Source organism: Eschscholzia californica, unplaced genomic scaffold (genome assembly GCF_041429995.1).
Source record: "Eschscholzia californica isolate CP2 unplaced genomic scaffold, dmEscCali1.0.p SCAF_6, whole genome shotgun sequence".
Lineage (NCBI taxonomy): Eukaryota > Viridiplantae > Streptophyta > Magnoliopsida > Ranunculales > Papaveraceae > Eschscholzia > Eschscholzia californica.
The window spans coordinates 15,592,088-15,654,466 of record NW_028238483.1 but is presented as its reverse complement, the minus strand read 5'-3'; the positions used below and the strand labels follow the sequence as shown (position 1 = coordinate 15,654,466).

Here is a 62,379-nt window from a genome sequence, read left to right as displayed (position 1 = left end):
CCTAGCCCTATTAGGTATAGAAACGTTCCAAAGAGTTGAGTCAGATGGTGATACAATGTAGTCCCTAATGCTCTCCTTCCTTTTTGTCAACTCGTTCTCCACTTTTGGTACCAATCCATCCTGTTTCCATCCCCTGGCCTTCATCTTTCGGTTATATATAGATGACATAACCATCATCCAGTACATTTCAATCATCTTACACAAAGGTTTGTCTCTGAACTTCAAAATTTGACTGTTGAAGCTCTCAGAGAAGTTGTTGGTGATGTACTCACACTTAGCAGATTCATCAAAATGGGATCGTGCCCATGTACTTGGGTCTTCTCTCATAAGCCACTGTTTGGCGACTAAGTTGGTACTTTCCATTACTCCCATCCATCTATCAAACCCACTCCTGGTATATGACTTGGCTGCATTCCAAGCCAATTCTTCAAGATGCAGACCAGGGTGGACCCTTTTGAAGTTTTTGTACATATGCCTGAAGCAGTACCTATGCCTACCAGGACCAAATACAGTATCTACTAACCCTTTCTGTCGGTCTGAAATAAGGGTAAGAGGTTGAGGGTGTCTCTGTAGATGACCTCCAACAGTCTCAAGGAACCTAGTCCAGGTTTCCTTACACTCATTTCGACAGATGTATATGGCTATTGGAAAAAGGCCATTACAAGCATCGAGAGCCATTATAGACAAACATACACCAACATATTTACCCTTCAAAAAGCACCAATCGAGACCCAATACTGGTCTACAACCATTCAAGAACCCATCAATACTAGATTTGAAAGAGACACACATACCTGTGAAATTGCCACTGTTGTCATCCCTAGAAACAGTTACAATGCTACCTGGGTTAGACAGAAGTATCTGTCTTGCCATTTCTGGTGCGAGACGATACCCTTCTTCAAAATTCCCGTTAACCTTCTCCAACATGATATTCTTAGCATTCCAGGCAACTTTGTACGTGACATTCACCCCATGATTTGCCCTAACCCATTTCATTATAGTATCGACAGTCATCTCTTGGTTTCTCATAAATTCTTCTACTAGATAAAGGGGTTCGTATTTGTCGTCCATGGAAGAATTTTGGGGAAAATCAGATGAGAAGAAGAAGAATAAAGTAGGTGAATGCAGCAGAGTTTTAGAGAGAGAAGAGATAAGAGTCAGAGAGAGAATGAACCAGAAGAAGAGGGAAGTTAAATGGTGGGTGGGTAGGTGAAGGCGAAGGGGAGTCGTTGTCTTCCCAAGAAACGGCGGGCATGGGGGAAAGGCAACCTGATGGGGATTGGTATTTAATGCGTCGATTTGACGGGTTGCGTCCATTTAATGTTTCGATTTGACGGGGCGTGGTTGTCAGGCATGCCTGACAACACGGAAGGGCAATTACGGAAGTGAAATGTGCAATTTCACGGTTTTCTGACGTTAACGGCGACTAGGGGGCCATATGGGTATTTCTTGTAAAGTAGGGGGCCAGGCGGGAAGCTGGTCACAAAGTAGGGGGCCATTAGGGAAATAACCCCTAATGGAAATGGTTCCCTTGGTTTAAAAAAAAAAATTTAATAACCATTCTTATAATGGTCCGTACCACTTTAATTTGTGGCTGGTGAAACTTTACCTTTTATTTTCATGTTTCGGTATCACGATTTTTTTTAACCGAGCCATCTTTTAGTTTGAGAAATTTGTATAGGAAATGTCCGGTTGACGTTTAATTCTACCTTTCCACAACCAAAGGCTCCCCATACCTCTTCCTCATCTTGTGGAATTGGACTTACAGATGGATTTGTCTAATAAAGTTATGGCCCTAGTTGATAGTTGACTACTTGACTGGGATGCTGTGAAATTGAGAACCCAAAAGGGGCTGGTTCGCGACATATTGACATTCATGAGTGTTAGAGACACGAGAGAGAAGATAATCTCGGTTATAAGAGTGTATTCATGAGTGTTAGAGACACTGGAGAGAAGATAATCTCGGTTATAGGAGTGTATACAGGAGAAGGAGTTATAGTTAGACCGATGTACGTCAGATAGAGGGACAGGGAGTGAGGTCCAAAAAGAAAAAGGGAAGGAGATAATGGGGGACAAGGTGTAACCGGGCAAAGATAACCTTAATTCAGTCAAAGAAACATCCCAGCCGGAGGAGGTACTGTCGGCGGTGAGGGTCCTCATGGATATGTCGGTAAAGTGGGCTAAAACTAACGTTGGGCCGGAGCGCCTCAAGAAAGCAATTCACAAAGTAAAAGGCTTCAAACGGGCAGTGGACGAAAGATGTCTGAGCCTGGTTGCTAGAGGCACTCCTAATCCTCAAGTCTCAAGCGAGCTATCGTTGGAAACCCCAACTCGGGTTCAGCACAACCAGGAGGAGGAGGCCTCGGGATCCGGAAAGGATAAGTTTGGAGAAAAGATGAAGGAATTGGGGTGGTCAGTTGGGCCATTTCAGAGCACGACAACAAAAGGAAAAGAGGTAATGCAAACGGACCATGGAGAGTCCATCCTAGCAAAGCCTCTTCAATAATGGCCTCTCTACAACCCCATCAGGATCGAGTAACAGTGTATGAATCTTCTTTGGATGCCTTGAGAGCGAGAATTAAAAAGAAGAGGTTTGCAGGGCAAACTAGAGAACTAAGGCTCCTACAATGGAATTTATCAACTCCCAGGAAGTATAATCCAATAAGAAAAACTCAGAAGGAGAAGGAAAATAAGGAAGGGAAAAGCAAGGAGGATGATGAAGAGCAGCCAGACCGAGCGTGAAGGTTTCAATAGTCGGGGAGGGTCCAAGGAGGGGGGGCAAAGGGTCTTAGGTCATTCTGTTTATAGGGGTCAGTTGATGTCATTTTTGTCTGGGGTGGGGAGGATGGTTAATTTGTTAGGTTAGTTAGGTAGGTAGTTAATTTGGTGGTCGGGGTGGGAGCCGTGTTTCTTGTAAGCGTAAGAGTAAGAGTTCTAGTTTGTTTCGTTGTGGGTTGTTTTAGGGGTCGCGGTGAGCGCTTTTTGCTGTTAGCGAAGGACCCGCCCTTGATCCGGCCGAGAGGGGGCTATTTTTTGTATTTGTTTTCAGTTCTCGCTGTTGGGTGGTTGCTTTTACGGGGGAGTGGCCGCATCGCTCCCCCGTTTTTTTCGAGCTATTTTCGGGTCTTGTTTAGTTCTTCTTGTAATCATTTTTGTTCTCTTTAATATTAATTCAAATAGTTCAAAAAAAAATCCTGTTATGCCTAACTGTCAAATAGTTCAAAAAAAAAATTCTGTATAATTCGCTCTATATATAAAGACGAATTCTCTCTCATTTGCGAATAATAATAAATACTCTTTCTCTCTCCATCTTCTCTAGTTTTCACATGGTAACAGAGCATCTAGGTTTTCAAATCGCTGCCGCAAATTCATTCTAGAGAGAGAAACTACCGGTTCATATGGCTTCATCATCAACATCTACTCTTAACATCACCAATTATGTATCTGAAAAACTCGATGATAACAACTTTCTACTGTGGCGCGATCAGTTTGAAACTATTCTAATCAGTAATGAGATAATTGGCTATCTTGATGGATCGATTACCCAACCTGATCCTATTATTCTTGATTCAGTTGATAATGAGATCATTAATCCAGCTTTTCAACATTGGCGTAAGCATGATAGCTTTGTAAAATATTGCTTGAAAGCCACTTTTGTTCAAGATATGGAGTTATTTGAACGAGATCTATGCTGAGGAATTTGAGGCTAAGCAAGACTTACTTCGAAGGCAAATTTAGAATATTCAAAGAGGTAATTCTGATGACAATGATTACCTTCGAAGAATTAAGTCACTTGCTGATTCTTTATCTTCAGTTAATGATAAAGTATCTAAAAAAGAAATGATTCGAATAATTCTAGTTGGTTTAGGAAAGAGATTTAGTCAATTTGTTGTCACAGTTGATAATCCAACAGATAAAATTCACTACCCTGAATTACGATCAAAGTTGCTTCATCATGAGCAATGGCTCCTCATTCAAGAAGCAAATGATCAATCATCTTATTATGCAAATCAAGGTTCAAATAAAAATCAAAGATCCTATCGACAAGGATCGAATAATCAAAAATCAAATCATAAACACAAATCGGTTGGCTCCAACTCTATTAAGACTCAAGGTTCTAAGAATCAGATTGAACATTCAAATCAACCTACATCTTCAAATTCACAATCATCAAATCAACAATCTCAACATCCACTTATGAACCGAAAGGCAGTAAATGTTGATCATACTTCTTTTCCTTGTGGTATTTGTCATAAGTGGTGACATCAAGCAAATAAGTGTAGATTCAGATATGCACCTAACAAATCTCTGAATTCTCAATCTTTTGCTGATCTTCATATTGGAGACAATAAGTCTCCTTCACATTCTACTCATGAGGATACTTCAGAATTATTTCAAGAGGAATGTAATGTGGTTGTTCTTCAAGAATGTAACTTAGCTGTTACTATTGTTTCTCCTTCTTCTAAGACCTGGTTGGCTGATTGAGAAGCCTCTAGCCACATGACTTATGATCTTCAGGCATTAAATCATTCCACTCCTTACTTAGGCCATGAATCAGTTATGGTTGGTTTGGTAGTGGTTCTTCTATACATATAGTGAGTACTGGTCATACTCAATTAAAAACATCTGACCATGATTTTGATCTACATAATATCTTAGTGGTTCCTCAGTTGAAAAAGAATCTACTTTCTATTGCTAAGTTCACAAAGGACAATGATTGTTCTGTTGAATTCTTTCCATGGGGCTATAGTATTGAGGACTTACTCTCTAGTGATGTTCTTACTGAGGGTCCTATGGTGAACAATTTGTATCATACTTAATGCAACACTGAAGCTACTACTCTTAGTATGAATGTTGTTTTAACAGCTTCTCCTTCTCTCTGACATAGGAGATTGGGTCATACTGCTAAAGGAGTGTTAGAGAAATTGAACACTAGAGGTCTTATTCAGCTTGATTCACAAGATTTTATTAAGGTCTGTCACTCTTGCCAATTAGGCAAAAGCAAATGTCAACCTTTTCCTTTATCAAGTAGCACTTCTTCTTCTCCTCTTGAGATGATTCATTGTGATGTCTGGGGGAAAGCTCCTGTTAAATCTATTAATGGGGCAAAGTACTATATATATTCTCTTTGTTGATCACTTCAGTAAATATTTTTGGATTTATCCTATGAGACTAAGGTCAGAAGGTCTGTCATGGTTTAAGAAATTCAAGACAGCTTATGAGAACCTATTCTCCACATCTATTAAGATATTTCAGAGTAATGGTGCTCCTGAATTGTCTAAAGGAGAGTTTAAGACATTCCTTGATGACAATGGTATTATATTCTCCATATACACCACAAAAGTGGGAAGAATAGGCAAATCACTAAAGTGGGAAATACATTCTTCTTTCAAGTAGTTTTCCTAAATCATATTGGTTTGATGCTTTTGAGGCTGCTTGTCAATAACAGATTACCTTCCAAGGTACTTGATCAGAAGTCTCCTTATGAGGTACTATTCTCTCATTCACCTGATTATTCTTTTCTAAAGGTTTTTGGATGCACTTGTTATTAGCCTCCACAAGACAAGATAAGCTATCCCCAAAGTCTGTTAAATGTGTTTTATGGGGTATAGCTTAACTCACAACAGTTATAAATGTCTTGATCTCAACACATATAAAGTGTATATCTCTAGAAATGTCATTTTTTATGAGGACACATTTCCTTGTGCTGAGATTTCTGTTTCTGCTAACTCTCCTCCTCCGCCATCTCATGTTATTTTATCAATACCTACACCATTAGTTTCTTCTATCTCATTATCAACTCAGCAACATGTTGTCTTACATTCACCTAATGCTCCTTCTCCCTTACATTCTATTCCTACACCTGGTGAATGTAGCACAGTTTCTCCTATTGCACATGTTCATCCAATGACTACTAGATCAAGGATAGGTGCTCTAGCCTAAGCAGCTTCCTGATTTTGTGTCTCATACTTAGTTTGTCATTACTCAGTTTTATCTAACATCATTATCTAATCCTTCTGATCCCACTTGTTATACTCAAGCTTCTAAGCATCCGAGTGGAGACAGGCTATGCAAGAGGAAATTGAGGCTTTAAATCACAATAATACTTGGTCTTTGGTTCCTTCCACTGACTCAATGAATATTTTGGGCTGCAAATGGGTGTTTAAGACAAAATTGATGGCTGATGGTTCAATATAAAGGTACACGGCTCGCTAAAGGTTTTCATCAACTTGATGGTTTGGACTATTCAGAAATCTTTAGCCCTGTGGTCAAGTTTTCCACCATTAGAGTTGTTCTCACTATTGTTGTTACAAATCAGTGGCCTATGAAACAAATGGATGTCTCAAATGCTTTGCTCCATGGTGTTTCGGATGAGGATGTTTTTATGATTCAACCTCTAGGATTTGTAGATTCCACCAAAAAGGATTGGGTTTGCGATCTTCACAAATCCCTATATGGCCTAAAACAAGCTCCAAGAGCCTGGTTCACTAGATTTGCATCATTTCTTCTTGAATATGGGTTTCAGAAGAGTGCTACTGATCATTCAATGTTTGTTTTTCAAGCTAATGGCCATACTCTGGTCCTTCTTCTCTATGTGGATGACATTATCCTAACTGGGTCTTCTCCTGGTTTGATAGAATCCTTGATTAAGTCACTTCAAGTTGAGTTTGCCATGAAAGACTTAGACTCCTTACACTATTTCTTGGGTATTGAGGTGTCTTCTCTTAATTCTTCTTCTGAACTTCTCTTAACTCAGAACAAGTATAATATGGAGCTACTTCAAAAGGCTGAGCTTCTTGATTCTAAGCCTATTGCTACACCCATTCCATTTGGAAAAAGACTTTATAAGGATGAAGGTTCTCTTTTGGATGATCCTACCCACTATAGGAGCTTAGTTGGTGGTCTCCAATACCTCACCATGACCAGGCCAGACATCTCTTTTGGTCTTAATTATGTGGCTTATTTTATGCAACCCCCTAGAGACATTCATCTTCAATTAGTAAAGAGGATTTTTCGATATCTAAAAGGTTCTCTTGGTTCTGGTATTTGTATTTCTCCTGGTGATATTACCTCTCTCACTGCCTATAGTGACTCTGATTGGGTTGGGTTCCCTGACTATCGTCGATCTACCTCTGGATATTGTGTATTTTTTGGTCCACATTGGTGGCTTGGTGCTCCAAGAAGCAACCTACTGTGGCTAAGTCGAGCATAGAAGCTGAGTACAAAGCTCTAGCTACTGCCTCTTCTGAGATTCTTTGGTTATCTTATGTTCTCGCTGAGTTGGGGATTTCTTTTAAGGCTCCATTTGTTTTCAAGTGTCTTTCATGCTCGCACCAAGCATGTTGAAATTGATTGTCACTTTGTTAGAGAGCTGGCTGCCTCGGGTGCTCTTCTCTTAGAGTTTGTGCCATCACATCTTCAATTGGTCGTTGTCTTCACTAAAGGCTTGTCTAATCCACTATTTCTCTCTCTACTCTCCAATCTGATGTGGGTTTCTCCCTTTTCGGCTTGAGGGGGAGTGTTAGAGACACTAGAGAGAAGATAATCTCGGTTATAGGAGTGTATTCAGAGTGTAAATGTAATGAGGAGATAAGATGATTAGTCAAGGATATTTTTGTATTTTTCCCTTTTTCTAATTTCTATTATGCCTAACTGTCAAAGTTAGTAAGGAAAGACGAACTCTGTATTTTTCTCTCTCTAACAACTTCTGTATAATTCGCTCTATATATAGAGACGAATTCTCTCTCGTTTGCGAATAATAATAAATCAGCCTTTCTCTCGCCATCTTCTCTAGTTCTCACAATGAGGAAGTTTCCTGAGCTTATATGGTTTTGAGTAATAATTGACCATCCCTGGTTATCCAAACTGTGCCCTCTAGGACGAGTTTGAAATCACTAATAGAATTGAATCGAATCTTTAATTCGCCCTAGAATTCTTGTGCCTTGCATTCATAATTTTATCGCGGACTTTTTTCATGGTAAACAAAAATGTGATTATGATAATTGTGTTAACGTCACTGTAGGAAACAAGAGTATCTTGAAGAGATCAGCTGTTTGCGAATGCTCCTTGGTTTAGGTAAGTGCTTGGAGTATTTGGAGGATGAGTTTTAAAGCTAGCGGTGGTATCATTGGTGGAAAAAAAGAATGCCATAACAACGGTAATGAAGGAAAACAAACAATGACGTAAGAAAACGGACAAAGTTAAAAAAAAAATGGACAAAGTGGCCCATGCAGAGGGAGACTGAAGAAAGGAGAAAAAGAAAGAATATGGTTGGGGAAACGAGATGGATAATTTAGAAGGAAGAGAAAAAAAATGATGTAGTGAACAAGAATGTCATTAGAGAAACATATAGATTTAGGGTTCGAGATATGTAGAATCTCAAGTCTCAAATGAATCATCAAGTTTAAAAATATCCAAATCAGAGGAAAGAAATTTCTTAATTAGGATTCCTCTTTGTATGAACTACTACATAAAATTTAATACCTATACTAATAAACTGTAAATAAATTTAATTTTTTTTAATTGGGCTACAACCGTCAGTACAAGGCAGTGATAAATCATGGAAAGATATCACAAAGAGACATCAAGACTTATGAGTTTAATATGATTGTGGCTTTGGGACATGAACACTTAGTAAGTCATGATTGAGGGGGCATATTTATTTTTGGGTTCAAAACATGGATTCTTTGTATTCTGCCCCCTAATCTTCATCTTCTCATATTTTTCTCTCTTCCTCTTTTCTGCTCTCGCTCCCTCTCTCTCTCTCACACACACACACACACATAGTCTCTCACACTCATCTCTCTCAGACGAAGGGGGTCCCAAATAAGGGGAGTTTTCCCTTCCCTTGAATTATGAGAAACCGAGATAGTGAGATTAACATTGAGAGAGAGATAGAGAGAGTGAGAGAGACGGAGATACTGAGAGGGTAACAGTGAGCGAGTGAGATTTAGAATGAGAGAGAGAAAGAGATAACGGGTAGGAGAGATAAAGAGAAAGAAAAAAAGGAAGATATACGAAAGAAGAGGTTGCGGTGGTGATTGGTGGTCTGAATGATGATGCTCGGAAATGGTGGTGGTGGTGGATGAGAATATGAAAATTTGGAGGCAAAGTTCAATTAAGTAAATTTTTGGACCCAAAAATAAATGTGCCCCTTAAGCCAATCTTGCTTGACTTAGTCTTAATGCTCCAAAGAGTTTTCTTTATGCTCCAAAGCCTCCACCTCTACAAGCACTATAAAAGTCTGATTTTTAAGACATCTTCAGCCTTTAAAGGTCATATTAGGGCCGACCTTGACATTTTGGTGGCCCGAAACAAGTTGTTAAAATGTGGCACCATAACATTTTGCGCATAAAAAAATTAACATGTACCATTTTTGTTATATACGAACATCAATAGTTTATTTGTACAAATCAAGGTACAAGTGTGTGCATCAGACAAAAGTTGAATCATTATAATGCGAATATATATGTATATATATTTTATAGGAGGAATTCGACTACCTTAATCTTTTCATATTATATTTACATGAAAAAAAGACATATATTGGTCATTATAATTAACATAAAAATTTTTAGACCATAAATATATCAATTATTAACACAATAGGAAACAATTAAGAAAGGTAGAAAAGTGAATAAGATGATGAACCAATTTTTTTTACGAAAAAAACTCCAAGAGTCGGTGCTTTCATCAAATGACATTGGTTACAGCACGAGGACACAAACAAATACAACTTTTATGATTGGATTAGATTATAGATATGACCATGATTGACACTGGAGTCCAGGAGTCTTAAAGGCTATATGGTAATATTTGAAGGTCCTTTTAAGGGGCCTTAAAGCGAATGTAGACTACTTTTACTTTATTTAATGTTTACATGAGACAAATTTCAAGGAGGGGATAGAGGTTAGAGATTTGAAATTTAACGTTTACTCTCTCTATCTTCCTATCTAGTTTAACTATATATTCATTTTTTAGTTGATGGTGCGATAAATTAATACATAAAAGAGTTCTTGCAATATTTTGACTAATTACAGAGGGAATAACAGTCCAAATAGAATTACTATTACCAATCTTTGACCATTTTGTCAGAATATCTGCTAATTCGTGTCCTTTTTGTGGGATATGGGAGATCATGATGCCTTGAAATTGCGGGACAAGATTCTTGATCGATGTAGCATGGACCTTATATTCCCATTTTATCGTTTTGCTTGGGTGGTTGAGATGATTTTTTTTTGACAGAAAAGCTAATATCATAAATAACATCCTGAGGATGACAAGAGTACAAGCTTATAAATCCAAAAAAAGGATCAAACATAACATTCAGACAAAGTTATGGGTTCAACAGGGATTGCGCCAACTCATGTGGGGCGGAGTTAGCTTCTCTGAGACAGTGTTTTATTGCCACCTCTCTATCCGTTAGATAGCCACGTATTCGATCAAGATCATTTATCAATCTCCAAGGGGAAGCATCTCGTCCATCCAAAATTAGGTTAACCAGGACCAAGGAGTCCGTCTCTATTTCGAATCTCTGCAGCCCCAATCTCTCAGCTACAAGAAACCCTAGCTCCATTCCCCTTAGTTCACTATGAAGAGATGAAACCGGTGGGAAACTTTGTACTTCTGAATCTATCGTCTCTCCTCTCCAATTTTTTGCGACTGCTGCTGCTGCTGCTCTGTCCCTCTTGAAAGCTCCATCAACATTGATCTTGATTCGTCCATATAATGGTGGGTTCCAAGCTTTGTCCTGTAAAATATTCGAAAAAGAAGAAAACACAGATAATGAAGGAAATCTTTTGAGGTCTAAAGAAATATTGTGCCAAGTGCGATGCAAATCGAAATCTTGGTTTTGGAAGTGCTTTTCATTCCTGGCTTTCCACCAATGCCACAACAGATAAGTGTACTTGTACCATAACTCGTTCGAATCCTTTCCTTTATTTAGAATTTCTTTGAGGTTTTGAATTGGATCTTCTTTTAAATCTGTGAAATCGATATCCTGCAACGAGAGAATGAATGCTTTAAATGTCTTGCATGTCCCAAATAGATGGGTATTTGATTCGATCTCATCATCTGGACACATCTTGCAATTTTGATTCGTCTGTTGGATTCTGTGATTCATATTTGATAAAGTTGCAATCCCATTATGTATTAACCTCCATATAAACAATTGTACCTTCGGATCCATCTCTTTCTTTTTCCAGAATTTCGACCAAGGGAAATCACCAATTTCATTAGGTAATATTGGTCTGACTTTAATGGTTGTATAAAACGATTTTGTTGTGAATCGTCCTTGTTCTGTATTCTTCCAAATGAGTCTGTCCCTTTCACCTGTTGAAGAAATTGTGATGTTGGTTATAGCAATGATTGATTCTGTAGTGAAAAATTGCTGTAGCAGATTTATTTTCCAAGTTTTGGAATCTGTATCAATTAAGTCTGCGACCCATGTTAAATTTTGTGGTAGATTCTGAGTGAGTGTTGGAATATGTTCTCTCATTTCAGGAATCCATGTATCCTCCATTATTCTAGTGTCCGAACCACCTCCAATCATCCAAATGGTGTTATTTTGTAAAGTTGTTCAAACTTGAAGCAATGACTTCCAAAATGGTGATGCAGGTGAATTTTTATTTACACTACAATAGTCTTCCTTCTGTAGGTACTTAGCACTTAATAATTTAACCCATATTGCCTGTTTGTTAGTGAGAAATCTCCAAGCCATTTTTGCTATAAGAGATTCATTGACCTCCTTTAAAGATCTTATGCCTAGGCCTCCATGCTTTTTAGAACTTGTTATTATATCCCAATTGATAAAATGTATCTTCCTATCATGTATCCCATGTCCCCACCAAAATGATCTTTCTTCCCTCTCTAATTGATTAAGTACACCTTGTGGTAATAGTTGATAGCTAAATGGATACACACAGAATGGACTTAATACTGATTTTATAAGTACTGTCCTACCTGCCTGTGATATAAATTTTTGTTTCCATCTTGCTAGAGTTTTCTTAAATTTGTCCTGTAGCCAATCAAAACTCTTTATTCTATTACCTGGTTTTAAAATTAGAGCTCCAAGATACTTTGCTTGGTCTGTCATGATGGGTGCTTTCAATGTATTGACGAACTGTTGTTTGAGATCAGGAGTGACTCCAGAGCTAAAGTAAATGGATGATTTTTCGTAATTCACTGCCTGTCCTGAAAACCTGGAATATAATTCCATAAATTCTATAATAGAAGTGAGATTAGCTGATGTTGCCTTACCAAAAATTATCAAATCATCTGCAAACAGAAGGTGTGAGATTGAAGGACAAGATGAATTTATTTTGTATCCTGTAAACAAACAATTTGACTCATAGTAATAAATAAGAAGGAAGAGGGCCTGAGAGGTAAGGATAAAAAGGTAAGGGGATAAGGGGCATCCTTGACGAAGGCCCCTTGTGCCCCTGAAATTACCATAAAGTCGACCATTTAGCTGAATGCTAAATTTAGGTGTTGTGATACACTGTAAAATGAGATTGAGAAAGGGGCCAGACAGGCCCATGGCTTTAAGCACCAATGCCAAAAACTCCCAACTTACTCGACCATATGCTTTGGCCATATCCATTTTTAGACAAAATCCCCCATTTATGGCACGAGATCCATTCATTGAGTGTAAAACCTCCTGGGTGATTACTATGTTATCTAAAATTTGCCTATTGGGGACAAATGCATTTTGTGTCCACATGATATTATCTTCTAGGAAAGGTTTCAACCTATTTGCAATTATCTTCATGATGAATTTGTAAATGGAAGTGCACAGTGAGATAGGTCTGAACTCTGACGCGCAACTCGGAATCTTGACCTTAGGAATTAATGCTAATGTGGTATTGTTGAGGGTTGGATCAATCATACCCGTGAGGAAAATGTTCTGAATATACCCTATGAGATCGTTGCCTATTGTGTCCCAGTTGACTTGAAAATATTCACATGGAAGTCCATCCGGACCTGGACTCTTGTTAGATTCCATCTTCATGACCACATCTTTAATTTCCTCTGCTGTTGGGATTCCTGAGATGGCGCTTAATTGTTCAGCTGGAATTACTTTATATGCACCCAGGATTTCCATTGGTGGTTGAACGACATGTTCAGCTGTGAACAAATTCTGAAAGAAATTAATTAGTTCGTTAGCTATTTCATTCTCGTTAGAAGTAATGTTGCCAGACTGTGTTTTTATCTGATTGATCTTATTCTTTTGTTTTCTAATTGACATGGATGTATGGAAAGCTCTTGCATTTCTGTCCCCATTAGCAGCCCATTTGAGTCTTGATCTTTGTTCACATTTTGTCCTTTCTACCTCCTCTAGGTAAATAATCTCTTCTTGAATTTGGCTTTCTACTTCTAAAGATAATGTTGACGGTTGGAGTGCCTGAATGGTTAAAAGTCTCTGTCGGAGTGCCTTTAGTCTGTCCTTTATTGACCCAAACGATCTTTTACTCCAAATTAATAGTGATGATTTAACCGATTTTGCCTTTTCATAAAATGTTCCTATTGCCGATTCCCAATTTGATGAAAATGTTTCTCTGTATTCTTGGTGGTGTGTCCAATATTTTTCGAACTTTTCAATTGTGGGGACTGTTTGACCTTGCACTTTCAATTTTAGAAGGATCGGGGCATGGTCACTTGAATATCTCGGGAGGTGAAAAACTCCTGAGTTTGGAAAGGTTAATAACCAGTCTGATGATACCATGGCTCTATCGAGTCTCTCTTGGGTCAGATGATGACGATCTCTATTATTTGACCACGTGAAAGCAGGTCCGTTGAAACCCAAATCGATTAGTCCACTCTGTCGGATGAATGATTGGAAATGATTCATAAACGAATTTGGATGATTGCCCCCTTTCTTTTCTGATGCTTGACCGATTGCATTCATATCTCCGATACAGCAATAAGGATTTGTAACTGAAGAAAGAATTAGCAAGAAATTAGTCCAAAAAGATATTCTATCTTGCATATGAGGAGGACCATAAATGGCGAATAAATCCCAATCCATATTTAAATTATAATCATGAATAGTAGCATGAATTAGATTGACATCAGAGGAATTAATACTAATGTTGATATTATCTGTCCAAGCTAAATAAAGGCCACCACTTCTGCCTTGGGATAGAATTGGCGATAATTATTATATCCTAAATTAAGTAAAAAAGGAAAATTACACGAATAAGAAAGCTTAGTTTCAGAAATAAATATAATATCCGGCCAAGTGGCCTTCAGGAACTGATAAAGAGCATTTCTTGTCGAGGTGTTCCCCAATCCCCGGCAATTCCACGCAAAAATGCTCATTCCTCCATCGGCTTTGAGGTAGCCGTGACCTGTTCTGCATTGTTTCTAGTTGTGTTCTGTCTGGCAAGTCGTTTGTGAGGCCTGATTTCTTTCATCTTGTCAATTGAGATATTCTGATTTTGTACCTGTACTTCATAAAGATTATTATTTTCCAAATCATAAGAGGAAGAGGCCTGATTTGTGGGTCTGGTTCTTTTGGTAGAATTGAGATGATCGAGGATGTCTCCAAAACTTTCGTTTAGAGACACCCGGCGATCTTTCTCTTTTTCGTCTATATTCCCTAAAGGACCAGGTCCTAAAATTCCATTTGAATATGTGTTGCTAGTACTACCAAAAGATTCTATTTCTTTGTTGTTTCCACCTTTGGACATATTTACTTTGAATTTATCAGAATATTTTGGTATCATGCTAGATGTAAGTTTGGATCGTTGACTCTCTGATAGATTCATCTTAAGGAGGTCTCCTATAAGAAGGATTATAGGGCAAAATGTGAAAGTATGTCCTATTCGGCCACAAGAATTACAAAAACGAGGCAATCTTTCAAAACGTAATTCAACTGATATTAATTGGTGGTTAGATATAGTGAGATTAATCCTGTTTGGCAAAGGCTCGGCAATAATTATTTCCACTCTGACCCTCCCGAATACTGTCCATTTAGAAACGTCATCCGGTGTTGTTGGTTGATATCGTCCTATAGTTGAAGCGAGTCTGTTGACGTTCGTACTGTTAAGGTGTTTCATCGGGATTCCGTGCATTTGAACCCAAAACCACACTTTGTCAAATGTATGATCAATTGGTGCGACCTGAGAATTACATTCCTGTAATACTATTAGTTCATCCATAATCACCCAAGGTGAACGAGCAATTGCCAATTCCAATTCTGTTCCTGTAGCAAACCGGATTAAGAAATGGTTTTCTTTGATTTCTGTAATCGTGAATTTATTTGGCCCATAAAGCACCCTAGAGAGTCTGATCATGGCCTGGTTAGTGTCTATTCTCTTGTCACTGCAAAATTTGAGGACCCCATGTTTGATGACCGACTGTTCCAGACTAAGAGATTCAAATCCCTCAACTGTTTGAACCGATGGTTCGTCGGTCGTTAATTCTTCAAGTTGTTGCAATAGTTCTGAATTTGTAGCATCCATGATGAATCAAAGGAGAAAGAAGAAGAAAGGAGATTAAAAATAATGAAAAGAGACTCAATCTCAACCAAATTAAAACAAGAACGAAGAGGAAGAAAGACAGAAAGTTGTGACTGTTCGCCGGTAACCGAAAGGAACCGACCGAAACTGCTCAAAAACCAATTTGTAAAAAGTAAATCGCCACCAGAATTGGTGGTGCCGGAATGGGAAGTTAACTGTCTCCAATGATAATGGAGAGAAAAAAAAAAAAAAAAAAAATTTAAGTTGATTCCCATCCAAACGGGCTCACACAAATACATTTTAGAGCAGGTGTCAACATCCAGGGGATTGGTGCCTTTAGTTTATCTTTATCAATTCTAACTTCTTAGCTAATCAAACGGGCTTACACAGATGCTTTCCTACTGGGTTTGGCCCCATAGCGAACGAAATTTGATATGTTTTGGTAGTTAGCGGGTTGCCTTAACTCCAGATGGGAAATTTGAAGCACACTCACCATTTTCCTTGTATAAACACACACAAAAGGCATTTCTTGTTCGAGTGAAAGCAGATGTGAGTGCATATAACATTTCCCACCCTGGATAATAGTTAACTATTAGCCCGAGCACGCCTAGCCCATGTTTCATGTACAGATAGGTAGCTAAGCTTTGCCTGATTCCCACCTCCAATCCTCAGGCACACCAATAACTGTTTGGTCTGTTGGTTGTGCATTTACTCAAAAAAATTGTAAGTTACAAGTTCAATTAACGGTGAAAGTGGAATCCATCATTTATTGTCTTATGTTAATCGGTACAGATAAGGTAAATGTGGAAATGAAATTTTTTTTTTCTGGTGAAATAGGAATGGATTTTCATGACTAATTCGTCTGGAGGGTCTTACGTAGCTTTTTGGACATAAGATATCTTTGATCATGGTAGTCATCGGGCCTATTCCGTTCATGTAATTAGTCATAGTGTCCATATTATATAGTATGTAATGACTGTTGAAGTCAATGTGAAAAAGAGAATCCTACCAAAACTAGTTTTTTTGTAATGGCAACCAGACCTTAAAGTGAGAGACTCCAATTAGACATGAGATTATAACACCCCCGACAAAAGCGAAGGGATGATAAATTTGATTTGGCTAAATAATACTGTAAATCGACAAACTATTTTACTATGTATCTGGCTATATTTTTAAAATTATACGCATTCATATATTCTTTTTTTGTTTTTCGTTGAAAGGGGTCCATTTATGATATATCCTATATTTTGTTTATGAAAATAAATGACCAAGTAAGTCAACTAGGGTAGTTGGCATGTATATTATTCTAATATTCTGTAAAATTAGGTATAACAGAGACAAAGGATCGTTCTACGTCAGTGATGACGAAACTCAAGATTTTTTTTTTGTGTTGAGAAACGAAACTCAAGATTGACGCTATATACCATGGGAAACTGAAAAAAAACTAGCCTGAAATTTTGTCAAACTATTATTTTCAGTCTTTCACAAGGTTCATAGAACAACTCATTTATTTTTTCTGTATACGGTTAAATGAGGTAGCAGTTCTGTGGGGTTGGGGGTAGGGTTGTTTCATAAAAATTTATCAAAATCTTCTTCTTTGTTACGAAATATGAAAAAAAAAACTCATGTTTTAATATGGCAATAGTATGAATTAGTTTTATATCTTTTGTTTAGGGATAATGTGACATTTTTTTTTTTTTGATGAAGAGGGATGATGTGACATGAGTGTAATAGTTTCTTTTTTGGGCTTTATACACAGAAATAATTTTTTCTTTAAGTTTCATTTAATATTACTAATTCGATAGGATCATATTGTTATATAAAAAATACACGGTGAAGCCCTAATTGATCTGATATATTAGGATAAAGATAAATAACTCTGACAAAATAAGACAAAAAGAAAAGTAAAACACTTACAAAAATTTTGCTTATATCACTCACTCCTTACAATGAGTAAAGGCCATCGCTTTGGAGAAAGCTAAATAGTTTTCGGGGAGTGAAATTTTAAATGGAATATGTAAAATTTTGAATATTTTTCGAGGAAATTTTCCGCCTCACCTCTCTCTCTTCTCCGACAAGGTCGCCGCCTGGAAATTTTTTCCGGCCGGCGACTTTTAAACCTACAAAAAAAAACTTTTTGGTCTCTCCTCTCTCTCTCTCTAAAACTCTTTTTTTTTCCTCTCTCTCTCTAGATCTAGAGAGAGAGAGATGAACAGACCTTGAATGGATCTGTTCAAGGTCTGGCTAGGACCTTGAACAACTTTGTTCAAGGTCCCGACCGACCCTTGAACAGATCTGTTCAAGGTCCGGCCGGAACATTGAACAGACTTCCTCTCTCTCTCTCTCTAGATCTAGAGAGAGAGAGGAAGAAAAAAAAAGAGTTTTTGAGTGAGAGAGGAGAGAGATTTTTTTTTTTTTTAAAGTTTGAAGGTTGCCGGTCGGAATTCTTCCGGCCGGCGAATTTTGCCGGAGAAGACAATGAGTTGGCGAGAAGGTAAGGTGGTAGAGAGAGTGAGGTGGAGAGGGAGAGAGGTGAGGTGAGGTGGAGGGAAGTGAGGTGGAGGGAAGTGAGGTGGAGGTTTTTATTTCCCTCTAACAACTTACAAAATAAAATTGTCAAACAAAGTTGACCAATTTTTTACCAAGTCTTCACACCCCGGAAATTATTTTGCTTTCCCCAAAGCGCTGGCCTAAGTAAATTGTTCAATAACCAGGGTTAGAGAAAAAAACTGAACACATTGAATATATATGATTTTAGAACTTCAAATAAAAATTAAAGATCGATAGATAGAAAGAACTAGAAGTTATAGGTTTGAGTCTTGGTAAAGTGGAGTATCCTCTGTTGTTCTCTGGTTATCAATCGATAAGTCGATTTCTCTGTCTTGGCTTGATTTAGACAGAGTTTCCTTTCTCTAACTTATAGAGAGATAAACTATTAAAGAATAATGATTTATCAATATTCCTTCTTTCGGACTAACCGAGATAGATGTTAATGTAGTCGAGACAAGAATAAATTCTCTTTCCTTAAGACATTTTACACCCCCGTAACAGTACCAAGCGTTAGGGTGTATGCCTTCGGGATACAACGACTTTCCTTTCAGAGTTTTAAGATGGTACTTCTTTATTCTGAAAGCTGACGAACCTTTGTAAGTATTATGAGCTCTTGGACTAATGCGGATGATCTTCTAGATGCTTCGGAAATTCAAATTTCACTTGAAACTTCTTTCTTCCTTTTTCTAGATATTCTAGTCAAACCAGAACCTCTAGAAATACTTCCTAATTAGATATTCTAGACAAACCAGAACCTCTAATTGTTAGACGGGAAGAGAAGGAGAGAATGAATTGAATTCTTCGAAAATTCAAATCAGAAATTCAATTTTCACTCGAAACTTCTTTCTTCCTTTTTCTAGATATTCTAGTCAAACCAGAACCTCTAGAAATACTTCCTAATTAGATATTCTAGACAAACTAGAACCTCTAATTGTTAAAAGGGAAGAGAAGAAGAGAATGAATTGAATTGATTCGAAAATTCAAATCGGAAATTCAATTTTCACTCGAAACTTCTTTCTTCCTTTTTCTAGATATTCTAGTCAAACCAGAACCTCTGGAAATACTTCCTAATTAGATATTCTAGACAAACCAGAACCTCTAATTGTTAGAAGGGAAGAGAAAAAGAGAATGAATTGAATTGATTGAGAATTGGAATGGTTTTGGGTTGTTTATATAGGAATTGAATGGGGTCATGTGTCTGTTGGGTTAAAGAGACATATCCCTTCATTTTAAGGACTTAAAACGAAGCCTGAAACAGTTATATAGTCGGTTGGGTTATCGACCGTCGGATCTGGGTCAAAATCTCAGAAAGAACGCCAGCCATAGATGGTGATGGACAAATCCCGAAAAGAGCCTAACAGTTGATCAAATCAACGACTAGATTAAAAGCTTGGAGTTGTCCCACCCCGTGCCCGACACAGGGTGAACGATCGCCGTTGGATCTCGATGATCCAACGCGCGAAGAGACGTCCCAACGTTCTCCCGCTCATCATGACGCGCAACCGTTGGATCTTGTACAAATCCCGCGCATTGAACGCCATCCGTCCAGATTAGGACGTGCGTGCTTCGCTCAAACGACCCATGATCTAACTTGTCCTGTTTGACGTTTCAGACCCTAACTTAACCGATTTTTCATCCAAACTTTAAACTCGAATTTCTCATTCATCCGGAATCGGATTCGAGTAATTCTTTGCTCTAAATTGAAGAGCTCGACGAGACGAGCGCAATGGCGCATTCCGTTTGTTAGTTTGATGAGTCGATTCGAGCCAAAAAATGGCTCCGATTCCAACATCCTCAAGATTTATCCTATATAACTAAGCGAACTAACTAAGGTATTGAATATGCGCTAGATGCCCCGAAAAATCTTTATATGGTCTTTAAGAATTCAAATATCGCCCTTTAATGTATTTTAGTAGTACGAAATATTCATTATGAATAAATGCTATGTAATGAATATAACCACTCTCCAGGACTCTGTCTTAGAAAATTTGATGACAATACTCTTTTGAGATGGAAGCCAAATTCAAAATTGTAGAAGGTAGTTACAAGATGGCCCATTGGAGAACTAATGTCTTGTTAACTTATCATCACTAATCAAGTGTAAATAACTCTTCTTCTCCTAAACATTATTCTTCCAAATGAAGAAACATTAGTGAGACAAAACCGATATTGAAGCGGTGCCAAATCTAATTGGAAATTTCCTGGCAAATTAGTCCACTTCCTATACTTATGGTGCACGTTAGACTATTAGCATGGATCTGAGACATGAAAAACAACGCAAGTATAAGAATAAGCATCGCCAGTCACTTCCAGCGCACGTCACCGTATATCATAAGTACCAAGTCATAATTAAGAAATAACAACACCATTTTATAATTAAGAAATATTAATGTGGAAAGATTATGAGATTTTCTTTCCCAACCATTTCTATAATTTAAAAATAGAACATGAAAGTACAGATCAACACAAAACAAAATAATTATTCAGAACTACAAAAATAAATTAATTTAAAATTTCTAACCGGAAATGAGAAATTGAGAATACCTCATGTCTTCTGGCCATTGGCTTCATTGATTATAATTTTCGAAAATCCGATTAAAAATTTCCAAATTTCTTCTTTACAATTTGAACAAAAAACATATCATAAATAAAAGTACAATTAGAAACAAATTTCTTCTTAAATAACAATACATAAAAGAAATTGATTGCAATCTAAGAGTAATGAGATACGTGAATAACATGACGAATGAAAAAGACGTAAACCCATATGATCAAGAAGAATTCAAGGATAATATATTCCAAATTCATTGAACTCATTCTTTTGGATCTTCAAACATCTTGAAATATCTTAATCTTCGTCTCCTCGATCCGTCAGGTTATTTACGTATCTCATTATAGAGAGGTAATTCAACTTTTCCTAGGAGGAATATAAGAAGGAATACTAGCAATAGAAACACCCATTACTGGAACAGAAAAATAAGTTTCCATCATAGTCCTTTGTTGTACAGAATCAAGTGTAGCACTAGCTTGAATAAGATCTTGTAACACTGAATAATAAAACTTCTTTAACTTCTTTAATAAACAAGAATACTGTAATTTCAACCACCTCAGTTTCATCTTCCTGAACAATCTCACCAGGGTAACTCTTCCTGCCCATTGTTTTTTCTTTCCTCCTAATCGAATCGACGGTATTTTTCGACGCCTTTTCAAGAATATTAGTTTTCTTCTAGTGCTTGTTGGTATCCAAATGGAGTCTTTGGTGGTTTGGGTATTTGTTATTAGACCTTCTAGTTGATTATCTTCATCTGGTACTGCCATGGATATGTGTGAGAGATAGAAGAAACAGAAAGAGGGGGAAGAGATGGGAGAATGGAGATCAAGAAACAGTTCAGGTTGAAACCCCTAAATAAATGAGAGAGATCCCTATATGGGGGATGGGACCCGGATGCCAACTCAGTAAGAGACAGTTTTAGGTGGACATAGGGAGGGGTACCGGGTCGGGTAGCCCTATCGGGTCAGGATGGTAGAGTCTTTGCAAACCCGAGTTCGGCCCTTGGAACCCAACAAGCGCCTCAACTCGTATATCTGCAGTTCTGTATATGTATTAGGTTTTATGTTCTCTGTATTCACGTTGACTCAACTTGAGCCGAAAATCAGGTTCTCTGTGTTTTGTCCACCGTCACTAAGCAATGCCACATAATATAATCATATAAAATCTCCATAGTATAGATCATCGATACATCTACATTAGGAAAAAGAAAATGATGGAAACATTATTTTCACATTACAGATGCATGTGGCTGAGTCTTAAAATAAGGCCAGCGCTCTGGGGAAAGCTAAATAGCTTCCGGGGTGTTCAAAAATTGGTCAATTTTGTTTGACAATTTTATTTAGGGAAAAGCAAAATAGCTTCTCCACTTCATCTCTCTCTCTCTCCACCTCATCTTCTCTCTCCCTGCCATTCTCTCTCTCTTCTCCGATTAGGTCGCCGGCCGGCGACCATGAAAAAAAAATTTCACTCAATAGACCAGTTCCGATCTGTTCTTCAACAGACCGGAACTCCGACGAAAGGAAACCCCTTCGCCGGAGTTTCGAGAGAGAGAGAGAGAGAGTGTGTGAAAATTTTTTTTTTTTTTCATGGTCGTCGCCCGAAAAATTTTCCGCCCGGCGACCTAATCGGAGAAGACAGAGAGGTGAGGTGGAGAGAGAGAGGTGAAGTCGAGAGAGAGTGAGGCGAGGTGGAGTGTTTTTTTTAATTTCCTCGGAAAATTTCTAAAATTCTACATATTTCCTTTAAAATTTCACACCCCGGAAACTATTTAGCTTTCCCCAAAGCGCTGGCCTAAAATAATGGGTCAATTATTTTCACTTCATAACACATGTGCAGGGAAGTGTTACAAATCATCCATTCATTATAATTGATTCCACTAATTTAGTAATGTGTACTGTAAGTGACATGACTATGAAGTAATACGATATCTAAATATGAAGCACGATCTGCAAGTGGAGTCTTTTTTTTTTTTGGAGTGAAGTCTGTACTTCTTTCAACAAAAAAATTAGGTGGAGTCTGTACTCATCGTTTAAATTAAAACCACACTCGGAGACACGTTTTTTAAACTAATTTGGTACTTAGGGGCTGGCCCAAGGGGCCAAGCGAAATTGGAAAAAGGAGCCTTTTTAGTAATCAATAAAAATAGTTATTTCATCATATATGAATTATTTGGTATGAAAATCAAACTGAACGCTTTTTGTTTTTGTTACAAACAAACTGAACTCTTGAACTGAAGAAGATAAAAAAAGACTGACCAAAATTCAAATTGTTTGATCCATCGAGAAGCTAATTGACCCTGTACCTTTTCTTGCATATTTCACTTTCCATAATGATATAAGAGAATCTTAGCTAGCTGGTTATTCACCGAGTTGTATCATAAAATTAACTGATAGCGACAGATTTATAAGAATTTCATATTTCAAGAAAAGAGATGCCTATTATTCACATAACTAATCAAAGCAGAATTATATAAAACCTTTGTAATTTATTGAATAATCTAAAACATATTGTAATTTAATATTTGAATGATAAAATTATAGAAAATTGAAAAATATTTGTGGCACAAAGTAATAGTTAAAAGAACCAAATTTAAAAATGAAATAGAGACCATTTAAGAGAAAATCTAATGGAGCCATGGAAGAGAAAGAAAATCAAATAGAGACCATTTAAGAGAAAATCTAATGGAGCCATGGAAGAGAAAGAAACCAACAGGGAGGGAGATTTTTTTTTCTTTTTGGAAAGTGAGAATAAAAGTAAAAAATTAAGAAGTTTATGAAAAGAAATAAACCTATGTGAAATGAATGAAATATTTCATTGGTATATAATGATCGATGATGATCCAAGTATTGGTAATTAGTTGACTAGGTCAAAAAGTCATGAAAAGGCCAAGAGTCTAACAGGTCAACCCGTGTGAACCCGGGGGTTGAAGTGTGCTTAATACTTTCCAACCTAAGTCCTAATCGGATCCAAGATATAGGACAAAAATATCTCAAGATTCTAAGTAACTTGGCACTCTAAGAATGTCGGGAAGAAACTTTCCCTATGATATCTACAAGATCGGCAATGCGATATATCCTAAATACGAAATATTCACGAACAAGGAAACTTATCTCACTACGAATTTGAACTACTAGTCTCATAATAAGTCGGTGGATAATCACCTCCTCGCCACAATCACTCATCGCATCTGACTAAGCGAGCCTATATAAAGCGACAAGTTAGCCCTAATCTGGGAATGCAATCGATCGAATGTTCAATCCCTAACTTAGACCTTTCTAACTCAATCCTTTAACTTGCAAGAATCCTTTACTAACATGGTGAGGAGGCAGGGCCGTGCCTGGAAATTTAAGGGCCCAGTGCGAAATTTGAATCTGGACCTTTTTTAACAAAAAAAAACTACAAACAAAATGTGGACAAGCTATAATTTCTTTGTTAAGATGTACTCTTTCTTTATACAAGATATAGTTTAAAATCTAAAAGTAGATTTTCGAATGTAGCATTTTGTATCATGATTTTCACATACATACCTTCGAATTTTTTTTTACAAATTTTAGACATCTATTTCTAAAAGTACTTCAAAAGATGAAAGAAATGCACCCAAATACATAACAAAATGTAAAAAAAAAGTGTAACAAAGTAAAAAAATAAAGAGTCAATTAGCAATGTACCATGAATCTTAATTACAAAATTAGCTAAAGGAGTAAAACTAATTTTGCGGCAAAGGGTTTCGAACCCTCGCAAACGGATGGAATAAGAAACTTCCAACCATCCCGGCGAACATATGTTTTTGTGCACGTCTTTTTCTTTATTTTTTATATAGTAGGTATTAGGATATTATTGCAAACGGGCCCTTGTCGGTGGGGGGTCCTGTGCGGCCGCCCTGCCGGCACGGGCCCAAGCACGGCCTTGTGAGGAGGATTAGAAGCAGTTATCTTTTATCTTCAATGATAATCTAAAGCCAATTTTAGACATCGTCAATGGTCTCTATCTAGATTTCTAGCTTGAAGGAAGATGAAGTTAGGGTTTCGAATGGAGAAAGGTCTAAAAGAGGAGAGAGGTAAAAGCTTTCAGTTGTTTATGATTCCCTTATGGATTTCCGAATGGAGAAAGTTGTGTTTTCTAGTCACTAAAGGTTAGAAATTTCAAAAAGAACACGAAGAACAAAGGAGTTTTCGAGCTTTTTACGGAGCTTTGGATGTCTAGACTTTCTTTTTACTAAGGGTATTTTTCGTAGAAAAATTAAAAAAATGCCATTTCAGCAGTTTAAAAGTTACGAAGATCATTTGAAGAAAATGACAATCAAATGAGGTATTTTGACCCAATTTCCCGTTAATGCATCAAATTCTCAAGTGGTGATTAACCTCCACCAGCTGTGTATTCAAGCATCACCTTTTGATGATTGATTAATAAACACAATCTACAATTTTATAATCAGCTAGATTAATTTAATCAAAATCGGCCACCTACTATGTGACATGTTTGATTTCTTTTTGTTTAATTTCAAGTTTTCAACCTATAACAAAGATAACATGGACTACTTGCAATTATTTGAGTATTAATAACAGTGAATATTACACACGTGCTTAAATTCCAATACCTAAATATCGTGTTTCTTTTTTAATTTAGGGTTATTTCCCAAATGGCCCCCAACTTTGTGACCAGCTTTCTGCCTAGCCCCCTAGATTAGCAAAAATACCCTTATGACCCCCTTTTTGAGATTCCGTTATAACACCGTTAACCAGTCAACATTTCTCTCTCCTCCATCTCATAACCTTTCTCTGCCACCTCATCTTCTAGCCAACTCATCGTCTTCTCCGGCAAAGGTCGCCGGCCGACCATTTTGCCGCCCGGCGACCTTCAAACCTAAAAAAAAAAAAATTTAATTTCTCTCACCTCTCTCTCTCTCTCTAAATTTTTTTTTTTTGAATTTCCTCTTTCTTCTTCTTCTTTCTCTGTTCTTCTTCCTCTCTCATATCCCTCTCTCTCTCTCTCTCTCTAAACATATAAATAAAGAACATAGATCTGTTCTTTAACAGAACATAGATCTGTTCTGTTCGGAACAGAACAGAAATCTAAACAGAACAGATTTCGGAACAGAATAGAATTTTTGTTCGGAACATAACAGAACGGAACATAGATCGGAACAGAACAGAACAGAAATCTGTTCTGTTCGTGAAATAGAACAGAAATCTGTTCTGTTCGGAACAGAATAGATCTGTTATGTTCGTGAAACAGAACAGAAATCTGTTCTATTCGTGAAAAACGAACAGAACAGATCTGTTTTGTTCCTTAACAGAACAGAAATTCTTTGTGCAAGAACAGAACAGATTTCTGTTCAGTTCGTGGAACAGAACAGACCTTCAAGGTCTGTTCTTTTCAACTATCAAAACAGACCTTGAAGGTCTGTCCTACCTCCGGCGAAGTTGCCGGAGGTCTAGAGAGAAAGAAGAAGAGAGGGGGAGAAAAAGAGGAAGAAGAAGAAGAGGAAGAAGAAGATGAAGAAGAGAGGAAATAAAAAAAATGTTTTTTTTAGAGAGAGAGAGGGGAGAGAGAATTTTTTTTTTTTTATGTTTGAAGGTCGCCGGCCGGCGACCTTCACCGGAGAAGATGATGAGGTGGCGTAACAGATGATGTGGCAGAGAGAGAAAAGAGATGGAGGAGAGAGAGTAACGGAAAGTTAAAGATAACTGCAAAAGGGGGCCATACGGGTATTTTTGCTAATCTAGGGGACCAGGCAGGAAGCTGGTCACAAAGTTGGGGGCCATTTGGGAAATAACCCTTTAATTTATGGATCCAATTTGGCCCAGTTTATATGCAATCACAGTAGAAAGGGAAACACAAAAGTCTGGACTACAAAATGAGGAGTAATTCTTTCAACAAAAAAAAATGAGGAGTAATTATACTTTTTAGTTAATAATATTAAAAAGAAATTATAGATAATGAGTGTGAGGTCCAAAACCTTTTTTTTAGACATTTATACTCTTCTCATTGTCTTTTTTTAGTTAATCTTCCACGTTTGATTTCCAAGCTTCATCTTTTCTGCAGACAGACAAAGGGGACACAGCAAAATAGATGCTCACAAAATCCGGAAATTTCTCAATTAAGTCTATGTATAATTATCTTATAACAGGTAGCACTGGGATGCATGATCAAAATGACTGGTTTTTCATTTGGAACATGAACACGATACCTCGTATAAAACTATTCCTATGGAAATGTTGCACGAATAGTCTACCAGTAAAGGACAAAATCGGTAGGTATATAGGTTGCTCTTACTCTTGTATAAATTGTAATGAAAATGAAACTCTAGACCATGTTATGTTACACTGTCACTACGCTAGAGCGATATGGTTCACTTTTCAAGTTAGATCGGAACAATTAAGCACGGTAAGCTTTTGGATCCAACAATGAAAAAATTTGGATGAGGATACAACTACTTTATATGCCAAAAGATTATGATTTATATGAAAAGCGAGGTGCGAAATATAACAAAATTTACTGCATATATTCATATATCTGAAAAAATGAAACAAAAAAGAAGATATAATAATAATATTAGAGACAAATAGCTTTAACACAATTAACGAGAAACAACAAGAAATTACCGAAGAGAAAAACCTTAAAAAGAAACTGATTTGAAAATAAAAGGTCACAAAAGAAAAACAAAAGACCTAAATAATAATTAATTAAAAACTAGGGGCTCCAAACTAAATAAAAGGTCACAAAACAAAAACAAAAGACATAAATGATAATTAACTAAAAACTAAGGGCTCCAAACAAAAAGGAGAAACAAAAAGGCCCAAACAACAATTGAAAATAAAGTGCCAAACAAAATTACACATGAATAAATTTACTCTTGTATAAATTGTAATGAAAATGAAACTCTAGACCATGTGATGTTACACTGCCACTACGCTAGAGCGATATGGTTCACTTTTCAGGTCAGGTAAGATCAGAACAATTAAGCACGGTAAGCTTTTGGATCCAACAATGGAAAAATTTGGATGAGGATACAACTACTTTATATGCCAAAATACTATGGTTTATATGGAAAGCGAGGTGCGAAAACTACTTTACTGCCAATAAACAAACCCTTCTACAGATGATCACTCGTATCAACAACACCTCAACCGCGCCACTCAAAATTGAAGCTATTATTACTAACAAATGCAAGGATAAACCACAACAACAAAAATGGAGACCTTCATTGACGCCATATCTTAAAGTCAATGTAGACGCTTCCTTCATGCAACTCACAGAACCAGCAAGAATTGGATGCATCATACATGATGAAGAAGCAAATTTCATAATAGCGGCAGCAGACACAGTTCAGGGTCAAAATGCGGAAGAATGTGAAAGTCTGGCGATTCACTTTAGCATACTATGGGCAATTCAACTGCGAATCCAACATGTTCACATAGAGAGCGACAATCAAAACATAATCCAGTACATTAACGGCCAAAGTAATGGTTTACACTGGCAATCCAAACAAGTCATCTCTCAGTTTCTTACGCTCAAGGATCAGTTCACAGATATTATCTTCTCTTATATTCCCAGGGAATGCAACACCAAAGCAGACGCTCTAGCTAAATGGGGAAGAAACAATTGTCGGAAAAGAATCTGGAATGTTGCACCATCTTTTATTTCTGCTTTAAATTAGTTTCTTTTGTATGGATGGTTTGGTTTAATGCTAGTTTATTTCATAAAAAAAAAACGAATTTGTTTCTTACAGTTAAGAATGATTTTAAATTCGTTTTAAGTCTTTTCGTTTTCTCTAGAAATCTTGTATTTGTCAAACATAACACTATGAACTATCCTAATGCATTATGAACTGTCATTTTTCAAAACCTTCTTTTGTAAACACTCAAATTGTATTATAAACTTTAATTTTGAGTAACATAATGTATTATAACACAAAATCCCATACAAAATCGTTTTCTTTTTAAATCAATTTTTTATCTCTCAAAAGATACATTTTTTCTTGTTCATAATAAGATAAGAACATAAAATAATACGATATGAACAGTGGCGGACCCAGAAATTTTTGTTGGTGGGGGCACTTTCATTATAAAAGAAGTTTTAAATTGTCCGAAAATCTTGATATGACGTTCTAGCAAGTGACTTTGGTATCTTATGCCTACACTCTCAACCGACTCGACTACGCTAACTTATGATTTGCATTGGCTAGTCTCAATAAAAATAATTAGTCTTATATACATTCGAATTATATAAGATGTAATATGCGTAAATTTTATTTCAAAAGAATGAGAGTCCCTCATGTCCTGAAAAATGATTACCACACTTTACGTTTTTAAAAGAAGTTAAGAAAAGATAGAGTGGACTAAGTTTAAAAAATAGCCAGAAATATAACAAAATTTACTGCATATATACATATATCTGAAAAAATGAAATAAAAAAGAAGATATAAAAATATTAGAGACAAATAGCTTTAACACAATTAACGAGAAACAACAACAAATTACCGAAGAGAAAAATCTTAAAAAAAACTGATTTGAAATAAAAGGTCACAAAAGAAAAACAAAAGACCTAAATAATAATTAATTAAAAACTAGGGGCTCCAAACAAAATAAAAGGTCACAAAAGAAAAACAAAAGACCTTAATGATAATTAACTAAAAACTAAGGGCTCCAAACAAAAAAGAGAAACAAAAAGGCCCAAACAACTAATGAAAATAAAGTGTCAAACAAAATTACACACGAAAAAAAGGAAATAGTGAAGTGGGATGGCGGGATTTGAACCCCTGTTTTTTGGGGGGACAAATACCACTCATCCCACAATGCCAACATTACTCTGTTGTGAATAACTGTTATTGCTTTTTTTTTTATGAAGTAAACATATCATAACTAAAAGGTCTAATACAAAGTTTTAACATACATCCGTAACAAAAGAAGGTATTACATTCCATATTCTTCTACTAACATTCCTTCTACCCAATTTAGCTATAAAGTCCGCTTGAGTGTTGCATTCCCGATTGATAAAGGTGAATATTGTACCGTCAAATTTATCCCTGAGCTCTTTAACTTGTTGCATGATCTTTTTGGATTGCCAGTGGAGGCTAACATTTTGACCATTGATAAAATGGATGAGAGCCTTGTTATCACTTTCAATATGTGCGTAGTTGATATTCAATTCTAAAGCCCATTTGATGTTGTATAGTATGGCAATGCTTTCACATTCTTCCGCATTCTGACATCGTACTGAGTCTGCCGCTGCGATAATAAAAGCTGATGTTTCATCTCTAAAAATACAACCGATCCCGGCTGGTTCTGAGATCTTGGAAAAGGAAGCGTCAACATTAATTTGAAGAAATGCTGTCGTGGAGGTCTCCATATTTCATGCTTAGTTTTTTCCCTGCATACTTTAGGTATAATAGATTCAATCTTAATAGGCGTGATAGAAGTGGCATTAATCCTTTCAATGATTTGTCTCGGATTTTGTTTTGTTTTGGTGAAGCGGTTTTCACATCTAGGTTTCCATATGAACCATAGAATTTTGGCATATAGTAATCTAAGTTCTTCGTCTAGATTTTTCCATTGGTGGATCCATTGAATTGTCGAGTCTATATGATCTGTTCTTACTTGAAAATGAAACCATATCGCTTTTGCGAAGGTGCAGTGCAGCATAACATGATCTAATGTTTCGTTTTCGATACAGTTGATACAAGAGAATTGGTTACCAATGTATTTATTTACTTTTTCCTTTACTGGTAGACCATTAGTACAACATTTCCACAGAAATAGTTTAACTCGTGGAATAGTATTCATATTCCATATAAAGAACCAGTCGGTTTGATCCTGCATAAGATTAGTACTTCTAATACTCAGAAAATTATACATAGATTTAATTGAAAAATTACCTGATTTTGTAAACGTCCATCTAGGAATATCCTCTTGATCGCTTTGGATATTAATGCTAATGATAAAGTTACATATATCAGTGTTAAAACAACTTTGTATCCTATTAGTATTCCAAGTGTTGTTATCCATCAGTTGCGAAACCCATTTTAGATTATACTCGTTATGGTTCGTAATAGGAGGAGGGTAATCCGGGATCCAGTAGTCCTGCCAAATATCAATATTGTCTCCTTTGTTGATGTCCCAAAAGATCAGGTTCTGCATATGTATAAACTGTTTATTTATGGATTTCCAAATCCAAGAATGGTTAGCTTTGGGAGGAGTGGGTTTATGCGACTTAGGAAAATATTTTCCTTTAAGAATTTTAACCCAAACTGCATGAGGATTATTGATAATACGCCATTTGATCTTGTTCAGGAAGGCCTGGTTGTTAAGAAGAGGAAGACGAATGCCCAGTCCTCCAAATTTGCGAGGCTTACAGATATTGGACCAGTTAAGAGTATGAAAAGTTTTGGATTTTCCCCACCAGAAGGTCCTTTGAATGGACTCAATGCTATTGCAAATGCCTTTTGGAATGGCAAAACATTGCATTTGGTATCGGGGAACGGTCGTGCTATAGTCGAAATGACTACCGAGCGACCAGCCTGAGAGAGAAGATGAGATTGCCATTTGGCGAATTTATTCTGAATCTGAGAAATGAGAGGTTGGAAAGCTGACTTCTTGTTACTATTTATGAACAGATTAGTGCCAAGGTATTTTTCTCCTGCAGAAGAGTAATGAACTTTAAGTTTGATGGGCCTAGAAAGGTTACCCTAAATAGGTCTACACCCGCAAGTGCACGGGTGTCAAGTTGTAATAAATTCCGGTAAGACCGGTTCGTTCCTCAGAGACTAGTTAAACCTATTCTAAAATTAGAAAGTAATAAGATTTTAAAATGATTTGGCTTTGGTTTTGAAATGAATAAAATATTAAAGTAAAATTACGGAAAGAAAATAATTACAAATGATACAAGGAACTCAAATGGGGGAAGATGACCTAGGGTTTTTGGAATCCACCGAATAACTTACTTTTAAACACACGAGATCAACTGACTAACTCTCTCGTTTTATAACCCAGAATTTCGGATAATGAACTATCCTAATTCCGGGAGATGTTTTCGATAAAATCGGTTTTTAACTCATGAATTTGTAATTGTCTTATTTAAAAAATGAATTTCTAAACTACTATCTATCAATCAATAAGTATGTACCGTCAAAGGACTTAACCTAAGCACGATACATCAAACCTAAAAGCATCGATAGTGAAAAGATAATCGACTTGACAAATTAAAACAATTTAAACATTAAATCACATTCAAAGAATTAACCAAATAATTTGTGTTTCTAAAAGCTCGAATATGGTTTCATCCTCAATCCTAGATTAAGAGTCTTAGCTAATCATGATCAAAGATTAAAATCAATATGAAGAATAAGAGAAAATGGAAGGAAAACAGAACTTTTCTCACTGATTTTCCCACGGTAGCCAAACGCTCCTCTGGAAAAAATTATTTTCCAGCGTCAATGGAAAATTATTTTCCAGTAGCAACTACGAACCAAACACGGTCTTCTTCTCCAACTAAATTCTCCTCTTTCTACTGTTTCTCTTTTCTTTTTTTTCTTTTCTCACCAAATGAACAAATAACAATTGATTCACTTTTGTTTTAATACTAATGAGATAACAAAGAGAATGAATATAAACCAATCTTGATATTGATAATAAACCAAAATAAATTTCTCAAAACTCTCTGATTTCTCTCACTACATGCCACTCTTTCTGTTTTTCTTTCACTCTTTCTGTTTCTCACTTTCTCTCACTAAAATAAGAACAATAAATACAAAGAAAAGTAGATGATAATGGTGTTTCTCCCTTACTCTGATTTTCTCTATAGATTGAGCTTAGAGATGGTGATGTTCTTGACCCCCAAACCGAGATGTCCTTTCTTCTGTTCCTTTTCAGCTTCTTATATAAGATAAGAAAAATCAAAACTCCTCGACCCTCTCTCTCTGTTGTCTCATGAAATCTTCTTAAGACTTTCTGTTAATGGAAGAAAATATATCTTCCCTCTTTCTTTCCTGTTCAGCCATCATTCTCTCTCTCTCTATAACAATCAATTATCTTCAATCTTCTTTCCAAAAGAGACTTGCCAATTTACATCCAATTCCAGCCGAGAAGAAGCAATAATCCTCTTTATTTCTCTGTTAAAAAATATCTGATAAGGTCTCTGAAAATCTTCCTCAAAATCGAATCCACTATTTCCTTCTCGGTTTGATATCCTCTAGCTTTTCTCTGTACTAAACCAGCTCCCATGTATTTTCTCTCTCTACTGTTAGAGGTTTGTTTCTAAAATAATAAAGAGATGAGGGAAAGAAGGAAGGAGAAGTTTAAAAAGATTTATTCTTGGTTAGCCAATTGATTATTTCCATTTTGGTTCAACAAACCCAATAGAATATCACGTTGCTGGTGAGTTGGCACCATCCCTTTAATTAGAAAGATACGGTAAGGTGGGGACTACCGACAAAAAAGAAACCTAACCGTTTGATCCAACCGCACGTGCTTCCTGTCCGTTCGATCTGTCAGGGGAGCTTTAAAACTTTCATGTGCGATGCACCAGATAATGTCTTCTTGAAAATACCGACTCACTCCCGCGTGCCCAAAACAGTACCGAAAATTACATCCTTGACGTTGGATTGCATGCCACGTGTCTTTGTTGACTTGATTTTTACCCAAACTTTGACTAACAATAAGTCTTTCATCCGAACTCCAATTTGACTTCCGTTTTCACCCACAAATTCATCTTGGGTTCTACTTTTCAACCGAGGATCAATGTTGACCAAAATTCCCAGAATCACAAATGACCAAAATGCCCTCAACACGTCTTTCTCTCGATTTTATCTAATTTTCGCGTTGAACTCCGTAAAAGACACCTGAGTAAGAGAAACAACCAATTTATCAGAGTAACGGCTCGAATTGGACTAACTCGCCCGAGTTAAGAGATTCAAATGGGACATTTTCATGTCTCATCAAAGTTCACGAGTGATCATCCATTTAAATTTATAACATTATTGAGCTAATATTTCAAATAAAAAAACTTTGAATCCGTGGGGGCACGTGCCCCCACGGGTCCTTATGTGGGTCCGCCCCTGGATATGAACCAGTACAATAAAATATATTTATTTATAATACGTAATTTCTTGTACTTCTACTAGAAAAGTTGAAAAGGAAGTTTTCACGCATGTAGTGGACCAATGTTATTCTGCCTGTGGGTATTCGCCTGGTTTTCGGCCTCAAATAGATTTTAGCCCAATTGTGCTTCCCATTTCTCACCGTTTGATATACATTTGTAGCAGTGTTGTCAACACAACCATAATCATAGGCGAAATCTTCAAAATTTGTATGAAATAAAAGATGTTAGAGAACCATAAGATTGTATATCGGCCAAGAGCTTCTCGAAAAGCTTTGACACCACCGGAAAATGCCAACTCAGTAAGAGACAGTTTTAGGTGGACATAGGGATGGGTACCGGGTCGGGTTGCCCATTCGGGTTAGGCTGGGTAGAGTCTTAGCAAACCCGAGTTCGGCCCTTGGAACCCAACAAGCGCCTCGACTAGTATATGTATTAGGTTTTTCGTTCCCTGTATTCACGTTGACTCGACCTGAGGCGAAAATCAGGCTCTCTGTGTTTTGTCCATGGTCACTAAGCAATCCCACATAATATAATCATATCAAATCTCCATAGTACGGATCATCGATATATTCATATTAGAAAAAGAAAATCATCGCTACATCTACGTTGGAGAAAAGAAAATCATCGAAACATTATTTTCACATTACAGATGCATGTGGCCCTAAGTGTTACAAATAATCGATTAATTATTTTCACTTCATAGCCTCATAGGACATGTGCAGCAAGTGTTACAAGAAATCATCCATTCATTATAATTGATTCCACTAACTTAATAATGTGAAGCAACCAATATGAACGTACCGTAAGTGACACCGTATTCCTACACTTTCACTGGATATTACAACAAATGAATCTTCTATTGCACATGGCTATAAAGTAACACGACGTCTAAATACGAACAGGGCCGGTCCTGAGATTTAGGAGGCCCGAAGCGAGTTCAGAAAATGTGGCCTTTATATATACTATTTGCAAATCACTTGAATATTGTTCTTTTTAGATTTTTTTTACACCAAAACACTAATGATTGTTTTTTTGAAATCAAAATTTTAGTAAGTTATTTCTCAACCAACAAAATATCTAAATTATTAAAGTTTATTGTGGTATAGTAGATCGAACATAAGGTTTAATCAAATTCAACTTAGAGAAACTTCTTTCTCCTGATGCGACAGTAACATGTATAGTTAAGAAATATTTGTAAGCAATCCATCTGTTTGGGTATAATCTTTTATTATCTTTCAAAAAGTTTGACGCTTCAGTCGGTTTTTTTATCTTTCTCGTCACAAGACGTTTCATTATTTTCAGTTCTTAGAACAAGTCAAGTCCATCCATATCATATAACCTGTTCTGCCTTAGAAAGATTCAGAAAAGTACATGAATCTCTCAAATCATTATTAGACTTTAATTTTTCGAAATTGAATATACATGCATCGTCCAATCACTTATCACCATTTATAATAAATCGAGTATAATATGCAAGATAATTGTCTACCATATTTGTCAAAAAACCCCAAATTAATAATTCTTGTGAGACTTTTATTTAAATTGACTCTTATTTCTTTTTTAACAAACTTAAATCAAATAGAGATAAAAAATAATTGAGTCTTATTACATGATAAATCAATTATTGATTAAGCTATAAATAAAATTCATAACATACTACAAATAATTCAACGATAAAGAATTATGTGTTCTTTAGGACTTTATCATTGTTTACCGTTAGTGGTGAAACAATTACATAAATAAATCGATTAATCCACAAATAGGTCCTTTTACATGAATTAGTGTTCTTAGAATTAGCTGTTACATTATTGTTTTTTTTTTGTTGAAATGTATTATACTATTATTGTTAATAATGATAAAAGTAACTACAATGAGCTCAATGTTAGAAGTTATTATTCTTTGTTGAAATCAAAGATGAAAGAACATTTTTTTATTCTTGAAAAAGGATGAAAGAGTAAAGAGATGAAATAGTTGTTGGGATGATGAGACATGGAAGGTGGAGAAATCTTTCAAGAGAGAGAGACAATGAAACTCTTCGTATTGATATGCAGGGATAGATAATGAGTTATACTCCCTCCGTCTCACAATCAAAGTCCATTATTCCTTTTTGGGTTGTCTCAAAATGAAAGTCCCATACCATATAAAGCCTATAATATCCATTGTTTTGGCAAATATACCCCTCCTTAATTCTATCAATATCAAGTGCATTTATTAAGAAAGATGATGCATGCACTACTTTTGTCCAATGACATTCACTAGATTGAATTACAATAAATGCTAGCATTCTAATTTAATAAGGACAATATTGGAACACACAAAACGAAAATAAATCGGGTGAGTTTCGATAATGGACTATGAATATGAGACGGAGGGAGTATGTCTTTAGTTTGTTGTGGGCCCCATAAAATTTAATGGGGTTAGAAAATAGAGAATTTGTGGCCCCTGTTTTTCAATAGTGTTGTTAATGTGGCCTTTAAAGTTCACGGTAAAAGATAAAAGTTCAGCATTTTTCTTAAGCAACTGAAACTTTGGGGGCCCTTAAAATGTGGGGGCCCAAAGCAAGGCTTTGCCTGCTTTGGGCCCAGGGCCGGCCATGAATACGAAGCAGGGCCAGCAAGAGGAGTCTGTACACTTGCAACAGAAAAAAAAAGTGGAGTCTGTACTCAATTTTTAAATTAAAACATACTCAGAGACACGTTTTTTAAACTAACTTGGTACTTAGAGCTGACTCAAGTATTCAGGGGCCAAGCGAAATGAAAATAAAAATCATTTTTTATAATCAATAAAAATGGTTATTTCATCATATATGTATTATGGTATGAGAATCATATTGAACGCTTTTTTTTGTTACAAACAAACTGAACGCTGAACCACAAATCTATAATGATAGAAAGTGACAAGATAAACATCATAAAGCATATCCACGATAAAAGACGCACAGTGTACTGGCAATCCTTGACCCATATTCGAAGAATTAGAGACATCAGAAGAGGATTCGACAAAGTTCAATTCAAATATCCCGGAAGAGAACTCAACTCGCAAGCAGGCAGGCTAGCAAAATGGGCGCGAAAGAAGAATAAAAGCAAGAAGTGGAAGAATGTCCTTATCTTTTAGTTGAAAAGTATTGTAATAACGTTTTATCTTATAAATTTAAGGAAATAGTTCAACAAAAAAAAAAAACAAACTGAACGCTTGAATTGAAAGAAGATAAAAAGACTACAAAGACTGCACAAAATTCAAATTAGTTGATCCATCAAGAAGCTAATCGACCTCACCTTTTCTTGCATATTTCACTTTCCATAACGCTATAAGAGAATCTTAGCTAGCTGGTTATTCACCGAATTGTATCATAAAATTAACTGATAGTGACAGATTTATAAGAATTTCATATTTCAATAAATAAATAAACATGTTGAAGCATCTTTACATGAAGAAAAGAGATGCTTGTTATTCACATAACTAATCAAAGCAAAATTATATAAAACCTTTGTAATTTATTGAAAATCTGAAACATATTGTAATTAAATATTCGAATGATAAAATTAGGGATATTTAGCGTTTGGGTCAAGGATAAGTACTGGTTTTAATGTTTAGGTCACAAGTTTGTCCGTTATAGGGCCTGGGTCACGGACTAAACATTGACCACGTTGACTAATGACGCAGTTAACTAGCTTCATTAGTCAACGGGTCAATGGTTAGTCCGTGACCCAGACCCTAAAGTCGGTACTTATCCTTGACCCAAACACTAAATAGCGTTGCTGTGAGCCATTCCAAAGACGGAAATAAATTTGAACGCATTAAAATCACAAAAAGGATTTGAACATCAATTCTTTCAGGTCTTAAAATTGATGGATCAATTTGGTCTTTGTTGTTCATAGTAATCACCATGATTCTTTCTTCAACCAAGTAGAGAAAATTTCGTCCATGAAATTCAAAATTGCTGATAAACTTATAGATGTTGATTTCTCATTCAAATATAGATCTAAATCTTTAATAAAAGTAACTAATCGTTCTGTTGGTTGAAGAAGAAGCATTTTTAGGTCAGAATCATCAATAATATTTGATATATTTATATCGTAGTTCTGGAATTTAGCCATGGCGGAAACGAATGATGATTTTCCAGTTTATGGAAGACCGAAGAAGATAGCTTTGTTTCCAAACAAGACGTAATTGATGATAAAATTGTTTTAATTTAATAAAAGATTCTAGATCTGATTTTACCTTGTTTTTTAGATGTGAATCCATGGCAATTGTATCGAAAGTTGTTAGATGAGTAAATGAACAAATCTTCACCTTTTATTATGAAAAGGGGGGAAAAGCTAGGGTTTTCTGAAGTTGGGGGTTTTCCAGGGTTCTTGAGAGTTAGGGTTTAAGAGAGCTTGAAAAGAGGGAAAGAGAGAGAGAGAGATGACCGGCAAAAGCTTGGCCGACCAGCCAATGCTTACGCCGACACGGGAAGGAGTTGAGCTCAGCTCATGGAAGGTGGCAGCAGCTTGGACGTTCATGGAAGCACCCTCGAGTTTGGGATTTCAAGGGACTAACTCGGTTTTCATGGCAGCAACAAATGGGACTTAGAACGGCTCACATCAGCTCGTGTTTAGTGTTTGGGTCAAGGATAAATACCGGCTTTAGGGTCTGGGTCACGGACTAACCATTGACCATGTTGACTAATGACAGTAGTTAGCTATCGTCATTAGTCAAGGGGTCAACTGTTAGTCCGTGACCCAGACCCTATAACGGACAAACTTGTGACCTAAACACTAAAACCGGTACTTATCCTTGACCCAAACACTAAATATCCCATAAAATTATAGGAAATTGAAAAATATTTGTGACACAGAAGTAATAGATAAAGAACCAAATTTGAAAATGAAATAGAAACAACTTAAGAGAGAAAATCTAATGGAGCCATGGAAGAGAAAGAAACAAACAACGAGGGAGAAAAAAAGAAAAAATAATTTTCATTTTAGAAAGTGAGAATAGAAGTAAAAATTAAGAAGTTTATGAAAAGAAATAAACCTATGTGAAATGAATGAAATATTTCATTGGTATATGATGATCGATGATCCAAATATTGGTAATCAGTTGACCAGGTCAAAATAATCATTAAAAGACCAAGAGTCTAACAGGTCAACCCGTGTGAAGTCGCCAGGAAAGCGCATTCGAAAGAGCTTTGTCACTTAATCCTAAAACTAGGGGTTCGTACTAGTGTCTTAGGTGCCTATGCCCAGTTTTGGCTTTGAATAGAGTGAGGTATGTCCTGAATTTTGCCAAAGTAAGGGAGGTCTGTGGAATTGGGGTTGATACCTTAACCCGGAAAATATGTGTGTGTATAGGGGGGGGGGGGGGGTGGTTGAAGCGTGCCTAATACTTTCCAACCTAAGTCCTAATCCGGTCCAAGATAAGACAAAAATATCTCAAAATTCTAAGTAACTTGGCACTCAAGAGTGTCGGGAAGAAACTTTCCCTATGTTATCTACAAGATCGGCAATGCGATATATCCTAAATACGAAATATTCACGAACAAGGAAACTTATCTCACTACGAATATGAACTACTAGTCTCATAATAAGTCGGTGGATAATCACCTCCTCGCCACAATCACTCATCGCATCTGACTAAGCGAGCCTATATAAAGCGACAAGTTCGCCCTAATCTAGGAATGCAATCAATCGAATGTTCAGTCCCTAACTTAGACTTTCAACTAAATTCTTTTACTTGCAAGAATCATTTACTAACATGACGAGAAGCAGTTCGAGATTAGAAGCAGCTATCTTTTATCTTGAATGATAATCTAAAGCCAATTTTAGACATCATCAATGGTCTCTATCTAGATTTCTAGCTTGAAAGAAGATGAAGTTAGGTGTTCGAGTGGAGAAAGGTCTAAAAGTGGAGAGAGGTAAAGCTTTCAGCTTTTTATGGTTTGCTTCTGGATCTCCGAACGGAGAAAGTTGTGTTTTCCAGTCACTAAGGGTTAGAGATTTCAAAAAAGAACACAAAGAAGAAAGGATTTTTCGAGCTTTTTACGGGACTTTGAATGTCTAGACTTTCTTTTTACTAAGAATATTTTTGATAGAATACTTAAAAAAAAGCCATTTCAGTAGTTTCGTAGTTACGAAGATCATTTGATGAAAATGGTAATCAAATGAGGTATTTTGACCCAATTTCCCGTTAATACATCAAATTCTCAAGTGGTGATTAACCTCCACCAGCTAGTTCAACAACAAAAAAAAAAAAAAAAAAACTCCAACAGCTGTGGATTCAAGCATAATCTTTTGATGATTGATTAATTAAAACATAATCTACAATTTTATAATCAGCTAGATTAATTTAATCAAAATCTGGCCCGTACTATGTGACATGTTTAGTTTCTTTTTGTTTAATTTCAACCTATAACAAAGATAACATGGACTACTTGCAATTATTTGAGTATCAATAACAGTCAATATTACACACGTGCTTAAATTCCAATACCTGTAATATATTCAGTTTCTTTTTGAATTTATGGATCCAATTTGGCCCAGTTTATATGCAATCACAGAAAAAAAGGGAGAAACAAAAGTCTGGTCTATAAAATGAGGAATAATTATACTTTTTAGTTAATAATATTAAAAAGAAATTATAGATAATCAGTGTGAGGTCGGAAACTTTTTTTTTTTTAGACATTTATACGGTTCTCATTGTCTTTCTTTTTTTCAGTCAATTTTCCACGTTTGATCTTCAAGCTTCATCTTTTCTGCCCAATTGGGCCTGGATTTATAATCTTTGTTATCGATTTTGATTTACTGACTTTGTTTCTTATAGTTAAGAATGGTTTTAGACTCGTTTTAAGTCTTTTTCCTTTTCTATATAAATCTTGTATTTGTCAAACACAACATTATGAACTATCCTAATGCATTATGAACTATCATAATGCCACTCTAAACTGTCATTTTTCAAAACCTTCTTTTGTAAACACTCATAATGTATTATAAACTTTCATTTTGGGTATCATAATGAATTATAACACAAAATCCCATAAAAAATCGTTTTCTTCTTAAATCAAATTTTTATCTGTCAAAAAATACATTTTTCCTTGTTCATAATAAGTTAAGAACATAAAATAATACGCAATGAACCAGCACAATACAATATATTTGTGTATAATACGTAATTTCTTGTACTTCTACTAGAAAAGTTGAAAAGGAAGGATCGTCATTTTCTCGCATGTGGTGGACCAATGTTATTCTGTGGGTCTTCAATTGATTTTCGGCACCAGATAGATTTTAGTCCAATTGTGCTTTCCATTCTCACCGTTTCATATATATTAGAGGAATATTTTATAATATTAGTATACCACGAGATGCAAGTGTAGAAGCATTCACTCGGATTTCAACTTTTTTATCTTGTTATTTATTCCTTTAATTAGTTCGTTTGACACAACCAAGAAAAAATATTGTAATTCCCTTAATTATTTGGTCAATAGTTCAAGTTGAGAGAGTTCAACAAAAAAAAAGTGGAGAGAAGATATCGAATCTCTTCTCAGCAAACAAACAAAGAAAACAACCAAGGAGTGAGCTTAAAAAAAATCCAACCATGTTTGCCTTGTGGAAAACTAAATTTAATGTCATTGTTGGTTGGTGAATGCGTGTGGCATGTACAAGCCCAACACACCGAGAATGCCATGGCAACCACCTAACTGTTGTTGGGTCGTTGCCCTAAGGTGTTTCCGCACGCAAACTTCTAGTTTGGACATGACATGGCTCAAAATCCTGGCCACTATTACCACGGTATGTCCCACACGCCAGACTAGTATGTATTGTGGCCACGCACGACAGGTTGGCGGCTACTATGACTCGGGGGAGACAAACTATCAAAGTTTTTTTGTTAAGATAATACAAGGAAACTAAGAGCATCTCCAATGCAAGACTCAATCTTAAAATCCTAAGTGCCACCTAGGACTTTAGAGTTTTTTTGAGAAAAAACCTCTCCAATGCAAAACTCAATTGAGATCTTAAGATGATGTGGAAGCATTAAGTTTTAAGATGTCTCAACTAGAAACTCTATTTTTGAGATCTCTTTTGAGAGTCTTAAGTGTCCTAGTCATCAAATTTAATTTTTGGACCAATAAAAAGTCTTTCTTTCTCAACCACTTTTTTCTATTAAATGTATGTGTGACATGTGTCCCTATTAGAGTTTTTTAGAGTATTGCATTGGAGAAGGACTTGAATTAGAGACACTCAAGTTAGCCACATAGGAAAGAGAATCTCAATTGAGACTCAACACATAAGCCAATTAGAATTTTTTTTGAGTTTTGCATTGGAGATGCTCTAAACAGAGCTGGAAATAAAAGAAGGCAAGGCGTCCCAAATCCTCCTCTGACGATTCTTCCTCCCCCATTTAGCCAATGCGTCCTCTATCAGGTTGTAATCTCTAGGAATGTAGGAAAATTTTGACTCGGTGAATCTGCCCTTCAGTTGTAATAATTCGAACAGATGTTTCCTGGATTACCATTGTGTGGTGAAAGATTGGTCCTCCAGAAATGAAATGATATTCAGGTTGTCACTTTCTATATGCACCTGAGATATCTTGAGATTAATCGCCCACATAAGTGTCTGTTTGATTGCTAGACATTCACATTCTTCCGCATTTTGTCCTTTGGTAGTATCTGCAAGAGCTGAGATGAAGTTGGCATCCGAGTCATAAAGAAGACATCCAAATCCTGCTGGCTCGGATAGATGTGTGAAAGAGGCATCAGCGTTTATTTTTAGAAATGGTGTCGATGGAGTGCTCCATTTTGATGCTTTGGTTCTTTAATCTTCGTGGTTACTTTTAATGGTTCTATTGTATAAGCTTGGATCGTTGGTATGACCTGCATTGGGGAATGTTTTTTGGATGTGAAGCAAGCCTCACATCTCGTTTTCCAGATAAACCATAATATTTTAGCATACAAATTTGTGAGGTCCTCGTCCAGATCCTTCCAAAGAAGGATTCATAGTTTAACCGACTGTATATTATCCATCCGGACCTGAAAATAGAACCAAATCGCTTTGGCATAGTGACATTGTAGCAACACATGATCTATAGTTTCTTTAGTATCACAATTTATACAAGAGTATATATTACCAATAAATTTACCTATTTTATCTCTCACTAGTAGACTATTGGTGCAACATTTTCATAGAAAGAGTTTTATCCGTGGTATAATATTCATATTCCATATATGATTCCATTCCATCGTATCGTTACTATGTTCACTGCCATTGGTTCGAATATGATGATACATCGATTTAACAGAGTAGTTACCTGATTTGGTTAAAGGCCATCTAGCCTTGTCCTCTGCATCTGCCTGCAAGTTAATACTCAAAATAGCATTTTTAATTTCAGTGGTAAAACAATTATTAATAACATTTAGATTCCAGGCATTATTCGTAATTAACTAACTAACCCACACTAAATTAGCATTTCTAGCATTCTGAATAGGAGGCGGGTGATTAGGAATCCAGTTGTCTAGCCAGATGTTAACCTGAGTACCTTTGTTAACGTCCTAAAATATAATACTGGCCACTTGGTCAAATACGAATGGACTTCCACGACAAAAAATGGTTAGAGTTAGAGAGGTTATGTTTGGGGGATTTGGGGAAATATTTGACTTTCAGAATTCTGGCCCAAAGATCTTGGGGATTTTCGATCACCCACCACATTAATATACCAAGAAAGGCTTGATTATCATTGTGAGGAAATCGAAATCCCAGACCCCCCATTTTACGAGGTTTGTAGATCGCCGTCCAATTGATGTTATAGATATTTTGGGTTTCCCCCACCAGAAGGCCCTTTGCAGAGTCTCAATGCTATTACTTATGCCTTTTGGGATGGCAAAGCATTGCATTTAGTACTGGGGAGCGTCTGCTACTATAGAGAAAACTACTATAGAGCGACCAGCTTGAGAAAGGAGATTAGTCTACCACTTGGACAACTTATTCTTAATCTGGGAGAGGAGAGAAGAAAAGAGTTGTTTCTTATTCTTGCCAATGAAAAGATGAGTGCATAAATATTTGTCCAGGGAAGAGGATTGATGAACTTTAAGATTTCGAATGATCATTCTTTTGAAATTTGGATGAGAATTCTTGGAGAAAAAGATTGTCGATTTAGCATAATTAATCATTTGTCCCGAAACAAGGCTGAATTCTGCGAGAATTTGCTTAAGATTGTGAATGTTCTCCAAAGTGTTACGACCGAAAATAATCCAATCGTCAGCGAAGAACAAATGTTTGATGTTAATATCAGAGTTGGGGATCGGAAAACCATCGAACTGATTAGGGTTGTTGTTACTCTTTAGCATATGACTGGGCCCTTCCATGGCCAAGGCAAAAAGAAAAGGAGAAAGCGGGTCACCCTGACGAATGCCTCTGCTGACCTCGAAAATGGAGCCAGGGTGACCATTAATTAAAATAGCCATAGAAGAGGAGCTCAGGCAGCTCTTAATGAGATGGATCCAATGATTGAAGAAGTTCATTTGGGACATGATGTTTTCGAGGTAACTCCATTCGATTCGATCAAACGATTTGGACATATCGAGTTTGAGACCGAAATAGCTTTTGGAACCTCAACATTTCTTAAAGGAGTGGATCATTTCTTGGCCGATGAGGATGTTATCCGTGATTTGTCTTCTAGGGACATAGGCCCCCTGAAAAGGAGAAATTAGGTCTAGAAGGAGGTTTTTAAGAATGTCAGCTAAGATTTTGGTGATGATTTTGTAAGTGGTGTTCAGCAAGCTAATGGACCTAAAATCCTCAGGGATTTGGGGTGTCTTGGTTTTGGGAAGAAGACAAATATGAGTGTGATTGGATTGAGAAGGAAGACAAGCCGAGTGGAAGAAATTTATGACCATGGTAGAGAGATCAGCTTGGATAGTGTCCCAATTGGATTGGTAAAAGGAATGAGGGTATCCATCCGGACCAGGGGTCGCATCAGGTTTAAGAGACAAAACAACTTTACGAATTTCTTATTCCGGAGGAATTGCGACAACAGTGAGGTTTTGAGAACTGTCGATCTAGGAATGAAAGCAGTTGAGAAGATTGTTAGACATAGAGGTGTTGGGATTTACACCCTTCTACTAGTGTTTATAGCGGAAATAAGACATCTAATGTCTACACTAGTATTCCCAGGATCACATGCATAAGCCCATAATAATACTAAGTAAAACTAGAAAGATAAATACCTTATTCGCTAGTTTTCCCTCGAACCTTTCCAATTGCTTATGAGAAGACCAAGAGCTTAAAGCGTAGCTCCTCTACTTGGGACACGAGCAATCAACTTGATCTCCCACCTTGTTGTTTAGCTAGCACACCAATGGTGGTTGGAAGAAGAACTCCTTTCTTCTTGACTAGATAAATAGTTAATGGGAATTAGCTCACTTTCTCCTCTCTACTTGATATGGTAGAGTAAGAAAGCTTAGAGAGAAATTCCACAACTCATTCTCTGCCCTAAATGTGTTTATATAGAACCCTAATGAGAATACACCTCCTCAAAGGTTTCCTAAAACACTCTTTAGAATAAGATTTAGGGAAATAGTCGAACATAACAACTATTGATATTTTCTCAATTCCCTAATGAGTAGGTCTCCAAACACCACGAAATTTTTCATGCATACTACTGGATATGTCAGAAATCTCCCCTAAAAATTTCATCCCAATCCGAACCCTAGAAGTGTCCGAATCGGCTAAGGCCTAAAAATCCTGTTTTTGGCCTTTTTTGTACTATCTTTGCCTAATTCCAGTTTAGGCCTATGCGATATGTTTATGGGACATTCCCATTGTTATATCTGATTCCCATTAGTCATATCCTAGATCAATTTGACACTCTTATGTGTAACCGTTGTAGGATCCGATCGAAGTTAGCCGCGAATTACTTCGTAATTCGACGATCGTAGTTGGTCTCTAACTACAACTCTACGATCCCTAAATCAATCGGACTTGATGATCTTCCACATCAATTGTCCTATCCGACAAATTGTTCGCATTGTCACCTTGGTCGAAGGACATCTCCTTCAACTCCTTCAGACTCCCACTTGGACTTAGAACAAGTACAATGCTCGATTCCCATGTCACTTAGTATCCCATCTGATACGTCACGTTATTCAGACTTTCTTGATCTCGAGTACAGCTGTCAAAACAAATGATTAACTTTTAATCCATTTGATCACGGCCATGCATTTTCAGTTGTTGCTCGTCAAGTGGCCCGAGGACACTGTATCCTAACATGGTTAGGAGGACATAATCCATTCTTGCGCTCCCACTCAACTTCATGTCTATCCTATCTTTCCCAGTATCCGTTTTTATAACCTCCTTTTACGGCGCGACGTTTAACGGAACCAAAGTCAGACATTCCTTACATAAGATGAGCTGAGCACTCATGTTTTGAGGAATCTCTTCAATCTTGTCTTTATGAGAAGTTTGACAATTCATCATTCTTTGGATGAACTTCTCATGTTGAGGGTTATTCCAGCGTATAATCCTTATTATGCACTCACGTAGTTGAATCGAATACACTATTCCTATAGCCCATGAAACTGTGTTATCCCATCGACTCCCGTACTAGTCTTCGTGAGTCATTGTTGTCCATGCAATGACCTAGACTAGGGAATTGATAATGAATCACTCCAAGTTCACTTAGTAGGGTTTCATTCATCAGATCACGCATCTGACAAGCCTACTCGGAGTGCTTTCTTTATCTACGGACTGTCTCTTAAATACCAAACCAAATTTTAAGGACAAAAATAAAATTCCTTTTATTTTAGTTATCGAATGCAAGTAATTCGGTACATAAACTCTTTTATGAATCCAAATTACATTTGTTTCCATTCCCCAATGCGCTTTATACCGATGCCCCTCATGTGTGAATCATGTTTGGGCTGAGGTAACGGTTTAGTCAACAGATCTGCAACATTGTCATCCGTGTGAACCTTGCATTTGACCACATTTTTTCTCTCTATGATTTCTCTAATCAAGTGGTACTTCCTTTGGATATGCTTGGATTTTTGGTGTGCTCTTGGTTCCTTGGCTTGGGCTATCGCTCCATTGTTGTCACAATAGAGTGTCACTCCCTCTTCTATGCCAGATAAGACACCAAGTTCTATTATGAACTTCTTTATCCAAACTCCTTCCTTTGCAGCTTCCGAGGCCGCTAGGTATTCTGCTTCAGTGGTAGAGTCTGCAATTGTGCTTTGCTTGGAACTTTTCCAACTCACTGCTCCTCCATTCAGACAGTAGACATAACCAGACTGCGATTTGAAGTCGTCTCTATCCGTCTGAAAGCTTGCATCCACATGGCCTACAACCTTTAGAGTATCTTCCCCGCCATATGTCAGGAAGTGATCCTTAGTCCTTCTCAGGTACTTTAGAATATTCTTGACGGCGTTCAAGTACGTTTCGCCTTGATTTGATTGGTAACGGCTGAACATGCTCAAGGCATATGAGACATCTAGGCGAGTGCAGATCATGGCGTACATGATAGATCCTATTGCCGAAGCATATGGTACTTTCATCATGTGTGCTAGCTCATCAGGACTCTTAGGACACTGATCTTTGCTAAGCACTACGCCATGTGTCATGGGAAGGAATCCTCTTTTGGAGTTTGTCATCTCGAACCGTTGAAGAATCTTATCTATATAAGTTTCTTGACTAAGTCCGATCATCCTCCTTGATCTATCTCTATAGATCTTGATTCCTAATATGTATTCTGCCTCCCCTAGGTCCTTCATAGAGAAACATTTTTGAAGCCAGTCTTTAACTGATTCCAACATCGGAATATTGTTTCCTATGATTAATATGTCATCGACATAAAGAACTAAGAAAACTAGGCTGCTCCCACTAACCTTCTTGTAAACACAAGACTCTTCTGCATTCTTGAGAAATCCAAATTCCTTGATTTTCTCGTCGAATCGAAGATTCCAACTCCGGTTTGCTTGCTTGAGTCCACAAATGGATTTCTAAAGCTTGCAAACTCTTCCAGCATTTTTGGATCTAGAAAACCTTCGGGTTGTGTCATGTACACATCCTCTTCCAAGTGTCCATTCAGGAAGGCGGTTTTGACATTCATTTGCCAAATCTCATAATCCTAATGAGTTGCAATTGCTAGAATGTTCCGAATGGATTTAAGCATTGCGACAGGTGAAAAGGTTTCATCATAGTCTATACCATGAATCTGTTTGTATCCTTTTGCCACGAGTCTAGCTTTGAAAACGCTAACGTTTCCATCCTTGTCAGTTTTTACTTTGAAAACCCATTTACATCCGATTGGTGTTGCTCCATCGGGTAAATCGATCAAGTCCCATACTTGATTTTCTGACATGGAATCCATTTCCGATCTCATGGACTTTAGCCATTTTTCGGAGTCGGGGCTCGTCATAGCTTGGTTGTAGGTACTCGACTCATTATCTTCTAACAGTAGTACATCTGTTTTCTGAGATAATTCCTGGAGCCTTTGAGATCTACGAGGGGCCTGAGCAACTTTTGGAGTGTTCTCAACTATTTGAGATGTCTCCTGCGAATTTAATTCGACTTGTGCGGGAGGTTCCACGAGTTTCTATCTCGACCTCATTTTCCTCTTCCATGCTTTGTGGATAGATAGGAGTCGCTAAACCTCTTGATATCTCTATATCCGTGTTTATTTGTTGCAAATATCGAATTTCATCGATATCTACATTTCTCCCACTTGTCTGTTTGGAGAGGAATTCCTTTTCAAGAAAGACACCATCTCGAGTAACAAACACTTTGTTCTCAGATTCGTGGTAGAAGTAGTAACCCCTTGTGTAACATCCCGTGTTTTAAAAGGTTGGTTTAGGAGCTATTTAACATTTGGGTCAAGTCAAATCAGGGGCTAAATCAGTAAAGGGGACAATTTAGGGGTTATTTTGCAAGACAGCTAAATTCAGGGACCAAACAGGAATTTCGTGAAACTTCTTAAAAGAAAGAAAAAATCAGAACTTCTTTCTCTCTCTGGTCGACTTTTCAGCAAGGCTAGGGTTTGGAGGAAGCAAAATTTGATCAAGAGAGGAGTTGGGATGATTTCAAAGGGGAATACTTGATTTTATCGAATTCAAGCATGAAGAGATGATTTAAGCATGGTTACATGGAATTTGGGTAAGAGATTTACTGTTTCTCTCTCTAGAACTCATTGTTTCTATGGTTTGAGTTTTAATTGAGTTTCAATTCGAATTTGTAGGAAATTTGGAAGGAATTGATAAAGATAGGAAGTAAACCAAAGACAACCTAGGGTTCAAGGTAACAAACCAATGAATTAGATGTTTTGATGTAAATATTCTTAATTCTAGGGTTTAAGGTTTATGGAATTTGGGGATTTTGATGATTCATGTTGTTTTAGGGTTTATCTAGTTGAGAATTATACAATTTTGATATAAAAGAAACTTTAGAGAGATTATGTGATATAGGTTATCGATCGAACGACAACTCGATGGACTGAATTAAACCTACTGTCCGAGCCAATCTGGGATTGATATGTTGCTCGTACGTACTTTCATAAAACACGAAAGTTGTAGCTTAGGTTGTTAGCTTTCCGAAAAGGTATGGTACAAGTCATTTCGATATCGGACGAAAGAATTATGACTGTTTTACCGAACAGTGCGCAGTTAGGAAAAAAATTCTGCTTTGCTGTTCGTATTTTTGCAAACTTCAAAGGCGATTCACTTGGATTGTGGGGAATACATCTAATGACTAAATGTTAAGGTTATAAGTCAGTTCAAACAGTGATTGATCGACCCCGATTGGGCATGGTATGAAAGATAAAAGATCGATCGAAATTCGGTTAAGTCGAAGTCTTCCAAAGTTATCGTTTTGTTTTTATGTTATGAGTTTTCATTGTTTTGTTTTATTTATTGTTTTTGTCGTGCAAGGTTCTTCGTTTAGAACCTAATGTTTCTATTCGGTGGTTTTGGTTATTCTTCCTTATCCCAGAGTATGCGAATGAGGAGGAATAAGGTCGTCTGGTAGGCGGGTGGTCTTTGGTGAGCAAGGACTGAGGTAGGGGTTCTGAATCCTTTATCCAGCATGGTTTTATAGATAATGAAATGTGCTAGGTTCTACAGTTATATGTGCGCCATTATAACTAGAGTTTAGGTAGCATGAAACTCGATTTATGTGATGAACTGAAATATGCTTGAAATGTTTTGATGCGATATGAGAAATGTTTTCGAACTGGTTTTACGATGATTGTGAACTACTGGGATTTTCTTGTATGTACCCGACTGCAGATTATGTCAACCTACGGGCACGTAGCCATTGAGGGTAGGTGACATGTGGACACGGTTGTGATCCGTGTGAGACCGGTGAGGTGGGCGACACTAGTCATGAGACCTGTGGGAGTAGAGTGCTTCACTTGCTGGCCATTGGTGCTCGTGCCTCCAGCTCGAGGCTCAGGGCCGTACACCCTGACCGCTCGCCTGGGAGGTGACATTGATTGGGAATCCCTCTGCTTTGTGGCGATATGACTCTTGGTTGTTCCACTTCCATGTTTGATAAGATAATGAATCGAATATGAATATTGGTTTTGATATACGAAAGTGAATGGATTTTAAAAGATTGCATTAGATGCATGACAGGGTACCGAAGAGAATGAGGTTCAGGTCCTTCCATGGGTATTGGGGGACGGCTCTCTTATTCGAACTCGGTGATCTAAAACGTATTTAGATACTTAAGGTATATATGTATCATGAGGTAAACTCTTCAATGATTGCGGAGTCCCTTAGTGGGAGAGGGACTTACCGGCTAGGGGTAAGTCTCTTTCTCGAGGAGACGTAGTGCATTAGCTAGTGCCATAAATGGGCTGGTACTATCTAACGCACTCTAGGTTCTCCTGAGGTACTCTCCTCTTATTGGGAGCGCACCATGGGTGGGCAGCTAATCACTGCTATTGCTTGCTAGATTAAGGAAAATGGTTTTGTATATAGTATATATGGTAACTGGTTTGATAACTCGATTTGTCATGATGTTTACAACTTATTAAATGAACTTTTGAAAACGTGATGGGTTTTGGATTGGTCTTCTACCAGAATAACTCGTGTCGGTGAGTATTCTGACCCCCTACCAGTTGTCAGTGTGCAGGTTCTTGGTTGTAGCCTCGAGGCGGAGTTGTATCCAGCCGGTGATCTTGTCTGATGAGGCTAGTGGAGTTATGTCGTTTTATATGGTTTTTCGTTATTTCCAAGTTATGTATTTATTGCAGAAACCAAACTCTAATATGTAATATATAACACTTTAGAGTTGTTTATAAGTTGTATCGGCGTTTTATGAGGCGTTTGTACGTTTGTGGTTCGGGTTTCGACCCGAAACTGAGTTAAGTTTGTTTAGCTTCCGCTTAATAGTTTATTCTTGTTTATGCGAATGTATGGTTTGCATGACAGGTTTTGCAGGTGCGACCGGTTCGATTTACAGAGGAGACTCTGCCGGATTTTTGTCTCGTCTGTGAATTGCCGGGGCGTGGTCGTGTCTATTTTGGGACACGGGGCGTCACAGTTGGTATCAGAGCAGTTAGTTCTGGTGACCTATATCAGAGCGGTTAGTTCTGGTGACCCTTATCAGTGCAGAGTTCTGGTGGCCGATAAGTCGTGTATAGTTTAGAGCATTGACTGCTCTAGACTTTAGGGAAAGATAAAATTGGACAAGATTAGGTGTCTAAAATCTTCAAGATTAAAAGCGACCAAGAATAAAAGATGTTATATATGTATTTGTTTCTTTTGATTTTCGTTTCTTGATTCGTTTTACTCGCTAAAGGAAGACTCGACGGATGGTTTAAGATTGTTGTAGATTTCTTGCAATGTTGTACAAGATGTTTTGGGAGGACAGTCAAGGGTTAAGGGGTTTCAGAGGTAAATTTTGGGCAAGTCGACATATCAATGTTGTGGAAGTGTCTAAGGCAATAGTAGATGAGGAGATGAGTTAGACTTGGTATTGTGGACCTCATGGTAGTTATACACATCACTTCATTTATGAACTTCGATCAGATCAATCAGAGATAGTTGAGATTTACTTTGATCAGGTTGTTTCGAGTTTGTATTGTTTCAGTTTGATTACAGATAAGTATGGTCTGGATTTTATTGGGTTGACAGAATGATTTGATATTAGAGGTTATATGGATCGAGTTGGTGTTGGGTATTAGAAGTATCGGGAGTTCTTAAGTTGTTGTAGAATGTTTTTCGACGGTTGGCTTATCTACGACTTGTTTAGATATTATAGCGGTCTTCTATTTCCATTTTATCATCTTATCGACAACAACTATATTTTTCTTGAGATTATAGTGTCAACGCCGATGTTGACTTGAATTTATTATAGATGTCTTCATTCTTTGTTTTATTATATTATGGACAACGATATTTTCTTATATTATTGAGAACGATATTTTCTGAGGATGTGGGATCAACGGCAACTTATACTTATAGATAGATTATGGAGGTTTTCCTTCTTTATCTTATTATATTATGGGCAACGGTATTTTCTTATATTATCGAGGATGGTATTTGTTATGAAGATGTGGGATCAACGAGAACTTATTCTTATATACAGATTATAGAGGTCTTTATTTTTCTTTATCTCTTCATATCGTGGATAGTCATTGTTATAGAATATCCTTGAGTTGTGTGGTTATTTAGAAGAATTCGGGATATGAAGGATTGAATCTAGTTTGTTTATAGAGTTTAGCCAGATTGACTTTGGTTAGATGCAGTGAGTTAGTAGTTTCAGAAATGATTATATGTGTGGTCAATTGGTTCGATATGTATGGACTAGTGGTAAAATTGGTGAGCCTAAGTCACTCGAGCAGGTGATTCTTATATGAAGGCATTGCCAGGAGTAGCTACCCTAGGCGAACCGGAAATGTGAGAAATGCCATCGAGTAACGAAGAAGCTACTGATTGAACCACTGGAGATGTATTGTGACGACAATGAAGTGACCATAACTTCAGGAAGGATACATGAGGGTGGTAGAGAGGTTCCGAGATTCATATGCAGGAAGAATGTAAAGATGGTGAAAGATATGATGTTATCTAAAAAAAAAAAAGAAGCTCATAAGTTTCAATGAACAAGAGAAGCTTTTGGAAGATCTATCAACATATTTAGAGTTTTCCATTACAGGGGAAAATGATAATGAAGAGTTGTGGTATGATTTGGTTAAGAAGTCGTTAAAGGAAAACGATTCAATTCAAGTGATGCATTGGGACAAAGTGTGAGTTGATCCAAATTTCGAGGACGAAATTTCTTTAAGGGGGGAGGATTGTAACATCCCGTGTTTTAAAAGGTTGGTTTAGGAGCTATTTAACATTTGGGTCAAGTCAAATCAGGGGCTAAATCAGTAAAGGGGACAATTTAGGGGTTATTTTGCAAGACAGCCAAATTCAGGGACCAAACAGGAATTTCGTGAAACTTCTTAAAAGAAAGAAAAAATCAGAACTTCTTTCTCTCTCTGGTCGACTTTTCAGCAAGGCTAGGGTTTGGAGGAAGCAAAATTTGATCAAGAGAGGAGTTGGGATGATTTCAAAGGGGAATAGTTGATTTTATCGAATTCAAGCATGAAGAGATGATTTAAGCATGGTTACATGGAATTTGGGTAAGAGATTTACTGTTTCTCTCTCTAGAACTCATTGTTTCTATGGTTTGAGTTTTAATTGAGTTTCAATTCGAATTTGTAGGAAATTTGGAAGGAATTGATAAAGATAGGAAGTAAACCAAAGACAACCTAGGGTTCAAGGTAACAAACCAATGAATTAGATGTTTTGATGTAAATATTCTTAATTCTAGGGTTTAAGGTTTATGGAATTTGGGGATTTTGATGATTCATGTTGTTTTAGGGTTTATCTAGTTGAGAATTATACAATTTTGATATAAAAGAAACTTTAGAGAGATTATGTGATATAGGTTATCGATCGAACGACAACTCGATGGACTGAATTAAACCTACTGTCCGAGCCAATCTGGGATTGATATGTTGCTCGTACGTACTTTCATAAAACACGAAAGTTGTAGCTTAGGTTGTTAGCTTTCCGAAAAGGTATGGTACAAGTCATTTCGATATCGGACGAAAGAATTATGACTGTTTTACCGAACAGTGCGCAGTTAGGAAAAAAATTCTGCTTTGCTGTTCGTATTTTTGCAAACTTCAAAGGCGATTCACTTGGATTGTGGGGAATACATCTAATGACTAAATGTTAAGGTTATAAGTCAGTTCAAACAGTGATTGATCGACCCCGATTGGGCATGGTATGAAAGATAAAAGATCGATCGAAATTCGGTTAAGTCGAAGTCTTCCAAAGTTATCGTTTTGTTTTTATGTTATGAGTTTTCATTGTTTTGTTTTATTTATTGTTTTTGTCGTGCAAGGTTCTTCGTTTAGAACCTAATGTTTCTATTCGGTGGTTTTGGTTATTCTTCCTTATCCCAGAGTATGCGAATGAGGAGGAATAAGGTCGTCTGGTAGGCGGGTGGTCTTTGGTGAGCAAGGACTGAGGTAGGGGTTCTGAATCCTTTATCCAGCATGGTTTTATAGATAATGAAATGTGCTAGGTTCTACAGTTATATGTGCGCCATTATAACTAGAGTTTAGGTAGCATGAAACTCGATTTATGTGATGAACTGAAATATGCTTGAAATGTTTTGATGCGATATGAGAAATGTTTTCGAACTGGTTTTACGATGATTGTGAACTACTGGGATTTTCTTGTATGTACCCGACTGCGGATTATGTCAACCTACGGGCACGTAGCCATTGAGGGTAGGTGACATGTGGACACGGTTGTGATCCGTGTGAGACCGGTGAGGTGGGCGACACTAGTCATGAGACCTGTGGGAGTAGAGTGCTTCACTTGCTGGCCATTGGTGCTCGTGCCTCCAGCTCGAGGCTCAGGGCCGTACACCCTGACCGCTCGCCTGGGAGGTGACATTGATTGGGAATCCCTCTGCTTTGTGGCGATATGACTCTTGGTTGTTCCACTTCCATGTTTGATAAGATAATGAATCGAATATGAATATTGGTTTTGATATACGAAAGTGAATGGATTTTAAAAGATTGCATTAGATGCATGACAGGGTACCGAAGAGAATGAGGTTCAGGTCCTTCCATGGGTATTGGGGGACGGCTCTCTTATTCGAACTCGGTGATCTAAAACGTATTTAGATACTTAAGGTATATATGTATCATGAGGTAAACTCTTCAATGATTGCGGAGTCCCTTAGTGGGAGAGGGACTTACCGGCTAGGGGTAAGTCTCTTTCTCGAGGAGACGTAGTGCATTAGCTAGTGCCATAAATGGGCTGGTACTATCTAACGCACTCTAGGTTCTCCTGAGGTACTCTCCTCTTATTGGGAGCGCACCATGGGTGGGCAGCTAATCACTGCTATTGCTTGCTAGATTAAGGAAAATGGTTTTGTATATAGTATATATGGTAACTGGTTTGATAACTCGATTTGTCATGATGTTTACAACTTATTAAATGAACTTTTGAAAACGTGATGGGTTTTGGATTGGTCTTCTACCAGAATAACTCGTGTCGGTGAGTATTCTGACCCCCTACCAGTTGTCAGTGTGCAGGTTCTTGGTTGTAGCCTCGAGGCGGAGTTGTATCCAGCCGGTGATCTTGTCTGATGAGGCTAGTGGAGTTATGTCGTTTTATATGGTTTTTCGTTATTTCCAAGTTATGTATTTATTGCAGAAACCAAACTCTAATATGTATATACGTAAAACTTAGAGTTATTTATAAGTTGTATCGGCGTTTTATGAGGCGTTTGTACGTTTGTGGTTCGGGTTTCGACCCGAAACTGAGTTAAGTTTGTTTAGCTTCCGCTTAATAGTTTATTCTTGTTTATGCGAATGTATGGTTTGCATGACAGGTTTTGCAGGTGCGACCGGTTCGATTTACAGAGGAGACTCTGCCGGATTTTTGTCTTGTCTGTGAATTGCCGGGGCGTGGTCGTGTCTATTTTGGGACACGGGGCGTCACACCTTGTCTCTTTTGGATAGCCCACAAAGAGACATTTGTCTGATTTGGGTGCGAGTTTATCTCCTGGTAAACGTTTTACATAAACTTCGCATCCCCAGACTTTGAGAAAAGACAACTTTGGAACCTTTCCAAACCATAACTCATATGGCGTCTTTTCTATAACTTTTGACGGAGCTCGGTTAAGTGTGAAAGCAGCCGTTTCTAGAGCATACCTCTAGAACGTGTTTGGAAGATTTGCTAAACTCATCATAGATCGAACCATGTCTAACAAGGTGCGATTTCTCCTTTCGGAAACACCATTCATCTGGGGTGTTCCTGGCGGAGTGAGTTGAGATACTATACCACAACTCCTAAGATGATCGTCAAATTCTTGACTCAAATATTCACCACCTCGATCGGATCGAATGGCTTTTATTTTCTTGCCAAGTTGATTCTCTACTTCGTTCTGAAATTGTTTGAACATGTCAAACGATTCGGACTTATGCCTCATCAAGTATATGTAACCATAACGAGTGAAGTCATCCGTGAACGTGATGAAGTAGCCATAGTTACCTCTCACCGGAGTACTCATTGGTCCGCATACATCCGTATGTATTAGTTCCAAAGGTTCTTTGGCTCGGTCTCCATTTCCTTTACAAGAAGACCTCGTCATTGTACCCATTAAACATGATTCGCATGTGTCATATGATTCTAAATTACACGATCCTAGAAGTCCATGCTTATGGAGCTTCTTCATGCGTGTCATGTTAATGTGACCCAAACGACAATGCCAAAGGTAACCTGGATTCGAATCATCTGATCGTAGCCTTTTGGTTTCTATGTTAAAGACTTCGTTCTCAATATTCGTAATATATAGACCGTTGTATAACTTAGCAAATGGTATAAAATATTTCACCTTTATATAAAGAACAACGCTGGTTTTTTATTAATAGGTGATATCCCTCTTTGTCTAATTCTGAGACAGAGATAATATTTCTAGAAATAGAGGGTACATAATAGCAATGATGAAGTTCTAAAACTAGACCAGTTTCTCAAGGTAGACTGAATGTTCCGACAGCTTTCGCAGCAACCGTTGCTCTATTTGCTACTCGTAGGACAAGCTCCCTTGCAGATAAATACTTGATTCCCTTAAGGCCCTGCACATCAGAAATGATATGAGCATCACATCTGGTATCGAATACCCAGGATTGAGAATCAAATGTATTTGCTAAGTTAACTTCGATAACATAGATACCTTGGTCGGAACCGTGAGTTCCTTCCTTCTTCCCTTTGTTCTTCTGAATCAGTTGAAGTTCTTTCTTTGATTCAGACATTCCAATGCCACTCCGGATTGCCTTGGAAGTCCCATACTTCCTCAACCGTGATTTGTTTCGTGACATGTCCCTTAATCGACGGATGATTGTGTGCGCATCCATTTTCCTGAATCTCTTTTGAAGATTAGGCTCCATGGTGGCCAACATAAGGCAAGTTACTGAAATTGATTTCATCCGGATACTTTTGGCATGCTTTTGTTCCTCAACCTTTGAGTTCGCAGTTAGCCTTGTAATAGGGGTATCCAGTACGCTTTTTTTGTTTGTGGACTTGAGAACACTTCTCAATCTCATTTCCCAATCAAGGAAGTTATCCATGTTCAGTTTGTCCTCATCGACGATTGAACATATGTTGAAAAGATTGATTTTCGCCATAGTAAAACTATATGAAACAGAAAAAGGATTTTGCTAAGTATTACATTCGATAATTTTTGCAAAAAGTCCTAAGCTTTTGCCACATTATTCAAGATAAAACGTGTCCCTAGATGAATAATGCGATTCCGAGATCCCATCTCTCAAGGATTAAGCGGACTAGGGCCCTGCCCTTAATTCCCATTGATTTAGTTGAGTGAACACTTTCACTGATCATACCATATGATTCTCGGTTGATGGATTACATGTTTAGTGTAAAATCCATCATTTTGCCTCGAGTATCCAAGACTCTCTTGCTGATCTCGTTGAGTAGAACCATTTATACATGTAGGCCTCTTCTATAGGCCTACCCGCAATATCCCAAGGTAGAGGAGGTACTCTGCGAAGGCCGACCCACCTTCCTCGAACAAGGGCGCAAGGAGTGTCTTAATTTAGATAGGCACTATACTCAAAATTACTTTTAGGGACTTTTACGTTAGTCTGGCGCTTGTTTTAGTGAACTAATTATCCTAACTAACATCAACGACATAAAGTGTAAAAAGTAAGTTAATGCGCGCGAGAAAGTAAATCAAGCACATATGGATCCTAGTATGGCCCCTAACCTAGAAGATCTAATCTCCTTTGGTTTGCTTCTCGTTTCGCCTTTTAGTTCGTCTAGATCTCCATCTTTGAACCTCCATTGATTTCTCCCACTCGCCTTTGGATTTCCTCCTTAAATTTCATCAATTGACTCATAAACCCTAAACTCTAATTACAAGACTCAAACGATTCGCAGATCCTGCAAACTTGAAATTAAAATTATTATAAATTATGCACCCATCTGTGCTTAAAACAAGAATAAGAAATAAATTCTATGGCCATACTAGTTTCCGCATTCACATCACATGCAATCATATAATATATTTCAAGGCTAACAATTATATATGCATGTATATCCGGGAGATACTTTTGTCGACATCCATATGTCATGTACGGACCTTAAGTCTACATCAAAGGATTAGACTAATGGTGCGTCTTGGTTTGATTTTAAAATCTGATTTTAAAGAGAAATTCCGTTTGGGCCTTGAATGGCTCGGGTTAATTTCGGAAATATTTGGATTGGAATCGGGAGAAAATTTGGATAAAACTCCCACTCGAAAATGGTCCCTTTTCGTGGTCCGAAAAGACTTGAAAAGCCCGGGACAAGTCCTAGACAAGTCCCGCCCATAGCCCACAAAAGGGCTCGGACAAGGTCCGGTTATGGCACGGCCCATAGGGCCGGCATGTCCGGGTCGAGACCAATAGGCCTGATCTCATCCTGGCCGGAGCCAGGACGCTAGTCCATGCACCAGACGCGTCCTAGACGCATCTGGTGCTGGACCAGACCAGCACTAGGTGTCTCGGACCTAGTTCGAGACACCCAGGACCCCAGACGCGTCTCCAAGATGCGTTTGGTGGTAGCTACTGGACGCGTCTGGTCGCGTCTCATGGACGCATCCCAGACGCGTCCTGGTTAAGCTACTGGTCGCGTCTGGAAGACGCGTCCACCTAGTAGCTGGACGCGTCTGGAAGACGCGTCTTCCAGACGCGTCCTCGAGGCTACTGGTCCGGCCAGGAAGCTTCCTGGCCGGACCTATTGAGTTTCTAAAACTCAATAGTTTCCTTTTTTTTGTGTTGCAATTCTAAATTGCTATTTCCAAAATTTGAAACACTTCTAAATATCTCAAATTCTTTTAGAACAATTCTAAAATTTCCAAATTTTGTTTTTCACAAGTTTCCAAAAACTTAAAACAACTCTTTTAATCAAACCAATTTGGATCAAAATTTTAGGTTCTGAAAATCTTTTCAAGAAAAAAATTTGAAATCTTTTGACAAATACTTGAATCTTATTCAAAATAAATCAAATTTTGTGTTCAAAACACTTTTAAACACAATAATCTATCTAAAAAAACATGGAATTGGTCCAAAACTTAGATAAGATAGGCTAATTGCAAGAGGCTCTGACGCCACTGTTGGGATTTACACACTTCTACTAGTGTTTATAGCGGAAATAAGACATCTAATGTCTACACTAATATTCCCAGGATCACATGCATAAGCCCATAATAATACTAAGTAAAACTAGAAAGGTAAATACCTCATTCGCTAGTTTTCCCTCGAACCTTTCCAATTGCTTAGATAGATAGTTAATGGGAATTAGCTCACTTTCTCCTCTCTACTTGATATGGTAGAGTAAGAAAGCTTAGAGAGAAATTCCACACCTCATTCTCTGCCCTAAAAGTGTTTATATAGAACCCTAATGAGAATACACCTCCTCAAAGGTTTCCTAAAACACTCTTTAGAATAAGATTTAGGGAAATAGTCGAAAATAGCAACTATTGATATTTTCTCAATTTCCTAATGAGTAGGTGTCCAAACACAACGAAATTTTGCATGCAAACTACTGGGTATGTCAGAAATCTGCCCTCAACATTTCAGTCCAATCCGAGCCCTAGAAGTGCCCGAATCGGCTAAGGCCTAAAAATCCTGTTTTTGACCTTTTTGTACTATCTTTGCCTAATTCCTTTTTAGGCCTATGAGATATGTTTATGGGACATTCCCATTGTTATATCTCACTCCCACTAGTCATATCCTAGATCAATTTGACACTCTTATGTGTAACCCGTTGTAGGATCCGATCGAAGTTAGCCGCGAATTACTTCGTAATTCGACGATCGTAGTTGGTCTCTAGCTACAACTCTACGATCCCTAAATTAATCGGACTTGATGATCTTCCACATCAATTGTCCTATCCGACAAATTGTTCGCATTGTCACCTTCGTCGAAGGACATCTTCTTCAAGAGGACCCTATAGAAGTAAAAATATTGGATAAGTGTTGGGCAAAGATATTAGCAATCTCTGCCTATCATTAGTCCAAGTATTGTCCTCTCTCTTAATGGAGCTAATGTTGTTTTTCTGCTTCTTGCAATAACTTTAGCATGGAAGTACTTGGTGTTGCCATCACCCAAATTAATGTTGGATATGCGGGATTTTTCTTTCTAGAGGCTTTCTTGCTGAAGGAATAGTTTCTCAAGCTGAGTATTGATTTCATTAAAAGTATCATGATCTTTGACATTTTGGATGGTGTTGGTAAGTTGTTTAATTTTCGATTTCAGATGACCAAAAACAACTTTGTTCCATTTGGAGAGTTGGATGGCCAGAGAATTGAGCTTATGCTGAATTTGATTAGGAATTTTGTTCAAGTTGTCTATGATAAATTTGGCACACCCTTGATGGGACATCCAGATACTAATGAACTTGAAAGGCTTCTTACCTAGATTGGATTTAGTTTTAGTGGTGAGGAGAATAGGGTTATGATCCGATCCTAGATTGGAGAGATGAGTAAGTTGAGAGGCCGGGAAGTCCATAAGCCAATTGTGGTTGGTTAACAAAAACCCCTTTTGATCACTTTTCTCTACAAACTTTACCAAATGAAGCCTTACAAAGACAAAATAAGAAACAGGGTGGGGATACCAAGGAATTTGAAATGGTTCAAATGGGTGCCTTCGGCTCAGACGACTCCAAGGAGATGGTTGGACAGTTCCTAAAAGTGTCCCGAGAAGCCCGACCCCTTGCCTCTGCCAGAGCCCAGTACTTGCCTTGTTTATGTTGCACGTCCTATGCTTCCTTCCCTCATTCCGTGTCTTGGCCAAGGAGATGTCTCTTGTTTGGTCTGTTTGTTGTTGTATCGTGTCTCTCATTTCCTTTTTATTATTTTTCTTGCCTCTTATTTTCTCTCCTCTTACATTCTCTTTTTAAATCCTTCTTTCTGTTTGGCATAGGTGTGTCTTAATACTCTTGAAGTTTTTTTCATGCAATGCATCTTTATTCCCAAGCTTGATTCGCATTTCTTCCTTTTGACTATAACAACTCTATTTTGACCCATTTTTCTTGCTTGAATCCATATATGCCACCAATATAAAAAAGAACAACACAATTATTAGTAGGAGAGCAAACATTTAAAGGCCCAAAATTCGGGTCAAATTAGCATATCAAGCCCAATCCGGAATTATATTGGAATTAAAAACTCAAAAGATGAAAATATCATGTTACTCCCCTTACTCAAATGACATCCAGTTATATCCCTCAAACAATTCCCGATCATTTTTTTCCTTTCCATCTATTCACAAAAAACGAGACAAGCCAACCACCCACCCATCAAATCATAAAAAGGCTGACCAGGTTATTAAGGCAAAAATCAGACTTTCTCTCTCTTCATGTAGAAGCAAAAAGCTGACCTGTTTATTAAGGCAAAAATCATAGAAAATCAAAAAAATTCAGCATTGATGAAATGTTTTATATGTTGTGAAAATTTTTCAAGATGTTTAGACTCTTTAACCTTAAACATTCTTCATGTACAAAATTAGATTCATTTAAAACCAACTTCCCGATCATTTTTCATTTCTCCTTTTTCAGAAAAAACGAGAGAAACTCAATCATCCAATCAATCATTAACCAACTGACATTTAAAACCAAGTTTTTAGTTTCTCTCTCTTTTGTCTGAAAAAAAGGGTTGAACGTAAAGTTATTTGTTGAGAATATTTTACAAAATGTTTTGAGAAAATTTTAGAAAGTTGGATAAGCATTTTGTAAAATATTTTAGTATAGCTGTTAGGTGTCTTGATTTTTGTAAATAACTTTATTTCTGAGAAAATTTTCAGAACACTTTTAAACATAAAGTTATTTGTTGGGAACATTTTTCAAAGTGTATTATCTTGTACATTTTTAGATCTGAATAGAGTTTCAAATGAATTTATGTCGGCACTTATACCTATGTTGTTGGCAAAAGTACTAGTTGGATGAGCATTATGCAAAATGTTTTAGTATAGATGTTAGGTGTCTTGATTTTGTAAATAACTTTAGTTCTGAGAAGATTTTCACAACACTTTTAAATATTCAGTTATTTGTTGGGAACATTTTACAAAATGTTTTATCTTTTACATTTTTAGATCTTAATAGAGTTTCAAATGAATTTATGTTTGCACTTATACCTATGTTGGTGGCAAATCAGTAGTTAGATGAGCATTTTGTAATTT

The 62,379-nt window shown here is 37.2% G+C and overlaps 4 protein-coding genes and 2 long non-coding RNA genes across 6 annotated transcripts in view; 3 read left to right on the top strand and 3 right to left on the bottom strand.

The window, feature by feature from the left end:
- The window catches only part of LOC147531970 (uncharacterized), a 1,736-nt gene extending 722 nt beyond the window's left edge, over positions 1 to 1,014 (bottom strand). The window contains exon 1 of the mRNA XM_086649877.1: positions 1 to 1,014. This exon is cut by the window's left edge and continues 113 nt beyond it. Coding sequence (XP_086506003.1) covers positions 1 to 1,014 — 1,014 coding nt within the window.
- Positions 1,015 to 14,315: 13,301 nt separating this feature from the next.
- LOC147531969 (uncharacterized) lies at positions 14,316 to 15,464 on the bottom strand. The gene has a single exon (XM_086649876.1). The coding sequence runs from the start codon at positions 15,462 to 15,464 to the stop codon at positions 14,316 to 14,318; it is 1,149 nt and encodes a 382-aa protein (XP_086506002.1).
- Positions 15,465 to 27,487: 12,023 nt separating this feature from the next.
- On the top strand, positions 27,488 to 28,222 carry LOC147531968 (uncharacterized). Its single transcript, XM_086649874.1, has one exon. The coding sequence runs from the start codon at positions 27,488 to 27,490 to the stop codon at positions 28,220 to 28,222; it is 735 nt and encodes a 244-aa protein (XP_086506000.1).
- Positions 28,223 to 29,448: 1,226 nt separating this feature from the next.
- LOC147531967 (uncharacterized) lies at positions 29,449 to 29,913 on the bottom strand. Its single transcript, XM_086649873.1, has one exon. It carries the CDS (start codon positions 29,911 to 29,913, stop codon positions 29,449 to 29,451), a length of 465 nt encoding a protein of 154 aa, XP_086505999.1.
- An 18,719-nt stretch (positions 29,914 to 48,632) lies between these two features.
- On the top strand, positions 48,633 to 50,851 carry LOC147531966 (uncharacterized). Its single transcript, XR_015227937.1, has 4 exons — positions 48,633 to 48,782; positions 48,865 to 48,923; positions 49,614 to 49,679; positions 50,746 to 50,851. It is a non-coding gene; the product is annotated as an uncharacterized LOC147531966 (long non-coding RNA).
- A 204-nt stretch (positions 50,852 to 51,055) lies between these two features.
- On the top strand, positions 51,056 to 55,510 carry LOC147531965 (uncharacterized). Its single transcript, XR_015227938.1, has 4 exons — positions 51,056 to 53,256; positions 53,339 to 53,397; positions 54,088 to 54,153; positions 55,220 to 55,510. It is a non-coding gene; the product is annotated as an uncharacterized LOC147531965 (long non-coding RNA).
- Positions 55,511 to 62,379: the final 6,869 nt, after the last annotated feature.

Coding starts and splice junctions, on each gene's coding strand:
- LOC147531969 (XM_086649876.1), bottom strand. CDS start 15,464: ATGGATGCTACAAATTCAGAACTATTGCAACAACTTGAAGAATTAACG.
- LOC147531968 (XM_086649874.1), top strand. CDS start 27,488: ATGGTTCACTTTTCAGGTCAGGTAAGATCAGAACAATTAAGCACGGTA.
- LOC147531967 (XM_086649873.1), bottom strand. CDS start 29,913: ATGGAGACCTCCACGACAGCATTTCTTCAAATTAATGTTGACGCTTCC.